General features: G+C 44.6%; 4 protein-coding genes and 1 pseudogene across 6 annotated transcripts in view; 4 read left to right on the top strand and 1 right to left on the bottom strand.

The window, feature by feature from the left end:
* lmo4lb (LIM domain only 4-like b) overlaps positions 1-407 on the top strand; it is a 3,802-nt gene extending 3,395 nt beyond the window's left edge. For both annotated transcript variants that reach the window (XM_021605616.3, XM_021605617.3), the window contains exon 5: positions 1-407. This exon is cut by the window's left edge and continues 565 nt beyond it. The gene's annotated coding sequence lies outside the window, so the exon portion shown is untranslated.
* Positions 408-19,776: 19,369 nt separating this feature from the next.
* On the top strand, positions 19,777-21,774 carry bcl2l16 (BCL2 like 16). Its single transcript, XM_021605619.3, has 3 exons — positions 19,777-20,004; positions 20,310-20,945; positions 21,569-21,774. Exons 2-3 carry the CDS (start codon positions 20,466-20,468, stop codon positions 21,698-21,700), a joined length of 612 nt encoding a protein of 203 aa, XP_021461294.3. The 5' UTR covers positions 19,777-20,004; positions 20,310-20,465; the 3' UTR covers positions 21,701-21,774.
* Positions 21,775-22,838: 1,064 nt separating this feature from the next.
* On the bottom strand, positions 22,839-25,542 carry tubb2b (tubulin, beta 2b). The gene is made up of 4 exons (XM_021605618.3): positions 25,418-25,542; positions 24,396-24,504; positions 24,176-24,286; positions 22,839-24,057 (listed from the first exon to the last, which is right to left on the bottom strand). The coding sequence occupies exons 1-4, from the start codon at positions 25,472-25,474 to the stop codon at positions 22,997-22,999; spliced, it is 1,338 nt and encodes a 445-aa protein (XP_021461293.1). The 5' UTR covers positions 25,475-25,542; the 3' UTR covers positions 22,839-22,996.
* A 14,216-nt stretch (positions 25,543-39,758) lies between these two features.
* LOC149982795 (folylpolyglutamate synthase, mitochondrial-like) lies at positions 39,759-42,607 on the top strand (annotated as a pseudogene).
* A 15,166-nt stretch (positions 42,608-57,773) lies between these two features.
* The window catches only part of LOC110525486 (protein crumbs homolog 1), a 21,286-nt gene continuing 7,698 nt past the window's right edge, over positions 57,774-71,361 (top strand). The window contains exons 1-8 of one of the 2 annotated variants that reach the window (XM_021605621.3): positions 57,774-58,082; positions 63,617-64,312; positions 64,547-64,742; positions 65,238-65,377; positions 65,985-66,170; positions 66,344-66,457; positions 69,640-70,629; positions 70,848-71,361. The exon at positions 70,848-71,361 is cut by the window's right edge and continues 46 nt beyond it. In XM_021605621.3, the coding sequence (XP_021461296.3) occupies positions 58,013-58,082; positions 63,617-64,312; positions 64,547-64,742; positions 65,238-65,377; positions 65,985-66,170; positions 66,344-66,457; positions 69,640-70,629; positions 70,848-71,361 (2,906 nt within the window). In that variant the 5' untranslated portion in view covers positions 57,774-58,012. Of the gene's footprint in view, positions 58,083-63,616; positions 64,313-64,546; positions 64,743-65,237; positions 65,378-65,984; positions 66,171-66,343; positions 66,458-68,436; positions 68,679-69,639; positions 70,630-70,847 lie in introns of those variants that run through there. The other variant, XM_090237232.1, reaches the window with a different exon arrangement.

Raw genomic sequence — 71,361 nt, forward strand, 5'->3', positions numbered from 1 at the left:
GGTGCTTGTGGACAAATCTTGCCATGAGTTTTAAGGGTATGGCCTGGACCCTCTCCAGGAAGAATAAAGCAAATCAAAATAAGCTTTTCCGTGGAGTCCACTGTCATAGTGGCATTGCTGTGGTTATCATTATTGTCAAGAATAACCCATCGCTTAGATAATGAACTCAGAATCCCTCTCAATGGCCTCACATCTGTTCCTTTGTGATGTTTAAACCATCATATGAATTGGGCTGAAGTCAAGGAAGAAGATAAATGTCCATTATTTTTCTATAATGCTATTGTGTGTTTCCCAGTAGAGTTCTATTTCCTGAATTAATGTCTCATTCAATTGAATTATGGATGCCTGTTCAATATGTGAAATTATCAGATGGAGACAAAAAATGTTATTAAAAGACTTGAACTGAAGTAATTGAAGCCTATGTGCAGTTGGTTGGTCACATGACACAAGTCTTGCGGAATTACATGGTAAACTACTACCCAGTTGGTGTGGCATTTCCTCCCTGTTTGTGCTGCATAGCTCCCCTCAGCCCTGTATGGTGAAAGCTTGCCTGATTACCCTGAGGAATGGAATTAGAAGGCTACAGTCCTGACCATTTACAGAAGCAATTAAACTTGAGTGGTGTATCTGTGCTGCCTGCTACAGTTCCTGCTCCTGGGAGGCTGAACTTTGGCCATATCCCGTGGCTGACTTTATTAAAGACTAATCTGGGAGCCGGCCTAATTAAAGGGAGAGGCTCCTACGCATCCAGCCAGCGTGTCTTGTCTGTAGGTTAAAAAAAACACAACAACAATCTGATGCTTGGACGGTTTACCATGTTGTAATTAAAAGACACAAGCCAGAGCTGTTCTAATCCCCCTCTGCTGCTCTTGGTTGTTCAAAAGAATGAGCTTTGATTTCTGTTAGGATCTGCATTGGCTAACTTGCTTGACCTTCCTTGAATTTGTCTGTTTGATGTACTGTAAAACTGGATATGACAAATCTGTAGCCTGTATAGTCAAACATGGGTGTGTAGACCTGAGTGGTTAAGGCTTTAAGAAATACAGTTTGAGTGAATCAGATGACAGCATCTGCTGTGCTTCAAACGAGGTCTGTACTTTCACACCTTTGCTAGGAGCATGGCAGCCATCAGAATTGCACCTTAATGTGCTTTGCTATTTCAGAAGTCCCACTTGTCATGGTAGGTGCTGATACTGCATCAATTATGTATTCCACGTTTGATTGAAAAGCATCACGCAAATTCATTAACTTATGGAAATGATCACAATTACAAATATCTTCATATCTAGATAGTGAGGAAATCAAATCTCAAGCCCACCACTCCACAAGTTACACTTTGCATTCAAACCAATCAGGCGTCGTCTGCATATCACTAATTAGCCCAGCATTTTCAGATGCCAATTAGCAGGTTTCCTAAAAAAATCTCTTTGCCATGAGGCGTTGTTTTTTAAAGTCAGAGACGTTGCAGGTGTGTGGCTCACCATCTAGCCTAGCTTCTGTTATAGGAAAGTGTTTATACTCACTAATTAATCATTAATCATATTAACACATGCAGATGAGTGTAATTGCCTTCACTTCTACGCCTCACACTGTGTGAAGAGACCAAGATGAGCCAGGATATTTTTTACAAGCGTATGAAGAGGAAGAGAGGGCCTGAGTGGTGTCCTTCTGCCCAGCCACTCCTCTGATACAGATCCAAGATGTGTCGAGCTGTATGATGATGATGATCCATTGTCTCTGTACCAGCAGGACTGGCAGGAAGATCATATATGTCTCATGATCTGTCGAGAGGCCAAGGAGAGGGTTTGGAGCAGTCTGACAATGTGCTGGAGTTAAGAGACAGACACACAGACACCATTTAAATCCTCTCAGCTCAAGCGGTCTGGCTGCTGTTAAATGTGTTCCAGTGAGAATACAGTATGTTAGAGAGGTATGTGCATGTGGTCACCGTCAGGAACAGAGCCAGAGGCTGCTGAAAGGGCGTCCGTGTTGATAGACAGGCATGCAAGCTGAGGTGATGTTCGCCTACAGACATGCATAACATTCATGGTAACAGGTTTCCAGTAAAAAAACACCATCTGTTTTTTATTTGTTAAATTAGGCCTATCTATTCAAAAGCCAAGTATGTACAGTATGTACTGTTGCCTAAGGAATTGCAACTATACTAAAAATCCTTCTTGCGACCATAAAACTGTCCTGTCTGTTAATAACAAAGAAAAAATGACTTTACAAATATGAGCCTCACACAAGAATGAGAGAGAGAGAGAGGTAGATAAGAGAGTGGAGAACAGTTCCCGGCCCAATCAGAACGCTTTGAATAATTAAACTGATCGGCTTAATTAGCTCAATTAGGTTAATTTGACCACGGTACACGGCCATATGGTGAAAGGAAACTAAAGAGGGGGGAACTAATTAAAAGTAAAATAATGAGGATTTGAATGAACCGCTTCCCCAGACAGCAGTGCGCAGGGATCAGGAGCCTGGGACCATAATTAAAGTGCTGTAACGCTGGCAACATCTCTCCTTTATTTCTTATATCTGTGAGGGCGCTATCCATCTAATTCAATCTGTAAATAAATTAGCAACATTGAGGGTTCCTGCTTGACTTAACACCGCCTGTAATCCACCCCCCACCCCCCCCCCAATAACACGCTCACTTTACTCCCATCACACATGTCTACAACAGAATGGATGTGCAAGCAAAGGTTTTACCAAATCTGATATTAACAACAGGTTGTAGATAGAGGATGTGTGTGTGTGTGTGTGTGTGTGTGTGTGTGTGTGTGTGTGTGTGTGTGTGTGTGTGTGTGTGTGTGTGTGTGTTTGTGATTGTGTATATGTTCATGATGCAGGTTGTGCTATCATGTTTGTGCAGGCTGTTTGTGTTTGCTCCCTCTCATAACCCTGAACTCTTTTAAATTGAATCTACCCTGAACACCAGGATAACACAGTGACACCAGCCCCTATCGCAGTGACACCAGCCCCCCCCCCCCCCCCCCCCCCCACACACACACACACACAGGCCCCAGGCAGAGACAGAGGGGTGGATGGGGGAGCACAGAACATACCAATGATTTGACATACAGTACTACAAAACACACTGTACACACTATTTCTAATCCTATATACTGACTAATGGTTGAAGCTCCAGCCGCTCTGGTGTAATGCTGATTATCCCAGGTGCGGTCCATGTTAGGGTAAACCCACAGGGTGTTGTATCGATACATAAGAAGACAGACTGGAGACCTCCAGGGGGAGTAACGTAATTCTCACCTGAGAGACGGGGGACAGATGCTGCTCTGAGATGAGCTGTGACCTGTTTGTAAATGGAACTCCGTGTGGGATGCGGATCATTTAAGAGTCTATTCTCACACAGTATAAATAGTGATGACCTTATTGAGTTAGTTCCACCCTTGTCTTCCTGTCCCCAACTGAAAGGCTCCAGAGGCTCTTAGGACACCAGAGGCTCTTACTCTCCCTTAATCCTAATTTTAACCAGTGAGAGGAGAAGTCCAAAAATGACCATAGATCAGCTTCTACTGGCAACTTCATAAAACTTTGTTCCAGAGCACTATAGTCTCTACATCTTGAGACACAGTTATATTATTGCTCAGAAGAAATGTTGTGAAAGGCCAAGGCCTCGTCGGCAGGTTTAGTTAGTGTGCGTTCCAACCCCCTCTCACTGGAGCCAGGTGGAACACACGTGCATTCATTAGCGCTCTGTTAATGAGGAGCAGATGCAACATGTTCTCTCTCTCCCTCATTCTCTCTCCCTCGTTCTCTCTCTCTTTCTCTCTCTCTCTCTCCCTCGTTCTCTCTCTCCCTCATTCTCTCTCCCTTGTTCTCTCTCTCTCTCTCTCTCTCTCCCTCATTCTCTCTCTCCCTCATTCTCTCCCTCATTCTCTCTCCCTCGTTCTCTCTCTCTCTCTCTCTCTCTCCCTTGTTCTCTCCCCCTCGTTCTCTCTCTTTCCCCCTCATTCTCTCTCCCTCGTTCTCTCTCTCTCTCCCTTGTTCCCTTCCCCTCGTTCTCTCTCTCTCCCCTCGTCATCTCTCTTTCCCCCTCATTCTCTCTCCCTCGTTCTCTCTCTCTCTCCCCCTTGTTCTCTTGTTCTCTCCCTCTCAATCTCGCTCTCTCATTCTCTCTCTCTCTCTCTCTCTCTCTCTCACACACACACACACACACACACACACACACACACACACACACACACACACACACACACACACACACACACACACACACACACACACACACACACACACACACACACACACACACACACACACACACACAATGCTGGCCTCAACTCTATTCAACCCTATTGTGGAGGTCTTTCACAGCTCAGACGAGTGGGCCTCATTAAAGGACATTTGTCCAATTTAGAAGAATGACTGAGATCGTATATCATTCTCTCTCGTCACTCTATTTGTATCCCCAAGGAACTGAGTGTATATAGTTCAGTTTGAGTTTTGAACACTAAAATGTGTTCTGGTGGTGTGGTTGGGTTGACTCCCTTGGCCTCACATTCACCACCTTAAAGTTAGAGTTTTTCCATTGTTGTCTAGAGTGTCAATCATACAGTATCACTGTAGTCTTTGATAATAGCTCACAGATGTGATATTCTTCTCTACATCACCAGCAGCACACTGTGCTCTAGATTTGCAGCCATGTGTAATGAATGGCCTTCTCCCACTCCTCAAGAGGGCATGCTTTCAAGGCACACTATCCCTAATTGTCCATTAAAGTTAACTCACACCATCCCAGCCAAGCTTTCTAATTGAAGTCCTTAAAATAAGAGAGCCAGCCTTCCAGGGGAGCTCTGACAGTTTGAGCACTGCCACTTTGGGACTGAACTCAGTATGGTCCCGGACTTCCAGGCCTATGGGGCTGGACCCCTTCTATCCCGGCCCATGGGGCTGGACCCCTTCTATCCTGGCATATGGGGCTGGACCCCTTCTATCCCGGCCCATGGGGCTGGACCCCTTCTATCCCGGCATATGGGGCTGTGGACCCCTTCTATCCCGGCCCATGGGGCTGGACCCCTTCTATCCCGGCATATGGGGTTGGACCCTTGCTATCCCGGCCTATGGTGTTAGATCTCTGCTCTCCCGGCCTATGGGGTTGGACCCCTGCTTTCCCGGTCTATGGGGCTTGACCCCTACTATTCCATTGGGCAAATTAAGATTCTACATCTGTAGTATCATTCTACCATTACACTCTTCCACTTTAGTCAGTGCATGAAGGTTTGTCTGAGCTGAAGTCACGTAGTGTACATAAGCAGGAGAGGATGATGTCGATCAGAAGTGGCGCAGCAGCTGAAATGTCACTGTGTGGTCGGGTGCTCTGGCATTTCAGAGAGAGATATCATTTCAGACTGGGGTTAGAGATGTGCTGACCTGATTTAGGGGCCAGTCTGCACCTCATAGTGTGCAAGGGACTGTGGTTTTCCTATGAGTGTGTGACACTGGCAGAGGCCCAGCCAAACAGCTGGGGGAAAGGTCTTCTTGAAGCAGGGTGGTGATGCTTAATGCTAGTGCAGTAGGGCAGAAAGCCAACTCCCCATGGCTCTACTGAGAGTCTGTGCCTTGGTCTCTGGGATGATAAGCAGAGCCTGAGTGCCCTCCTCCATGTTACCTCCCCACATTTGAAATGCCAGCGAAGGGCCAAGGGCAGAGTTCTCCCCAGCCAACCCCCATGGAGACCCACCTCACTGAACCATGGGGCACCTCTACACCTTATCAGCGCTCACACAGATAATAGGGGGCCATGGTAGTGTGTGTGTGTGTGTGTGTGTGTGTGTGTGTGTGTGTGTGTGTGTGTGTGTGCGTGTGTGTGTGTGTGTGTGTGTGTGTGTGTGTGTGTGTGTGTGTGTGTGTGTGTGTGTGTGTGCGTGCATGCGCGCGTGCGTGCGTGGGGGGATGTGATATGTGTGTGCGGGTGAGTGTGTGTCACACGCTCAAGGCAAGCAAGTCAAACCACTGTATACATGTTTCTCCACTCCACTAATGAAGTCAGTTTGTGGTTTGTCATCTCATTGTTTCTGTGTGAGCCGTACCAAACTGTTGTCGAACTGAACTTTCTATTCACAGTCAAGGTTTAGCGAGGTAGCAGAAGATAAGAGATCTGTCACTCCACTCCAACAGTCACTCTACTATCTTGGTTTCTATTCTCACAGTCTATTTGCTTATTCTCTACTGTTCATGACCTCAGTGACTGCAGAGAGAGAGGGATAAGCATATATGAAAATGAGACCAATTTGTGTGAATTGTTTGCACAATGTGTATGGAATTAGTATGTTACAGACAAGAGTCTTTGAGCTTTGTGAATTGTGCTGTACTTCATTGGGCTTGACATCAATAAGAGCTATTAAGGCGATTAAGTTGACTCGATTGTTCCCCAAAATACAAAATGTTCTTGGTGGCTAATGATATTTGTGATTGTGTGTTCTATAATTGTGTAAGTCAATGAGTAACTCTGATAAGCCGCATGGAGCCGTAAGTCAGGGCAGTATCTCCTTCTCTCTCTCTCTCTCTCTCACACACACACACACACACACACACACACACACACACACACACACACACACACACACACACACACACACACACACACACACACACACACACACACACACACATTCTAATCCATAGTTCCCTGTCGTTGCATCTGATAGTCTAAATAAACATTCCTTCACAGAAAGAAATTTATCTCAATTCCAATGTAGTGGAGAACCATTCGCTTTTAAGGAGGTTAAAAGGTATTTGATTGCATGTTGTTATAGGAGGACACGCTCATTTTAATTGCTGGAATGAAATCAATGGAATGGTACCAAACACATCAAACACATTGATTCCATTCCAGCCATTACAATGAGCCCTTCCTCCTATAGATTATCCCACCAGCCTCCTCTGGTATATATGTGAGCACCCCTCACACCATGCCTCCTGTATGTGTTTTTGAAGTCATCTGCAGTGCTCTCATGAGAGGCAAGACTCTCCAGTACCCTCGGCTCCCCTCCATTTTCTGCTCCCATAGTAATGGGAAAATTGGTCTGTCTTTCCACTCTACTTGGGATTGGCAGTGTTGATAAACAATGCAGGGACAATTAAAGGCAGTTTCATTGAGAGGCACTCACATGAAGCTCAGCCGTGGTTGGTGGCTGATACCCATGGGACTGTGCAACTGCAACAAACTGAAAGGTCCCCTCCTAAATTCCTTTCAAACATCCCCACCATTAGGAGGTAATGTCCAATACTGCAGTAACCAACATTTGTCTGTACTGATATGCTCAGCTCGTGAGACAGCCACTATATGTGCACATTCCGCAAACTGCATGTTTTAGCTTGGTAATATCATATGTCTCTGTCTCTGTCTCACATTCTGCCCAGCTATGTTACTATGATAGCTCAATTTAGACAACTCTGTCTAGAACATAGCGGGAATCATACTCAGGATAAAATCCCACTTTGTTTGAATAAGTGATCATTTTAACAGTCTCTATAACGTTCTTACAGAACTCACACATGGCTCGGATGAAGACCTATTAGGGAAATGTCTTGCTGTGCTGCAGCTCCTCAACTAATTATAATTGTGCTGGCAAACGGTCCAGTATGACTTGGAGGTGGAAAGGCAGCAGAGCCCGGTTTGTGTTCATTGGGGAGAGAAATGTGAAGGTGTGGAGAGGGATGGGGGCGTTGTTTATGGGCTAAGTGAAGTGGACCATCACGAAAGGAGTCAAGCAAAGGCAGAGTAAGTGACAGAGAGAGCGATTAGAGGAGAGAGAGAGAGAGAGAGCGGTATGAAAGAGGACTCAATGCAGGACTCAATCGCTCTCATCAACTGCCCTCAGCAACAAAACACTCCCACCAATCCCTCTGCCTCCACAGTGGAAGCATTTAGCAATGGGATATCCAACGCCAGACCAACCCTTGTGTTGAGTGTGTGGGGCCACTCACTATTGTAAATGCAGGCTCCTTGTGGTTTTTCATATCAAGTCTTTCCTTTTATAATCCCACATTTATACGTACATTCAACCCAATCGATATGTTTGACCCTTTCCCCAATATCCCGAATCCAAACCGCACACTCTGCAAACCCCATTTCAAACAGTTAATCAGCTCCGTTACAGTGCGTTTGGAAAGTATTCAGACCCATTGCCTTTTACACATTTTGTTAAGTTACAGATTTTATTCTAAAATTGATTCAATTGTTTCCCCCCCTCAACATATCACATTTACATAAGTATTCAGACCCTTTACTCAGTACTTTGTTGAAGAACTTCTGGCAACGATTACAGCCTCGAGTCTCCTTAGGTAACTAAGGATGCATCCAACTAAGGATGCACCATGCTGCACCATGCTGCAAGCTTGACACACCTGTATTTAGGGAGTTTCTCCCATTCTTCTCTGTAGATCCTCATAAGCTCTGTCAGTTTGGATGGGGAACATTGCTGCACAGCTATTTTCAGGTCTTTCCAGAGATGTTCGAATGGGTTCAAGTCCGGGCTCTGGCTGTGCCACTCAAGGACATTCAGAGACTTGTCCCGAAGCCACTCCTGTGTTGTCTTGGCTGTGTGCTTAGGGTCGTTGTCCTGTAGGAAGGTGAAAATTCACCCCAGTCTGAGGTCCTGAGCACTCTGGAGCATGTGTAACAGTATAACTTTAGACCGTCCCCTCGCCCATACCCGGGCTCTAACCAGGGACCCTCTGCACACATCAACAACAGTCACCCACGAAGCATCGTTACCCATCGCTCCACAAAAGCCGCGGCCCTTGCAGAGCAAGGGGAACTACTACTTCAAGGTCTCAGAGCAAGTGACGTCACCGATTGAAACGCTATTTAGCGCGCACCACCGCTGACTAGCCGTTTCACATCCGTTACACATGTTTTCATCAAGGATCTCTCTGTACTTTGCTCCGTTCATCTTTCCTTCGATCCTGACTAGTCTCCCAATCGCTGCTGCTAAAAAACATCCCCACAGAATGCCGCTGCCACCCCCATGCTTGGTGGATGGTGCCAGGTTTCCTCCAGACGTGACGCTTGGCATTCAGGCCAAAGAGTTGAATCAGACCAGAGAATCTTGCTTCTCATGGTCTGAGAGTCCTTTAGGTGCTTTTTGGCAATCTCCAAGCGGGCTGCCATGTGCCTTTTACTGAGGAGTGGCTTCCGTCTGGCCACTCTACCATAAAGGCCTGATTGGTGGAGTGCTGCAGAGATGGTTATCCTTCTAGAAGTTTCTCCCATCTCCACAGAGGAACTCTGGAGCTCTGTCAGAGTGACTATCAGGTTTTTGGTCACCTGCCTGACCAAGGCCCTTCTCCCCCGAATGCTCATTTTGTCCGGGCGGCCAGCTCCAGGAAGAGTCATGGTGGTTCCATGCTTTTTCCATTTAAGAATGATGGAGGCCACTGTGTTCTTGGGGACCTTCACTGCTGCAGACCTTTTTTGGTACCCTTCCCCAGATCTGTGCCTCGACACAATCCTGTCTCGGAACTCTATGGAAAATTCCTACGACCTCATGGCTTGGTTTTTTCTCTGACATGCACTGTCAACTGTGGGATCTTAGGTAGACAGGTGTGTGCCTTTCCAAATCATATCCAATCAAATGAATTTACCACAGGTGGACTCCAATAAAGTTGTAGAAACATCTCAAGAATGATCAATGTAAACATGATGCATCTGAGCTCAATGTCAGGGTTTGAATACTTATGTAAATAAGGTATTTCTATTTTTTATTTTTGATAAATTAGCAAACATTTCTAAAGACCTGTTTTTGCTTTGTAATTATGGGGTATTGTGTGTAGATTAATAATAATTGAATCCATTTTAGAATAAGGCTGTAACGTAAAACAATTTGGAAAAGGGAAAGTGTCTGAATACTTTCCGAATGCACTGTATCTATGGCTACCCGTGCTCATACACCCACGGACCCCACACATATTCTGCTTGCTTATTCCAGTTCTCAAACTTCAGTTATTTGTCTTCCAGTCCCTTCTTCTGCCTCCATGAGCATGCTCACAATCATGACTCTAACTCTCTTAGGGGGGTGTGGTTAAATCCCCACCAAAACATATCTAGCTTTACAACTGTTGGCTTTCCTCTGAATAAAGATAAAAGGTATAATTGTGTTAGGTGAGTCAGACTCCACTCACAATACTGGAGCTAATTGGCCATAAATGAGTCCATCTGGTTTGATTTGGAGTTCAGTGAGGCAGCAGGATAATGTCTCCCTCTGACCAGTCCCCCCCCCCCCCCGTCCCCCTTCTAGCCAGTCCCCCCCCCCCCCTCCCCCCGCCTCCCTACTCGCCCCCCACCTCACTGCCAGGACCCAGAGGACCACCTGGCCTCACCGTCTGTGACCACAACTGTATTGTCTCTACTACACAACTTCAGAGCATTCTTCCTCTTGACACATAGGATGTCTCAGGATGCCATAGCTCACAGTTCACCACAAAAAAGTCAGCAACAGCAGCAGTGGAAAGGCTATGTCTTATGTTTACCGGGTCTTTGTATGTCCTGTGTTTGCAATAACACTGGATCAGTATAACATCAACAACTCAACAGCATACCTCTTAATGCCCTCCATTAGATAAACATTCAATACAATCATGCAACAATTCCATAATCTCCTAAAATAAAGGGACATTAACGTATCACAACATTGTAATAACCCTTTACCCTTTGCTCAGTTTAGACTCACATTTGATTTGTTCCACTCCAACAGGTCCAGACCTGTTGGCAGCATCCACAGACCTCCAATCTCAAAATCCCCAAAGCCTAATCGGGTTCTGTGTGTTTGCACAGCTTGCTGATCAACATTTTCTATTATGACCTCAGAGCAGATCAAACTGTCGGACCCCTTCTGGATCAGAGTGTGGATGGATGCAGCTTGCCCCACACACCTAGGTCCTAGTATGCCTTCAGGCTGTGGACATGTCCCATGAGAGGGATTCATAAAGAAAATACAAAGTAAGGGCTCGATTAAATCCATGGCGCTGAAGACCTGCACTAGCATGATAGAAATTTAAAGGCAATGTCGGAGCTCAATAGGAAATGACTTTTAAATGTAAATCGTGCTACATCGCTGATCTTCAACGCTAGGCAATGAATCGAGTCCTAAATGTGGTCTTTATACTCGCTGTGAGCTCCATGATCCCTACTCTACTGGCTCTGTGGTTGTGGCAAGGAGGCCACAGTACTTCTTGGTTGGGGTTGAGAGTGGCTAGCCTTAAATAGCACTCAAATTCCCTCACTAACTATATTCTACCTCTGTTGACAGGCCTGGAACTATAGGCTAAACTTCAGTTATTATGCATTGCAATGTAATGCCTTATATGATCAATAGGGAGGATTAAAGGGCAAAACGCAAGCAGTAATTGATGTGGGAATTCAGAAATAGATGGTGAGAAACAAAGCTGTCAGAGTAATTGTGGGATAGAGTTGAAAAAGGAAAAGTCAATTCACGTTAAGGACTGTGGTGTTTCTGTAAGTGTCTGCTGATGCAACACTCTGTTGGATCTTTGTCACAATTGTTATTTGTATTAAATTTCCTCAAATTCAGATTGTAGGTGATCACATGCCGTATCTCTTGTCCTTGAGCGAGAGAGCGATAGAGCGATAAGCGAGAGAGAGTGTGTCTGTTTGTGTGTATTTATGTGTGTGTGCCCGTTCTTCTTTTCACCCCAGGCGCTCTAATTGAGTAGAGGCTTCCGTTATATAAACAAGAGGTATATCTGTAGTTGAACATGTTAATGTGGTGAAGAACAGTCAGACAGTGCTGGTTGAGAGTGATACAGATTCCAGTGGGTGAGCTCTCATCATGTCACACGTCTGACAGTGAGAGGGAGTTATTGGTATGGAGAGACAGCTCATATTCCACAGGAGAGTCAACTCTCACCCCTCCTCAACAATGAACAGAACATTCTCTCAGCTCTATTTCTGTATGCCAAGGTCCTAGCACATTGGTAGAGACTGTTTGGAGAGGTTTGGGAGGTGGAGAAGAGGTTTAAAGCTGGTTGGTCCAATGGGTCTAACTGCTAATGTAGGGTAATATAAAGAGAGGACACTTGAATAACAGCTGACCACTTTAGGAGGCTCAGCACCCACTCTACCTTAACCTGACCTGGACCTCAAAACTGTATTCTATCCATATAATTTACTGTCCCCCATAGAGCTCACCATATCTGAGATACAGTACATATATATATTTTATATGATCACCTGCATAACTTTATGAAGAAAAATGTGAAGATTGTGGAGGTTAACTTCAGAAGCAGAGGCCGAGTCAGACAGCGATCACAGGTAGATAACCATTCAGAGAGACACGTTCATCATTCATCTCTCTACTGTCATCGTCCCAGCATGAAGGAAATGTGGCTTCTGCATCTACAGTAAAGAACCTAAAGCTAGAATCGTTAGATGCTACATCCACTTTTGGACCTATAAAGTAATGAGATATACCCATTGATTCTTGAAGAATATAACTTATAAAAGCCTCATGAGCATTGTTTTACTCCAATATTTGTAAACAATGTAAATGTAAACAAACACTGAATAGCCTCAAAACATGATTACAACTAAACATTTGTTTTATTTTTTAAATGAAGGATTCTAGCTTTAACACCTTCTCGGACTTGGCTTGGTATCTGAAGAGCTTGTACAGCACAAGAACATTTGGAGGAGAAGGTAGAAATCGATAACTGCTATCCTCGCCTGAGGGGTCCCCTAATTTCCTCCATCTACGCCTGATGGGTCCCTAATTTCCTTCCTGGCAGAGGGGGAAACAATAGCGGGCATCAACGCCTTCAATTGGCGGAATGGAGGTGGGGTGGGAGACAGCGGGACACAGAACACAAGTGGGTCACCTCTCCTCCAGACACTAAATGGACCTCAATTGATTGCATAAATTCAGTCTGGTGGGAGACTGAGAACAGGTTTGGGTAGGGAAGCCATTAAGACTGGTTTGGAATAAAAGGCAGTAACAGGGGAGGGAGACGGGAGTGGATGTTTGAGGCCAGGTAGAGATAGGGAGGTATAGGTATTTTCAATTACTGTCAAATTCAGAGCAATTTCTCCTCTTTCTGCCCAGCCCTCCCTCTGTGAGGGTGATAGGAGGCTCACACAAAACAAAGGTATAGAGGGGGTGTTTTTCCATTCACTTGTCTCCTTTTTTACCTTTCTTAGTCATCTTGCAGCTTTGTATTGAGCTGGGTGTTTTTATAGAAAACTTCAGTGTTTCAAGTTCTGTGTAGATAAGAAACTTCCTGAACACAAGAGATATACGTACAAATGCATTACAGATAACAGACAGACAGGATGGAAGGAGCATATTGTTCCAATTGATAGAGCAAAAAACTGTTTGTGTTTCTGCTTTTTCTAGTCATTACAATGTGTAGCACGCAGAGGTCACAAGATTCATCTTCCATCTTAAATCCTCTGTGTTCATTTTCACCACTGGTCAAGTCTCTAATGTTTCCTTTTCCTTCTTTGTCTTGATTGGGAGGCTATTTGCCGTGGATGACAGAGGATGAGTTGTGGGGATGTTATTGTGCTGTCTTTGTATGCCGTTTCTACAGCTTTCCTGTTGCTAGATGTTCTTCAAATCAAATGTTAATAGTCACACGAGCCAAATACAACAGGTGTAGGTAGACCTTACAGTGAAATGCTTACTTACCCTTAACCAATAATGCTGTTTTAAGAAAACACAAAATGTAATAAAAATATCAAAAATTACTTAAAGACACACATTTAAATAACAAAAAATAAGAGATAAGAGTAACAAATAATTAAAGAGCAGCAGTGAATAACAATAGAGGGGCTATATACAGAGGGTACCTGTCACGATCGTTGGAATGAATGGACCAAGGCACAGCGTACTTAGAGTTCCACATGTTTAATAAATATGCACCTCACCAAAAACAATACAGACTGAAACGAGATGTGACGTTCTGGGCTGCTCACAGGCAGCTACACAAAAACAAGATCCCACCCAAAACAGGTGGAAAAAAGGCTGCCTAAATATGATCCCCAATCAGAGACAACGATAGACAGCTGCCTCTGATTGGGAACCATACCAGGCCAACATAGAAATGCAAAAACTAGAGTACCCACCCTAGTCACACCCTGACCTAACCAAAATAGAGAATAAAAAGGATCGCTAAGGTCAGGGCGTGACAGCACCGGTAGAGAGTCAATGTGTGGCGGCACCGGTGTCGAGGTAATTGAGGTAATATGTACATGTAGGTAGAGTTAAAGTGGCTATGCAAAGATGATGACAGAGAGTAGCAGCAGTGTAGAAGAGGGGAGGGGGCAATGCAAATAGTCTGGGTAGCCATTTGATCAGCTGTTCAGGAATCTTATGGCTTGGGGGTTGAAGCTGTTTACAAGCCTCTTGAATCTAGACTTGGCACTCCGGTACCGCTTGACGTGCGGTAGCAGAGAGAACATTCTGTGACTAGGGTGGCTGGAGTCTTTAACATTTTTTAGGGCATTCCTCTGACACTGCCTGGTATAGAGGTCCTGGATGGCAGGAAGCTTGGCCCCGGTGATATACTGGGCCATACACACCACCCTCTGTAGTGCCTTGCGGTCGGAGGCCGAGCAGTTGCCATACCAGGCAGTGATGTAACCCGTCAGGATGCTCTCGATGGTGCAGCTGTAAAATCTTTTGATGATCTGAACCTGCTCCTCTCTTAACCTGCTCCCCTACAGCCCCATCGATGAGAATGGGAGCGTGCTCGGTCCTCCTTTTCCTGTAGTCCACAATCATCTCCTTTGTCTTGATCACGTTGAGGAAGAGGTTGTGTCCTTGCACCACACGGTCAGGTCTCTGACCTCCTCCCTATGGGCTGTCTCATCATTGTCGGTGATCAGGCCTACCACTGTTGTGTCACCAGCAAACTTAATGATGGTGTTGGAGTCGTGCCTGGCCGTGCAGTCATGAGTGAACAGGGAGTTGAGGAGGGGACTGAGCACACACCCCTGAGGGGCCCTCGTGTTGAGGATGAGCGTGGCAGATGTGTTGTTACCTACCATTACAACCTGGGGGCGGCCCATCAGGAAGTCTAGGATCCAGTTGCACAGTGTTAAGTCCCAGGGTCTTTAGCTTAGTGATGAGCTTTGAGGGCACTATGGTGTTAAACGCTGAGCTGTAGTCAATGAATAGCATTCTCACATAGGTGTTCCTTTTGTCCAGATGTGAAAGAGCAATGTGGAGTGCAATAGAGATTGCATCATCTGTGGATCTGTTTGTGCGGTATGCAAATTGGAGTAGATCTAGGGTTCCTGGGATAATGGTGTTGATGTGAGCCATGACCAGCCTTTCAAAGCATTTCATGGCTACAGACGTGAGTGCTACGGTTCGGTAGTCATTTAGGCAGGTTACCTTAGTGTTCTTGGACATAGGGACTATCGTGGTCTGCTTGGAACATGTTGGTATAACAGACTCAGACAGGGAGTGGTTGAAAATGTCAGTGAAGACACTTGCCAGTTGGTCAGCGCATGCTCGGAGTACATGTGCTGGAAATCCACCTGGCCCTGCGGCCTTGTGAATGTTGACCTGTTTAAAGGTCTTTCTCACATCGGCTGTGGAGAGCGTGATCACACAGTAGTCCAGAACAGCTGATTCTCCCATGCATGTTCTCCCAAAACAGTCCTGTAGTTTAGCATTGCTTTCACATTTCACAGTGAAGCTCTACATGATTCTTTCAGGTTCCAGCAAAGACCTGTATTTTCCCAGAGAAACAACATGCGATCAAGCAGTCAAATTATAATATTCCACATTTCTGGTCTCAGACCAGTTGAATGTGTTAATGTGTGTGTGATGCTGGGGAAGCTCTGAAAACCTCTCGGCAGGGAGAGAAGCAATGAACCAGTAGAAAGAGAGAGATATCCATGTACATGTGGTCTTGGGGGGCAGATATACAGTGGGGGAAAAAAGTATTTAGTCAGCCACCAATTGTGCCAGTTCTCCCACTTAAAAAGATGAGAGAGGCCTGTCATTTTCATCATAGGTACACTTCAACTATGACAGACAAAATTAGAAAAAAAAATCCAGAAAATCACATTGTAGGATTTTTAATGCATTTATTTGCAAATTATGGTGGAAAATAAGTATTTGGTCAATAACAAAAGTTTATCTCAATACTTTGTTATATACCCTTTGTTGGCAATGACAGAGGTCAAACGTTTTCTGTAAGTCTTCACAAGGTTTTCACACATTGTTGCTGGTATTTTGGCCCATTCCTCCATGCAGATCTCCTCTAGAGCAGTAATGTTTTGGGGCTGTTGCTGGGCAACACGGACTTTCAACTCCCTCCAAAGATTTTCTATGGGGTTGAGATCTGGAGACTGGCTAGGCCACTCCAGGACCTTGAAATGCTTCTTACGAAGCCACTCCTTCGTTGCCCGGGCGGTGTGTTTGGGATCATTGTCATGCTGAGACCCAGCCACATTTCATCTTCAATGCCCTTGCTGATGGAAGGAGGTTTTCACTCAAAATCTCACGATACATGGCCCCATTCATTCTTTCCTTTACACGGATCAGTCGTCCTGGTCCCTTTGCATAAAAACAGCCCCAAAGCATGATGTTTCTACCCCCATGCTTCACAGTAGGTATGGTGTTCTTTGGATGCAACTCAGCATTCTTTGTCCTCCAAACATGACGAGTTGAGTTTTTACCAAAAAGTTATATTTTCGTTTTATCTGACCATATGACATTCTCCCAATCTTCTTCGGGATCATCCAAATGCTCTCTAGCAAACTTCAGACGGGCCTGGACATGTGCTGGCTTAAGCAGGGGGACACGTCTAGCACTGCAGGATTTGAGTCCCTGGCGGCGTAGTGTGTTACTGATAGTAGGCTTTGTTACTTTGGTCCCAGCTCTCTGCAGGTCATTCACTAGGTCCCCCCATGTGTTTCTTGGATTTTTGCTCACCGTTCTTGTGATCATTTTGACCCCACGGGGTGAGGTCTTGCGTGGAGCCCCAGATCGAGGGAGATTATCAGTGGTCTTGTATGTCTTCCATTTCCTAATAATGGCTCGCACAGATGATTTCTTCAAACCAAGCTGCTTACCTATTGCAGATTCAGTCTTCCCAGCCTGGTGCAGGTCTACAATTTTGTTTCTGGTGTCCTTTGACAGCTCTTTGGTCTTGGCCATAGTGGAGTTTGGAGTGTGACTGTTTGAGGTTGTGGACAGGTGTCTTTTATACTGATAACAAGTTCAAACAGGTGCCATTAATACAGGTAACGAGTGGAGTACAGAGGAGCCTCTTGAAGAATAAGTTACAGGTCTGTGAGAGCCAGAAATCTTGCTTGTTTGTAGGTGACCAAATACTTATTTTCCACCATAATTTTGCAAATAAATTCATTTAAAATCCTACAATGTGATTTTCTGGATTTTTTTTCTCAAATTTTGTCTGTCATAGTTGAAGTGTACCTATGATGAACATTACAGGCCTCTCTCGTCTTTTAAAGTGGGAGAACTTGCACAATTGGTGGCTGACTAAATACTTTTTTGCCCCACTGTAAGTGGATGAAAATGAGCAATGTAAAACACAATAATATCATTATTTCTTGCTCTCATCAAATTGTCCATAACTGGCAAGATTTTTCCACAATATCCTTTGTTTGTATGAGAAAGACAAAACATTAAACATCCTATATCTACACTATATATACAAAAGTATGTGGACAACCCTTCATATTAGTGGATTCGGCTATTTTAGCCACACCCGTTGCTGACAGATGTATAAAATCGAGCACACGGCCATGCAATCTACATAGACAAAGATTGGCAGCAGAATGGCCCAACATCAGTGCCGACCTCACTAATGCTTTTGTGTCTGAATGTTCCAATATCTAGTGGAACGCCTTCCCAGAAGAGTAGAGGCTGTTATAGCAGCAAAGGGGGGACTAACTCCATATTAATGCCCACAATTTTGGAATGAGATATTCGACGAGCAGGTGTCCACATACTTTTGGTCTTGTAGTCTATTTTTCACCAAGGACATAGAAACTACAGTAAGCAACATACTCACGTACTCTCAAATACTTCAGCTCTCAACCAAAGCTGGTGTTGGAAAGCAATTATCTTGTAATCAGCTTGTCAGATGAAACTGTCAGAGTGATTTTGTTTCATCTGGTTAAACACTTTAGTTTCCCTGGCAGGGACTGAACCAACTTCAAAGGGCCCTGTAGCCTACAGTAAAACTCTAGACAGGAAGTTCCCCCCCTGCAGATGTTGCCACATGAACATATGAGAGCCCTGATAGCAGGTACTATCAACGATGTCACTTCCCCTGCACCCTGTCTCCTGTCTCTGAGGAGGGGAACCATGTTAGACACTCATTGTAACGTTCTAGCATTGTCTGTCTGTTGAATGTTGAAGAATAATAAAGCACGTCTCTCATACGGCATCTATCTATGGGGAAGGATGAGGGGACTTGTCATTTTTCATATCTCCTTCTGCATGTACAGTATGTGCCAGATGGGCAAACACACGGAGCTGCTGACGATGCTACTTGAGCTGGTCTTTGTCTTCACTTATAAATCAACGGAGTAAACAGGACTACATGACTTAACCCTAATTGAGCCTGTAAATTTCTCTGGATAAGAGCGTCTGCTAGATGACTAAAATGTCAATGTAAATGAGTGCATCTGATTGATCCCCAAGTGCTCCATCAGATTAACGGGTACGGAGATAGTTAACACACAGGCCAGTGTAGATGCACACATGAACATGAGTGCGTCATTAAGCCATACACTGTCGCAATAAGAACCCTTTCTTTTTGTCTCTTTAAATCAACATACAATTATTTGGTTGCAATATGCGTAATCACAAGAATAAAAACAAATGTATTGAAACCCAAAATGCTTGACAATGTGTTAGAGATAAATGATTGTTTCCATGTTGCTGGTGCCATGGCCATACAATATACTGGTTGTATATACAAAGCTGCAGGGGAGGAAGTACAAAGGAAACCATTTCCTGGTCTCTGTTATTTCAATCAATTACAAACCTACAGTATTGCAAAACCATAATTTACAGTTCAATACTGACTGCAACTCACAAGCTCAAATCTGTTTAGTGACACACCACTGCATCCTAGTGGAAGTCCAAGTGCTTGCATGCGGCTTTTATTGCCTTGCACTCCATTGGTCAGCATTATTCCTGGTGGAGGAACAGATAGGTAGATTGGCAGACTCCCATTGGAGGAAAACAATGGTCAATAGAGGATAGCACCTCTTAAAGCCTACGCCTCCTTACCACATTCCCCTGACTTGCACCACACAGATTACAGACAGGCTGAAAGAAGCTCACTGGAAGAAACACAATCAATGCTAAATCTGTATGTGAAGGAGTAGGATTGTTGTTGTATGTTAATCTTGATGCTGTGTGAGTGTGTGTGTGTTTGTGGTCTCTGAATTAAAATACCACAATCAAACATCAATGACAAATGTTCCAGAGCTAAAACGGTATAATTGTACATCTATGTAAGGCTGCACAACATCACAGTATGAAATCTGGTTTTGATGAGGGCAGAATCCAAAAAGAAACATCTCTGAATGGTTTTCAGTGAAATTGCTCAGTGAAATATTAAACCTATCAACTGATGACTTTATTTTGGCCTGCCTCCTCTTTGACTGTCTTCACCAGTATGATCTCACAGACTTCAAATGAACCTGTTTCTACACTGAGCCACACACACACACACTCTAAGATCTATATTTAACTTTGCTTGTGTTGGAATGGGGATGTGTGTCAGAGGGTTGATGATTGTGCATATGACGCAGGAGTTCAGTGTCAGTTTCCAACAAGGCCTCTAAATTTAGCCTGGGTAAAGGCAGCAACGAGCGGACCGTTTGACGACCCACTCCTGCTGAACTATATACTGCTTTGGACCCGCTGTTGTTCCGCCACCTGCACCACTAATTCCTTTTTGTGTTTGTGTGTGTGTGTGTGTGTGTCTTGGTACCACTTGTGTTTTGGTGGAAGGGAAGGGGTGAGTTTTAAATACTTTCTCTGTTGATTGCTAGTGTTGTTTATTGGAAATGTGCACATTTGCTTTATTAGTTGATATTTGAGAATGTTATATTCAAATATTGTATGATATGTCTGTGTAATATGATATTAGTCTAACAAACATCATAATGGAGTTGGAGAAATGCACAGATTTGACTAACATTAACTGAAAATAATTCCACTTGTTTTGTTTATAAAAGGTATAATAAGTGCTACATGGTTTTTTACCCACTGTGCTGTTCAACATGTACAGTGCAGAGGTTGATGATTTCTTTGTGGTTTCAGGTGATTGGATCTCTAACCCTCGATGAGGAATTGACATTGCTGAGAGGATGGCTGATGGCAACTTGGCACAGGGACTGTTTATCTGTGAATGGCCCACTGCTCTAATGCAAATCACAGCGTTGTGATTTGCGACAAGGTGTCAGTCAGCCGGAGGCGATGGGTCAGTCAGAGGGGCTAGAGAGCAGGGGTGGCATAAACAGCCCTGACCCCCTGGTACGAGAGGCCTATCTGATGTTACATGACTATATAAACTATGTGATCGCAGGGCCCGACGGCCACATTGGCCCACCCCCTACTGCCACAGCAGCAGCCCTGCGCCATGCTGGGGATGAGCTGCTAGTTAGGTTCCCCATCTTCTTCAGGCGTTGGCCACGTGTCTTCCACGATGTGACCGAGTCCACAGCCTGTCCCATGCTAACCGCCATCCTGGATGAGCACTTTGCCACCACCACCCCCGGGGGGCGCCGACGGGACCTGGCCTGGAGTGCGGTGCTGTCTGTGTATGTGCTGGCTGGCCAGATGGCCCTGCACTGCCATGAGAGGGGCATGGGGGGAATCCTGCCCCAGCTTAAGGAGTGTGTGGGGGGTTACGTGGAGAGGGTCATCTGTCCAGAGATTCGGGACAAGGGTGGATGGGTAAGTTTACTAGTCAAGGTTCTTCACTGGCAAAGTAAGCCTATGGCCTAGATTCACTCAGATCAAGCGTTAACCAGTGATGGCAGACAGCCACATAATGGATGTTTTGGCGGCGTTGGAGCCGTCAAATCGGTGAGCATCTGATCTTACGATCATTGTCACGAAGCCACACCCGCCCCACTCCCGTTAGAAGTTCAGAACAAGAAAGTGTAAGCTATATAGAAATAATTACGCTCCAATTATAACATCATAAAATCAAATAATTAGGGGTTTTATCAGTCTAATTGAGGTGTAGATTACAGCTCATATTCCAGGGTTCAAACTTGGTAACAAGGCTGGCTGCATGGGATTTCTTTTCATGCGACTCTGCAGCCAATGGCAATGTCCGCTTTAGGTATAATGCCAGGAGCCGCTTGTGAATTTGACAACTCTAATGCAGATCCACCTCCGACATCGCCAAAACAAGGACATAGCTTTATTAAGGATGTCGGCTAAAGCAGATGTGATTGAACAGAGCACTAGACTACAGTTTAAAATGTTAGGTTGTCCTGTTGTTGTTGTTGTTGTGAATCTTAAATTCTGTTTAATTCCTGGGATCTAATCACATTTTCTGTTGATGGCAGACAGGATTTGTGTCCCGCTTTGGGCAGAAGCAGGACTTGGAGGGCCAGGTGAAGAAGGTGTGTTGCTGGACTCTACTGCTATTGGCTACCAGTATCCTGTCCTATTTCCTGTGGAAACAAATGAAATCTTAAACACCCCCACCTGGTGACCACAATCAGATCGCTCCAAAAGTCCCCTTATTAAATAAATATTTTCCCAAAGCGTATATTTTCCAACTGTATTTCAATGTCCCACTATTGTCTATTTTAAACCATTGAGGTGTGCAATCATGCTGGTAAAAACATTACCTCAGTAATGTGCCGGGCAGTTGTGGGACTTTGCATTAGACATTGACGTAACAGTTTCAGGGCTCAACATACAATAGGCTCCCAGTATTAACCAGCCAGCTAGTTTACAACTGAATCATAATTCAGTAGAGATAAGCTTTTCACTGTGTCAGGTGTCAGCCAAGGATATTTGCACAACTGAAACCGAAATGCCCTATCCAACATATATTTTTTGTTGTTGCTGAAAATGCCCCATCCAGGCAGCAAATTGATTATTTTTCCCTACATCAGATATCTTTCAGAGCTGGTCTGCTTGGTCAAGAGGCCAATTAGTGAAATAAAAACACCAGATATGGGCTGCTTGTGTAAATGCAGATTTTAGTTTGTCAAGTTCAACCCATGTCATAAATGGTGAATGGACAGGCATGTTCTAATATTGCTCTTACACCTTTGTCAGCCAAATTAGCAATAAACTTCATGATAGTCTACATGTGTATATTTATGTGCGCGCTAACATCGAAATAAGGAACTAGAGGGTTTATAAAACACCACTTTACTTGCCAATTTGGTCTGTCAACATCACAGGGGACAAAGTCCTTGGATAACTAGCATGGTTATTAGTGCATGTTATGTCAGACTAAATCATAGCTTGAATGGCTAATTCAAAACAGATTTACCATGAGTTTAGCTCACTAATCAGATTTCAGAGGCATGGCAAAACATGCAAAAACCTGAGCTTATGCCTCAGAACTAGCACAATTGTGCTGGGGAACACTGTAGCCCCTCATCTTACTATGTATAGAAAACATACAGCAATGACTTCATAAATGCACCAACACCTGCACTACAATTATGAAACTGTGGTTACAATACATTTGTCATTTGAATGTTTTCACCACTTGACCAATTGCCTAGTTGAAAAACTGGTTGTCAGAATAATGTGTGACGTGATTACTGAGCTGGCTATTATTGAAGCAACCATTAAATGGAGGAATACGGCACATTAAACAAAAGAAATTTTATTGACATGTTTCTGTACAGACAAGAAATGACAGGAATAGCAGAGGTGACAAAACAAAAGGACAGGTAACGGAACACTGGAAAGGTCAAGACTGACATGTCAGTGAATTATACAGCTTGGATGTGCACAATTACAAACATTTAGGCCAGCTCCTCTTCTCCCTCCTCTTCAAACTCTCCCTCCTCCTCAGCGGTGGCATCTTGGTACTGCTGGTACTCAGACACCAGGTCATTCATGTTGCTCTCAGCCTCAGTGAACTCCATCTCATCCATACCTTCTCCGGTGTACCAATGGAGGAAAGCCTTACGCCTGAACATGGCTGTGAACTGCTCTGAGATACGCTTGAACAGCTCCTGGATGGCTGTGCTGTTGCCGATGAAGGTAGCAGCCATCTTGAGGCCACGGGGAGGAATGTCACAAACAGCAGTCTTGACGTTGTTGGGGATCCATTCAACGAAGTAGCTGCTGTTCTTGTTCTGCACGTTCAGCATCTGCTCATCCACCTCCTTCATGGACATGCGTCCACGGAAGATGGCAGCCACTGTAAGGTAGCGTCCGTGGCGGGGGTCGCAGGCGGCCATCATGTTCTTGGCATCGAACATCTGCTGGGTGAGCTCAGGCACAGTGAGGGAGCGGTACTGCTGGCTTCCCCTGCTGGTGAGGGGGGCAAAGCCAGGCATGAAGAAGTGGAGACGGGGGAAGGGCACCATGTTGACAGCAAGCTTACGGAGGTCAGCGTTGAGCTGTCCTGGGAACCGCAGGCAGGTTGTGACACCGCTCATAGTCGCCGACACCAGGTGGTTGAGGTCTCCGTAGGAGGGAGTAGTGAGTTTGAGGGTACGGAAGCAGATGTCGTAGAGAGCCTCGTTGTCAATGCAGAAGGTCTCGTCAGTGTTCTCCACTAGCTGGTGGACTGACAGGGTGGCATTGTAGGGCTCCACCACAGTGTCTGATACTTTGGGTGAGGGCACCACGCTGAAGGTGTTCATGATGCGATCGGGGTACTCTTCACGGATCTTGCTGATGAGCAGGGTGCCCATGCCAGAGCCGGTTCCACCTCCTAGTGAGTGGGTGAGCTGGAAACCTTGCAGACAGTCACAGCTCTCAGCTTCCTTCCTCACAACATCCAGGACTGAGTCCACCAGCTCAGCTCCCTCTGTGTAATGGCCCTTGGCCCAGTTGTTTCCAGCACCACTCTGGCCTGCAAAACAAGATATTGGATAAATTATTGTAGTCTAGTACTCTATTCAGTTTATGTACAGGCGACATTATGAATATAATAAAAAAAAATACTGTACAAATATGAAGCAGAGACCTACCGAACACAAAGTTGTCAGGTCTGAAGATCTGGCCGAAGGGGCCAGATCTCACAGAGTCCATGGTCCCTGGCTCCAAGTCGACAAGCACGGCACGAGGCACGTATTTACCACCTAGACAACCAGGAGGAAAATAAAGAGCAATGTCAGAACCATACATAATCAATTGGGAGGGATAAGGAATTTGACAAATGTGGTTCTACATTAGACGAACAAGGCTTACCTGAGGCTTCATTGTAGTAGACGTTGATCCTGTCGAGCTGAAGGTCACTGTCCCCATGGTATGTACCAGTTGGGTCAATGCCATGTTCGTCACTGATCACCTCCCAGAACTGCAAGAAGAGCATTCGGATTTAGTCTACAGCACAAAATATAATTCATATCAGGTAGGCTAATATGCCATTCAAAGTGTGATCCGTTAATCAAATGCGTGGTAGGCCTAATCAATTAGATTGTTTCAATATGCCATTTGATCACGTCAATGATCAATTCGACTATATTGCATGGTTCATTATAGGTACATAAAATGTATGGTTAGGTATCTGGAATGAAAATCTCCCTCCCGTAAAATTCCGCGCGCGCGGCATGACCTCCGATTGGCTGAGATCCATTAGCAATGGTTTTGAAAATGTCGAAACGTCACTTGATGAAACACCGCCCACATCTGCCAAAAAACCGGGCGCGGCGTACTATCAATGATACGAATGTGGGTCATAATATGGGATTGAACAAATGTCCCATTTCCCCACCCCCAAGAAATATGTTTATTGCGACAATAACTGAAATGTAGTCGCTATTTAACAGATTACTTGGAATATGGCATCACTGAGGCCTACTTCCCCCTTTGCGCATTGCAGTAGGGCGAGTAAAGTAGTTATCCATACCCACATTTAATCGATCAATTTTACATTTAATAAAACAATTTCTTAATACACATTTATGTATATTGTCTCGCTCGCCAGTAGTCTATAGTTTAAGGATCATTCCAGTCCAAATAAAACCGGTCGAATAAAAATAGAGTAGCGCATAAAAATAATTACCAACGCTTTTTTTCCCTCTTCTTCCCACTCTCCCATCAAAACAATAACGGTAATCAATATAGGTTAGGAATATGAATTGCTTGCATTTCCATTAACAATACAGTTCTTTGGGTGTGGTTAACTGGACACGCATACAAAGAAACTGCGATTTTACGCAGTTATTTATCGCACGATTTGCGTCAAATTAATAAAACAGATGACAAACCTTAGCGCCGATCTGGTTTCCACACTGTCCAGCCTGAAGATGCACGATTTCCCTCATTTTTACTTTGAAGGTAGAACAACTCTTGTGCCAATAAAAACCAGTGGCTTGGCTTCCTTTCTTAGAGTGCGCTAAAAGAATGGTCTCCCTGACTATATAAGAGATTTTGTGCCCGCCCCTTAGATTCCATGTCACCAAATCTGACAAATCTATTGGTTAATATTTCTCAGGCTCAATTATTGACACACCTATAGACCAACCATATTCACAAAGAATGATTTTCATTGGCCTCTTCTGTCTATCAATCAAAATATACACAAACGTGTGATCCTCACATAATCTTGACGATTTGTCTTTAAACCGGCTAAAATCATATCTCATTTTAAACTATACTTTCTTCACCATATTTTGATCCAATAAGCCACACAGAGTACATGATTAAGAGAGGCACCGGTTGACTATTTAAAATATGTGAAACCTTTTCACATAAAATTGTAGAACTAAGAACAACCTCACAGATGTAATATAAATCAACGTGGCTCATTGTTACGTTGAAACCATTCCTGGCAGAATTATTTCAGTTTCTTGGGGTGAAACATAGCTATTTCGTTTCTCGATTTACATTTTGTCACATGAGATGATTCCAACATCATGTCACATGTTTTCTGTCAAGAAAGGGATCTAATATGTCATCGAAGATATGTCAGTTGTTTTGTTATCATAACACAACATAGTCTACAGCCTTTGATACTGTCCCGGAAACCTTCGATTAGATTATATGTACCCAGAGTAATTTATATCCCTAATTCTTATCGTTGTTGTTACATATTTCTGAATATGGGCGCCTCCCTTTTTGCGCATTGTAAAACATGGCTGCCTCGGCTGTGTCGGGACTTTACAGACAGACTGCTTGACTGCTCCTTTCCCCTTACAGGCCACAGTGAGAACTTCACAACGGGATTATTATACTTAAACTAAATCGAGACGAAATCCTGCATATACATAGTCTATTCTTGTGAATGAATCCATGTCTGATTTATATAACATCAATGTATTACCATTTCCAACAGATGACTCTGACCTGGGGCCCCATTGTAACCACCTCCTTGGTATGTATTACTGATCACAACATAGTCCAGTCATGAAGTGACAGACAGTCCAATAAAATCTTACATGTTAAATTCTATTAATCTTTGTACTGGCATAGTCTTAATTATATAATATGAAACAACACATAAATAGTGCAATGATGAAACAGCTGAAATCCAATTTAGCATGAGATGGGGAGGTTGGGCTATTGATCTCAACACCAGCGAGACAGACACTGTCTGGAAGGCTGAACAAAACAGGGAGGGGTGTGGCAGCAGCAGAGAAAGATCTTGGGAGGGGAGCAGTGCATGCCTGTTTTAAAGAGTGCTGGAATTAGGGTAGGGGGGGTTATTGATAGTTAATATGTGTGCCAGGGGGAAAATGTATCTGAGACGCCAGCACTCTCCTCCTGCATGGGCAAAGTAGCTGTGCACCGAAGGACAGAGGAGAGACACCCAGGTGACTCTGTTAGTTTGGACCAATATCCATTGAACAGACCTTTGTGGAGGTGATCCATGCCCATTCAGGTCTTACCACTGTATCCATAACATGTATAGAGTTGTGCGGAATGAATAGCCATACTCAGTTTCAATCTCATCAATCATCAATCGCACAGTGAGTGCATACAGTCCATAGGCTGCCTTTGCAGAGACATCACTGCTGTGTTCACTCTGTAACTGGGTCATCATCCAGTGTGCTCTCAGTTTGATACAGCACACAATACAACAAACACCTTCCTATTATTTTGTACACTCAGTATACATAATACTTTTTTTATTTAACTAGGCAAGGCAGTTAAGAACAAATTCTTATTTACAATGACAGCCTAGGAACAGTGGGTTAACTGCCTTGTTCAGGGGCAGAACAACAGAGTTTTACCTTGTCAGCTCAGGGATTCGATCTGCCAACCTTCCGGTTACTAGTCCAACACGCTAACCACTAGGCTACCTGCCGCCCCTTGTTATGTAAAGTGAATGCGGAGCTCTGTCTAACTCTTCCTCACACTTTCTTCATGGCCCCTGCATTCTTCCTCCACGGTAGTGTCTAGTCACAGACGACAGGGAAAGGGTGGGTGTGTTAATAGTAACAAAGGGGGAGAGAGTGTGGCTTTGTGAGGACAGGAAGAAGGTGAGCCTGAGGAGAGACAAAGGGAATCAATCACAAATACATTTCCTGAGTAACATCCAATACAGTGGAAGCAGCTCATTATGGTATCATACAACACCTTTCCCATACCATCCTCTGTCTGGGCACACACATCCACATTCTATTTCTATCTAAGCCTTTTTAATCTACAAAGTAGCAGAAAGACAAGGGCTGGGCCTATCCAACAATAGACAGCCTCAAGACAGGACTGGAGGTGTGAGATTTCCTTTTGATTCAAACCATTTTTATCCCTCTGCAGTAAATTAATTATTCATCTAACTTTGGAGGGGAATAGAGTCTGACTGTATGCTAAGTTGTGTGATGTCATGTGATGTGAGGCTGAGCGTGTCTACTGCAAATCTGTCCTCGGCTCTTTATGGACATATGGACACATTTATGGACATAATGTCACCTCATTATATGCTTAAAGCAACTTGCAGCTTGGCTGTCCCACTAGACTAGAGCTCTCCAGAAGGTTGATGGTTAAATTACCCTGCCCTGACTCGGCATCTTCCCTACATCTTCAGTAGACTACTGCATCCTCTGTGTACTGCCAGATAGTGTAGCAGACAGTGGTACACTACACCAATAGAAAAATGATTACAACTGTAGATATAACAGAATCAGTATTATACTGTATCTCTATGACTTGACTACACTCTTCTCAGGGTAGAGTGTGAGGAAGAGTTAGACAGAGCTCCACATTCATGTTACATAACAAAGAGACCATGACCGTGCAAAAAGACACCCTGGCAGAATGCAAATGCTAGCTAGTGTCAGCTACAATAGTTACTGTGTTGCAGTGGGCATGTCGTGATGCTATTCAAGTACTGTGTTTTCTAGCAGCGAGGAACTAGTACACACAAGTCAATTTCTAAATGTATGCTGATTTGCAACAAATTGACAGTAGAATTCTAAAGCACTGTAAAGTACTTGCCACGCCCAGTCTTCCTTAGCTATTCAGCATATTGGTACAGACAGATGCCTACTCTCTACAAGAGGTTTCTACCAACAATTATATGGGCAATATTTGGGTAACATTTAGAATTTCCAGTGAATATCTGATATCTTTGTAAAGTTTGGTCATTGGAGAACAGCAGAAATCAGAGGTGGTCTTTCCTGGCCTGGCCTATACAGTAGAATTGTGGGTGAGCGGGAGGAATGGGCATGTGGTTAATAATGCAGGCCAGGTGTTGGACAGGAACAGCTGTGTCTCACGCTGATTGTGTACTGTACAGTATGTCTGCTGATGGAGCCCAGTGATTCAGACATATCAGGTTACTCTCCTCAGTATTTACATTTACTCTGGAATGCTGTTACAATAAATGGCTGTGTCTGATCCCGATCTCTCATAGCGTAGTAAGCTGTGTATCACCATATCCGTCCCTAATGAAGAGTAACAATCTGTGAGTGAATGGGTGGGATTCACCATTGTAAGAGCGAGAGGGGGAGGGGCACTCCTTCAGTGGTGGGGGAGTAGGCTAGGCTGCATTGTGAATAATGGAACAGTGCCCAGATGCAGAGAGGGAATACATCATTCTTCCATTGATTTTCCTGAGATTGGTCATGCATGCTATCCTTCTGTGCTTTTCTCTCTTCTCCTGCTGTCTCCATGGCTGGTCCACTGGGAGAACAGTCAGTCAGGAAGCACAGCTGATGCTAACGCTGCCAGACACTCAGCTCCAGACTATGCAGCACATCCACTGAGCTTACTGATGATGATGATGCATACACAGAGAACATCAGCTGTGGCCCGGGGAAGTCCAGACCTCCGCTGTGACACTTATCAAAACAGGCTATCACATCGCTGGCAATATACTATGCTGGTTATGTAGTGGGCTATCACTGCCACTGGCTGAATGACTGAGTGGGATAATGATGGTGGCTGAGATGGAAGGTAATTGGTGTGGTAATGGTAGAACAAAATGGGGGATGGGTTTGTATTGATTAAGGATGAGTCACTGGATCAATTTGGATTTATAGCCTTCTGGAGGGGGATGATGTAATACTACTGTATCACTAATTTAGGGATTTTGAGATTAAAGTAGATGCATTCTTTCCCAAAAACAATGTAAATACATTTAAGATATCTTGTAATAAATACTGGCCTACTAGACAGCACTTAGCAACAGCCTCATAACTAGTTTTATGGTTGGATGTGACAGAGCATATTTTGAGATGTTTATGAGATGTTTCAAATCATTTTGATCAATCCTGGGAGTGTCCATTCATTAATACATGACATTTGCACTCTTTCAAGTGAGTCTTTAATCAGATGAATGTGGTTAACCAATCAAATGTGTTTTTCTGTGGTGTTCTTTCCTTTTTTCTAAGAATGGGGATTCTCTCTAAGTGGTTTAAATGAGCTCTATAGTAGTGACATTGATTTGAATCAATCAATAAAGGATTTCAATAAATAAATCTTGCCTACCTTTCCTAGTGTTTTATGTAAGCATATTGGACACTACTACAGTCACCCATAATGAAACAGTGAGTAATGGGACATGGGTAAACCAGTCTTAAAACTGTTACCAAAAGATTACAATCTCTGGGACAGCATCCAAACAGATGCTCATTTGATATAATCTTTTTCAGAGGCCTGCTACTAGAGGCAGCTGCTAAGCAGTCCATTGTGTGTTCTGACTCCATACCACTCCCTTATTACAGGCCAACTCCCAACACTTCCGGCGAACAATAACGTTCCAATCATCTACTGCCATCTTCTGGCTGTATTGAAAACCAGTGTCATGTTTATTGATTATTGGAAAAATACGTCCCAGGAGACTGGCGATCTTGTATTAATTCACAATTTCCAATAGATCCACATTAGGGTGTTTTGGTTCGTCAAAACAAACCTTGAAGGTCTATTAAAAACTATGAGAAATTGAAGAACATGAAATTAACCATGAGTATGATCATGCTGAATCATTTCAATGTGTTAGATGTAGGGTTTTACTTCCTGTTTTCTCTGACTAGCAGTGTCCCTGTTTCCTAGTAACTATCATCTTGTTGCCTAGTGACTATAATGTTGTTGCCTAGTGACTATCATCTTGGTTTTGAATGAAGTGAACTCCAACTGTCTCAAGATGGAATGTTGTATGTTTATCTTGTGACAAAATTACATTTCAACGCAGATGTTTTATAAAGCAAACCTTTATTTTTCTATTTAGAATATACAAAACAGTACCTAGTTGTCAAAAAGATAAAACACAAGTACAACATCATTTGTTTTTACAGTGAAGGTGATTGGGAATGATTTGTGTTGTTTGGTAGGCCTGTTGTGTAGTGGAGTAGCTGCAGACCAACATGACCAACGATGAGGGTCCGACATGCTGAAAGTAGAAGACTGATCCTTATGGCTCCTATAGCAGAGTTTGTCTTGTCTTGGTGCAAGGTGGTTGGGTAGAGGTGCCTGAGCCAGAGTTGTTCTTCTTGCAACCACCACCACCTGACAATGTACAGCCTTTTATTACACTGGAAAGAGACAACAGAGAATGGTGGTAGAATGAGCCTGCTGACATGGGAATAAGGATTTAGTAAATTTAGCCTACGTGCAAGAGCAGCATGCATACCGACGCTTTTCCCCATGACTCTTTACCGTAACAGCATGAATGGCATGGTGATATTCAATTCAGGAGAAGATCAAAAAATCCGATCAGTTACCTGAAGGGCGGATGTTATCCTTAGAGTATCCCTTCATGTTCATGTTTCTTGCTGGGTTGTACTGGCCCAGCAGGAAAATTATCTCCATTAACCCATAAGGGTCTAAGCCATGTCTTAGCCAGGGGTGGGGGGGTTCTACTAAGCTATATGGAATTGTTTTAAGAAGGTGATACCAAGGATCATTTAGTTATGATTTTGATTTTAAGACCCCTTGTAGTATAAAACAAAAATATATGAAAGAAATTAGATATTTTGGCTTTAGCACTATTAACCCATTCAAACACATTTAATAACATTCACTACATGGAACAACAGATAGTCCCCCCCAAAAATCTAAATAAAGTTCATTCTGAAGTGTCTGTCCTATTTCTGAAAGATAAGAAAGATCAGGGAACATTTGTTTTTATTTCTATTTTTTACATGTATTTAACCCCTTATTTTCAACTAGTACCTGGGAGACCTGTGGGGCCCTCATGAAAAAGTACTACTGAATTACTACTCATCACTACTACACAAGATCTCCACAAACGTACTGGTTTTACTACTTGATTGCTATTGAGATGTGTAGTAAACCCGTTGTCACGACTTTCGCCGAAGTCGGTCCCTCTCCTTGTTCGGGTGGTGGTCGGCGTCATCGGCCTTCTAGCCATCACCGATCCACTTTTCATTTCCCATTTGTTTTGTCTTTGTTTTCTACACACCTGGTTTCAATTCCCCCATTACATGTTCATTATTTAACCCTCTGGTTTCCCCCATGTTTGTGTGCGTGTTTGTTTTATTGTTAGGCTGTATCTGACGGCTGGTATTATTGTTGCCGGGTTTGGTTGTTACGCCCGTTTATTCGTGGTACCGTTATTTTTTCCTGCACCATAGTATTGTGTTTGTACTGGTGTTTTTCTTTATTAAATCCCTTGTCCATGCTTCTCAGCTCTCCTCCGCCTGACTCCTTTCACCAGTTACCCACAGCCATGACACCAGTAGTGATTTATGTAGTAATTTAAGAAGTAATGAGTGATAAATTAGGATGTTTCACTACTGGTGAACACTACACATTTCCTACTCAAATCACTACATAATTATTTCTTAATGATTGATTAACTACTGAGCGTTTGGGTATCTACTACTTAAAACCTACACATTCCGACATGTTCACTATTGAATTGCTACATATTACTGCTGTATGTAAATGTTATATTTCAGTTTATAATTTTTTATAAATTTGCAAAAATGTCTAAACCTGTTTTTGCTTTGTCATTACGGGGTATTGTGTATAAATGGATGAGAAAAAATTATTTAATTCATTTTAGAGTAAGGCTGTAACGTAACAAAATGTGGAAATAGTCAAGGGTCTTAATACTTTCCGTATGCACTGTACGATTTAAAACCTCCACATTCCTACATAAGTCCTCCATGTTCATAAAACAAGAAAGATGTTTATAAAAAACTTAATTGTATTTTTTTTAAATAAAATGTATTACATTCATTAAATTAATTACAACACTTTTAGTCCATTTGAGGTCGTCATTCAGCTTTGACATCGCTGTCTTGAGATCCTCTTTTTTGTTGCAGCCACATTTCTCCACAAGAGAAAATCAATTATAACTTAAGCCATTACCTGCTGACTGTGTTCACATAAGACAACACAGAAAAATATTTGATAAATAATGTTAATCGTACCAACAATGGCCTCCAGTTTTATGTCATGGTCCTCCTTGACAACAGGTCAAAAGGGGTAAGTAGAATCTGTAAGTATAGTAATGTGAAAATACTGTACATGTGCATACTAGTGGTGCACGGGTCAGGTATTTGTTCACCCACACCCGCCGCAATTGCTAATAACCCATCCGCAACCACCTGACTATATGTGATAAAGTGAAAATCTGAGGCCTGCACCTGACCCTAACCCGCAAAAATGTGCTATAGGCTACAGTCAAAGACTGCAGAACAAGGGGTTGCAGGACTTAGATATGTTTCTGCTTACAATTTCTGACATGCTGGTAGGCTATTTGTTAGTCAACTTATCTATAATTAGATACATGTAGCTTCTCTTATGCATATCATTTCAAGTTTGCATCTCACTATTTCACTTTATACATCACAGAAGACTGAAATATAACTAAACCAATTGACAGAAACACGTTTTTTTCAGCTGTTAAAAAAAAAAAGATTTATTAATTAGGAAATTATGGAAAATATTGATGATGGAATTGATGAGGGAATTTTTATTAGGGTTAAATGTCAGGAATTGTGAAAAACGACATTCTTATCACACACATAATATGAAATGACTGAACATACAGTCAGAGATGTCATCTCTATCCTACTGTGAACATTAAGAATATAATCTTTACCTTACAGCTCGCCACACCTGGTACATGTCAGAGCGAGAATAAAGATCAATGGACAGCCAATCAGCAATGAGCTCTTCACCAAATAATTCTGGGAGGTGTATGCTGTTAGAGGCTACAAAGTTCTAGTATGTCTTCATAGAGAGTTGAAGAATGAATATTGATGTAGCCCATCACTCTCAAAATAACTCTCTGACCCTTTCTTGTTATGACTGTGTCACTGCTGTCATGGCGTCATAAGAAGTGGACCAAAGCGCAGCGTTGTGAGCCTACATTTCTGTTTATTAGGTAAATGTCGCCAACAAAACAAAGAAACGACTGTGACGCTTACAGGTCTATAGTGCCACTAACAAAAGTCAACTTCACACACTGACAAAAGGGGAAAAGGCTGCCTAAGTATGATTCCCAATCAGAGACAACGAATGATAGCTGTCCCTGATTGAGAACCATACCCGGCCAAAACAAAGAAATACAAAAACATAGAACATAGAATGCCCACCCAAATCACACCCTGACCAAACCAAAATAGAGACACCAAAAGCTCTCTAAGGTCAGGGCGTGACAACTGCACTGATCCTCAATACTCCCATGGAGTTAATATGTCGGCCTATCTCCGCTTCCTCACGATCCTGGCATTCCATGTCTTTCTATAGGAGAGGGTAACATTCACATACCCAGGGGCCTCCCGGGTGGTGCAGTGGTCTAGGGCACTGCATCGAAGCGTTAGCTGTGTCACCAAAGACTCTGGGTTTGCGCCCAGGCTCTGTCTCAGCCGGTGGGGAGACGCACAATTGGCCTAGTGTCGTCCGGGTTAGGGAGGGTTTGGCCGTTAGGGATATCCTTGTCTCATCGCGCACCAGCGACTCCTGTGGTCGCGCGCAGTGCACGCTAACCCAGGTCGCGAGGTGCACGGTGTTTCCTCCTACACATAGGTGTGGCTGGCTTCCGGGTTGGATGCGTGCTGTGTTAAGAAGCAGTGCGGCTTGGTTGAGTTGTGTTTTGGATGACGCATGGCTTTCGACCTTCGTCTCTTCCCAGCCCGTACGGGAGTTGTAGCGATGAGACGAGATAGTAATTACTAACAATTGGATACCACGAAATTGGGGAGAAAAGGGGGTAAAAAAAATCAAAAATCAAATAAAAATAAAAAACATTCACATACCCTGTCTCATGTACAGTTTGTTTACAAATGTACTAACGACCAAATCAATTGATAACAGTTGTAAACCATTCTGAGCAGTATCTTTCTATATAACAGATGGATTTATGTAGCCTTGGTTTCATGCATGATAACATTAGAAGCCTTCTCCCCAAGTTTGTTTTATTCACTGCTTTAGCACACTCTGCCAACCCGGATGTTCTAGCCGTGTCTGAATCCTGGCTTAGGAAGATCACCAAAAATTCTGAAATCTTCATCAGACATTTTCAGACAAGATAGAATGGCCAAAGGGGGCGGTGTTGAAATCTACTGCAAATATAGCCTGCATAGTTCTGTCCTACTATCCAGGTCTGTACCCAAACAATTTGAACTTCTACTTTTAAAAATCCACCTCTCTAAAAACAGGTCTCTCACCGTTGCTGCCTGCTATAGACCACCCTCTGCCCCCAGCTGTGCTCTGGACACCATATGTGAACTGATTGCCCCCCATCTATCTTCAGAGCTCGTGCTGCTAGGCGACCTAAACTGGAACATGCTTAACACCCCAGCCATCCTACAATCTAAGCTTGATGCCCTCAATCTCACACAAATTATCAATGAACCTACCAGGTACCACCCCAAAGCCATAAACACAGGCACCCTCATAGATATCATCCTAACCAACTTGCCCTCTAAATACACTTCTGCTGTTTTCAACCAAGATCTCAGCGATCACTGCCTCATTGCCTGCATCCGTAATGGGTCAGCGGTCAAGCGACCTCCACTCATCACTGTCAAACACTCCCTGAAACACTTCAGCGAGCAGGCCTTTCTAATGGACCTGGCCGGGGTATCCTGGAAGGATATTGATCTCATCCCGTCAGTAGAGGATGCCTGGTTATTTAAAAAAATGCCTTCCTCGCCATCTTAAATAAGCATGCCACATTCAATAAATTTAGAACCAGGAACAGATATAGCCCTTGGTTCTATCCAGACCTGACTGCCCTTAACCAACACAAAAACATCCTATGGCGTTCTGCATTAGCATCGAACAGCCCCTGTGATAGGCAACTTTTCAGGGAAGCTAGAAACCAATATACACAGGCAGTTAGAAAAGCCAAGGATAGCTTTTTCAAGCAGAAATGTGTTTCCTGCAACACAAACCCCAAAACGTTTGGGGACACTGTAAAGTAAGAGCACCTCCTCCCAGCTGCCCACTGCACTGAGGATTGGAAACACTGTCACCACCGATAAATCCACTATAATTGAGAATTTCATTAAGCATTTTTCTACAGCTGGCCATGCTTTCCACCTGGCTACCCCTACCCCGGTCAACAGCACTGCACCCCCCACAGCAACTTGCCCAAGCCTTCCCCATTTCTCCTTCTCCCAAATCCAGTCAGCTGATGTTCTGAAAGAGCTGAAAAATCTGGACCCCTACAAATCAGCCAGGCTAGACAATCTGGACCCTTACTTTCTAAAATGATCTGCCGAAATTGTTGCAACCACTATTACTAGCCTGTTCAACCTCTCTTTCGTGTCGTCTGAGATTCCCAAAGATTGGAAAGCAGCTGCGGTCATCCTCCTCTTCAAAGGTGGGGACACTCTTGACCCAAACTGCTACAGACCTATATCTATCCTACCATGCCTTTGAAAGCCAGGTCTTCGAAAGCCAAGTCAACAAACAGATTACCGACCATTTCGAATCCCATCATACCTTCTCCGCTATGCAATCTGGTTTCAGAGCTGGTCATGGGTGCACCTCAGCCATGCTCAAGGTCCTAAACGATATCTTAACCGCCATCGTAAGAAACAATACTGTGCAGCCGTATTCACTGACCTGGCCAAGGCTTTTGACTCTGTCAATCACCACATCCTTATCAGCAGACTCGATAGCCTTGGTTTCTCAAATGATTGCTTCTCCTGGTTCACCAACTACTTCTCTAATAGAGTTCAGTGTGTCAAATCGGAGGGCCTGTTGTCCGGGCCTCTGGCAGTCTCTTTGGGGGTGCCACAGGGTTCAATTCTTGGACCGACTCTCTTCTCTGTATACATCAATGATGTCGCTCTTGCTGCTGCTGAGTCTCTGATCCACCTCTACGCAGACGACACCATTCTGTATACATCTGGCCCTTCTTTGGACACTGTGTTAACGACCTCCAGACAAGCTTCAATGCCATACAACTCTCCTTCCGTGGCCTCCAATTGCTCTTAAATACAAGTAAAACTAAATGCATGCTCTTCAACCGATCGTTGCCTGCACCTGCCCGCCCATCCAACATCACTACTCTGGACAGTTCTGACTTAGAATATGTGGACAACAACAAATACCTAGGTGTCTGGTTAGACTGTAAACTCTCCTTCCAAACTCACATCAAACATCTCCAATCCAAAGTTAAATCTAGAATTGGCTTCCTATTTCGGAACAAAGCATCCGTCACTCATGCTGCCAAACATACCCTCGTAAAACTGACCATCCTACCGATCCTCGACTTCGGTGATGTCATTTACAAAATAGCCTCCAATACCCTACTCAATAAATTGGATGCAGTCTATCACAGTGCCATCCGTTTAGTCACCAAAGCCCCATATATTACCCACCACTGCGACCTGTACGCTCTCGTTGGCTGGCCCTCGCTTCATACTCGTCGCCAAACCCACTGGCTCCAGGTCATCTACAATACCCTGCTAGGTAAAGTCACCCCTTATCTCAGCTCGCTGGTCACCATAGCAGCACCCACCTGTAGCATGCGCTCCAGCAGATATATATCTCTGGTCACCCCCAAAACCAATTCTTCCTTTGGCCGCCTCTCCTTCCAGTTCTCTGCTGCCAATGACTGGAACGAACTACAAAAACCTCTGAAACTGGAAACACTTATCTCCCTCACTAGCTTTAAGCACCAGCTGTCAGAGCAGCTAACAGATTACTGCACCTGTACATAGCCCATCTATAATTTATTCCAAACAACCACCTCTCCCCCTACTCTATTTATTTATTTAGCTCCTTTGCACCCCATTATTTCTATCTCTACTTTGCACATTCTTCCACTGCAAATCTACCATTCCAGTGTTTTACTTGCTATATTGTATTTACTTTGCCACCATGGCCTTTTTTTGCCTTTACCTCCCTTATCTCACCTCATTTGCTCACATTGTATATAGACTTATTTTTTCTACTGTATTATTGACTGTCTGTTTGTTTTACTCCATGTGTAACTGTGTTGTTGTATGTGTCGAACTGCTTTGCTTTATCTTGGCCAGGTCGCAGTTGTAAATGAGAACTTGTTCTCAACTTGCCTACCTGGTTAAATAAAGGTTAAATAAATCAAATAAAAAATTTGCAGAGGTTGTGATTTGAAGGGCCTATGACTGTACCAGCATCATCAGGTAATTTTGCTGCATATCATAAAGGCTATATTATCAAAGTCAAACCTAAGATTGATCAGTTACAGTTTCTTTCTGACATTTGGTGAACAGGAAGCCATGGGTTTGTGGGATCTCCTCCTTAGGAATTGATCAAGTATACTAGGAGACACCATGGAGGAGAAAGCATGTATATTTCAGGTGAGAGTAATGCATGTTGTTTTGTGTGAGGTCAACCTATGAACTGTATACCTGTGGCATTATTCTTACTATCTATTTTTTGTATTTTTTAAATTTAACCTTTATTTAACTAGGCAAGTCAGTTAAGAACAAATTCTTATTTACAATGACGGCCTATCACGGCCAAACCCAGACGACGCTGGGCCAATTGTGCACCACCCTATCCCAATCACAGCCGGATGTGATACAGCCTGAATTCGAATCAGGGACTGTAGTGACGCCTCTTGCACGTTGATGCAAGATGCAAGTGCCACTCAGTCTGTCTGCAGGGGTGAATGTAGTTGAATAAAGTCCCATCTCTCCTCAGCCAGGGGTGAATGTAGTTGAATAAAGTCCCATCTCTCCTCAACCAGGGGTGAATGTAGTTGAATAAAGTCCCATCTCTCCTCAGCCAGGGGTGAATGTAGTTGAATAAAGTCCCATCTCTCCTCAGCCAGGGGTGAATGTAGTTGAATAAAGTCCCATCTCTCCTCAGCCAGGGGTGAATGTAGTTGAATAAAGTCCCATCTCTCCTCAGCCAGGGGTGAATGTAGTTGAATAAAGTCCCATCTCTCCTCAGCCAGGGGTGAATGTAGTTGAATAAAGTCCCATCTCTCCTCAGCCAGGGGTGAATGTAGTTGAATAAAGTCCCATCTCTCCTCAGCCAGGGGTGAATGTAGTTGAATAAAGTCCCATCTCTCCTCAGCCAGGGGTGAATGTAGTTGAATAAAGTCCCATCTCTCCTCAGCCAGGGGTGAATGTAGTTGAATAAAGTCCCATCTCTCCTCAGCCAGGGGTGAATGTAGTTGAATAAAGTCCCATCTCTCCTCAGCCAGGGGTGAATGTAGTTGAATAAAGTCCCATCTCTCCTCAGCCAGGGGTGAATGTAGTTGAATAAAGTCCCATCTCTCCTCAGCCAGGGGTGAATGTAGTTGAATAAAGTCCCATCTCTCCTCAGCCAGGGGTGAATGTAGTTGAATAAAGTCCCATCTCTCCTCAGCCAGGGGTGAATGTAGTTGAATAAAGTCCCATCTCTCCTCAGCCAGGGGTGAATGTAGTTGAATAAAGTCCCATCTCTCCTCAGCCAGGGGTGAATGTAGTTGAATAAAGTCCCATCTCTCCTCAGCCAGGGGTGAATGTAGTTGAATAAAGTCCCATCTCTCCTCAGCCAGGGGTGAATGTAGTTGAATAAAGTCCCATCTCTCCTCAGCCAGGGGTGAATGTAGTTGAATAAAGTCCTATCTCTCCTCAGCCAGGGGTGAATGTAGTTGAATAAAGTCCCATCTCTCCTCAGCCAGGGGTGAATGTAGTTGAATAAAGTCCCATCTCTCCTCAGCCAGGGGTGCCAGCATTCACTGAGAGGCATCCTACTAGGCCCATGACTGTTCTACCGGACAGAGCAAAGAGACGGGTGAGTCACTGTGGCCTTTTCTCATGGCTTTGGCATAAAACCAGTAGATTTGCATTGATTTTGCTATGCATTTGTTTGAGTGCGCCCATATTTCACATGCTGAGTTGGCCCCCTCTCCCCTGCCTTGTGTAGTGTCCCCTGTGGGTATGTCCAGATCTGGAGCAGTAGGAAGTTGGGGCTGACCCTCTGTGTCTGGGCCTGGCTGGACAACAGCAGCGCTGCAATGCACCACTTGCCCTGCAGCACAGCAAGACCTGGCTACACTGCTACCAACAGTCGGGTGTGTGTGTGGATGTGTGTGCGTGTGTGTTAGATTATAACTCGCAAAGTATGACAATGTTATTCTAGCTAGTGTGGGAACGTATTTCTCAAAATAACAGTACACATTCCAATTGTGATGAGGTTCAGTGACTGTGTGCCCCTGCTTACTTGCAGATGACCAGCTCACTACCCCAGTAGTGGAGAACAGGCTGGTCTCCCAGGCAGCAGCTTTTCAGCCCAGTACCATCATGGTCAAAGGTCAATAGCATATTTTCACCCATGGAACGTCCAGATAAATAAATGCCTGAATGTACAAAATAAATAATAATCTATCTCACCCTTCCCACACTTCTCCACTAATTTCCCTCCGTCTCCTCTATCGCCGGGGGTGATGGTGCAGGCGTAAAACAGATGCCTGAGCTGGGGGAAGAGACCCTATCCCTGTAAACTGGAGGTTATGGAGACTGCCGACCCCGCTGAGGGTGGTCCTTTCTCAGGATTTTCTACAGTGGCCTATATTGGTCAAACGATTGTCGAAAATTGTAAGCTCTTATAAATGTAGGAAATAGTCGCATTGCACCAAACATCAGCACGCACCTGAGATTGATGCTCACATTGATCTGATACAAAATGATCAGCCATACGTTCTACGGTAAGATTTGAGTGTGTATTTCTTTGATAGACAGCCTACTCACTATGTGGCTGTGTATGACAGATGCCCTGTGGTCAGAGTACTGCTGTTCAACACCACAGAGGAGAGGGACTGCTGCCATGCTAAAACTCCTAGTGGTGAGTACTACAGGTCTGGGATCAGATACACAGATGCTGCTCTGTCCTGCTCTACTCTGCAGCTCTGGCCATGATCTGAATATTGTACAGCACCCAAAGAAGCACAACACAGATCAAACACTGAAATAGACAAAATATCAAATCTTCTTCCTTTGATGTCCTTGCAGCTATGCCAGTTTGATTCGACTGTGTTTTGTCCCAACATCACTGAAACATCACTGAAACTATTACAGAAAACAGGTGAGTTATCTTCTCTCTCTGGGCTTCTCTGTCTGGGGTTTTAACAGACAAGTCGTGCAAATAAATGTTTATTTACTGGAGCAGAACTGCCACAATAAATATATGATTACACAAGTTGGAATATCTGTTTTCTTGGCTGTGTAAAATAACATGCTACCACATTCATTGTCCAGCTGTGAAAAATGTCATAGATGTGTGTGTGTGTAGTCCTTTACTCTCTTTGTGTGCTCTGCTCTTTTACAGATCAGCAGAATTTCAATGTGTTGGTGGAGAACATACTCACCCGTTGCCTGGACAACGAGAGCAGCTAGCAGAGCCTGAGTGGGAGAGAGAAGCAGCAGGGATCTGAGTCGGAGCTGCTGATACAGGACAAGTTCTTCTTACTGGCCAAGACCAGGAGACACACCCCTGCATCCTCAGCGCCCTCCAGTGGATCAGTCAGGGAAAGGACACTGTGCTGGCTTCTGCATGGAGCCACTATCTCAAATCAAATTGTATTTGTCACGTAGACCTTACTGTGAAATGCTTACATACAAGCCCTTAAGCAGCAATGCAGTTTAAGAAATAGAGTTAAGAAAATATTTACTAAATAAACTAAAGTGAAAAAAAATAAATATATATATATATATATATATATATATATATATATGTTTTTTTTTTGTTAAGTAACAGAAGAAGCTTAACAATAACGAGGCTATATACAGGGGGTACCGGTACCGAGTCAATGTGCCAGGGGTACAGGTTAGTCGAGGTAATTTGTAAAGTGACTATGCATAGATAATATACAGCGGGTAGCAGCTGTAAATAGTCTGGGTGACTAATTGTTCAGCAGTCTTCCAGTACAACCCAGTGTCATGGCTAAAACAGCACCACTAAGAGAGGCAGCCCACGTCTCTGGCCTGGTCACAGGTAGTCTACACTTAGTATGAGTGATTCTGACACAACTGGACCCCTCGCTCGAGTCCTAAGGGATTATTGGCACAGTGGTTTGGATTCTGTTTGGATCAGTAGTTAGTTTGGATCCGTCTGGCTGTTTTTTATGTAGGACATTGAGATACACTCAATGTTTGACAGGTATAATATCTGAGGTGTTTACAGCTAAGGGTCATCTTGAATAGAGGTGTGCTCCTTGTCCAGTGCGCTGTACTCAAGTTGCTCTGTCAGTGCAGGATCCTTGAGCTTTTATACTATGAAGTTATGCTGTTGGCCTACTGTCAGCAAGTAATATTTCTTTCTGATAGAACTTTAAGTTTATTGATTTTCTCAGGGTGTTTAGATTGGAGTTGGATTGTATTTTCTCTTAGAATTATTGTTTTGACTAATGTAAATAATGAAAATGAAAGTACAAATGGTTTCTAAATAGTTTATTTAAACATGTTATTAATTGTGAGTAAAGATTTATTTTCATGTTCATTTGTACCCTTGCCTAGCACTGACTGTTCATACGTACAGACTGACACATATTCCCTGACCTTTGCTAGAGTTGCCCTGAAACAGAACAACATGCCTGTCTGTCTCTGTCTGCATGCCCCCTCAGTGAATGAATTCCCTGTAATGTCTTAGGTAAGCTTACAGACAGACACAATCTTAAAAGCTAAATGGAATGCAATATTTTGCCATTAGCTTTACCTTCAAAATATTACAAGAGGAAGTTTGCTCCAATCCCCTTATCCTGTCTGAATCCTTTCATTACTTCAGCATCTGAGGGGGGTATCGCTATGGCCAGGCCCGTGAAAGAAAGGGTTAAAGTGGGATGTTTGTGTGGGTTCAGGGCCCCGCTAGGGGACGAGTGTCTCTCTCTCGCTTATTAGCCTCTCATCAAGATTACCATAGACACAAGGTCATAAGAGAGGAGCTCTAAAATCTTAGAAAAAAATGTAGAACCTAAAAACGAATCTTACTGAACTTTGAATAGAAAATATGATTAGTGGCATTTAATGAAACTGTTCTACGAATCAGTAAACATTTTCATGCTGAGCACAGAGATTTAGCCATACATCCTCTCAGGATATGTTGGATATTGCTGCTGGACTGCATGTTACAGTAGATTGAAAGCCTCAGTGACAAGCACATCAAAAGAGCAGAATATACACCAAACACACAATGAAACTAAAAAGACGATCCAATCGGATGTTACATTGAACATATACATTTCAATACATTTAGTCAATAGGATTTCAGAATTAGAAAGGCTAGTTAGTGTAGGATATTAGTGTAGCTGGTGCTTGCTGCTAGTTGACGGAGGCCACCTTTCCCCTTCCATGAGAAACTGCAGGGATTTGGTCATGGTTCTGCAGAGCTTTTGCTCTCTGAGAAGATTGTACTATTTAGAATCCGATTACAATAGGGACTCCCATTACAGGTCTCTGACTGAAGCTCTGGGAGTGGTGGCGGTAAGCAGACCGCAACACTGCAGTTATACTGTAACAACGTAGGGTGTCCAATCCTAAACATATTTTGAGCAATGGGTAATATGTTGTGTAGATAATTCTCTAAGAAAAACAATGGTCCAAACGTAATGTTGCTACCATAATCTGTTCAAAAGTTATTGGAGTGTTCACCCTTGTAAGATGGTTAGAATTAAGGTGACTTAATCAATTGAGGCTAGAGAGAAGAAAAAAAACTGGAAAATTGCATGGCGTCAGCTAGGCTGCAAGAATTAAGGCTACTGGCTACCTGACAGTGTAACGGTTTTCTTTATGTGAAGGAGAGGCGGACCAAAACGCAGCGTGGTGATGATTCATGTTTGTTTAATAAAAGGAAAAACTATACATGAATAAACTACAACATAATGAACTGTGAAAACCTAAAAAGTCCTATCTGGTGCAAACACAGAGACGGGAACAATCACCCACAAAGCCCAACACCAAACAGGCTACCTAAATATGGTTCCCAATCAGAGACAATGACTAACACCAGCCTCTGATTGAGAACCATATCAGGCCAAACATAGAAATAGACAAACCAGACACACAACATAGAATGCCCACCCAGCTCACGTCCTGACCAACACTAAAACAAGGAAAACACACACGAACGATGGTCAGAACGTGACAGTACCCCCCCTCCAAGGTGCGGACTCCGGACGTACAACCTAAACCAATAGGGGAGGGTGTGGGTGGGCATCTGTCCGCGGTGGCGGCTCTGGCGCTGGACGTGGACCCCACTCCATAATAGTCTTAGTCCACCTCCTTAGCGTCCCTAGATAGGCGACCCTCGCCGCCGACCTTGGCCTAGTAGTCCTCACCAAGGGCCCCACTGGACTGAGGGGCAGCTCGGGACTGAGGTAGCTCGGGACTGAGGGGTAGCTCGGGACTGAGGGGTAGCTCGGGACAGAGGTGAACACACACGGTGTCAGGTTAGGTGAAATAGTGTGTCAGGTTAGGTGAAATAACGTGGCAGGTTAGGTGAGATAACGTGGCAGGTTAGGTGAAATAGCGTGGCATGTTAGGTGAAATAGCGTGTCAGGTTAGGTGAAATAGCGTGGCAGTTTAGGTGAAATAGCGTGTCAGGTTAGGTGAAATAACGTGGCAGGTTAGGTGAAATAGCGTGGCATGTTAGGTGAAATAGCGTGTCAGGTTAGGTGAAATAACATGGCAGGTTAGGTGAAATAGCGTGTCAGGTTAGGTGAGATAGCGTGTCAGGTTAGGTGAGATAGCGTGGCAGGTTAGGTGAAATAACATGGCAGGTTAGGTGAAATAGCGTGTCAGGTTAGGTGAGATAGCGTGTCAGGTTAGGTGAAATAGCGTGTCAGGTTAGGTGAAATAACATGGCAGGTTAGGTGAAATAGCGTGTCAGGTTAGGTGAGATAGCGTGTCAGGTTAGGTGAGATAACGTGGCAGGTTAGGTGAAATAGCATGGCAGGTTAGGTGAAATAGCGTGGCAGGTTAGGTGAAATAGCGTGGCAGGTTAGGTGAAATAGCGTGGCAGGTTAGGCGAGATAGCGTGGCAGGTTAGGTGAAATAGCGTGTCAGGTTAGGTGAGATAGCGTGGCAGGTTAGGTGAGATAGCGTGTCAGGTTAGGTGAGATAGCGTGGCAGGTTAGGTGAAACAGCATGGCAGGTTAGGTGAAACAGCGTGGCAGGTTAGGTGAATTAGCGTGTCAGGTTAGGTGAAACAGCGTGGCAGATTAGGTGAAATAGCATGGCAGGTTAGGTGAAACAGCATGGCAGGTTAGGTGAAACAGCATGGCAGGTTAGGTGAAACAGCATGGCAGGTTAGGTGAAATAGCATGGCAGGTTAGGTGAAACAGCATGGCAGGTTAGGTGAAACAGCATGGCAGGTGAGGTTAAACAGCATGGCAGGTTAGGTGAAATAGCGTGTCAGGTTAGGTGAAACAGCATGGCAGGTTAGGTGAAACAGCATGGCAGGTTAGGTGAAACAGCATGGCAGGTTAGGTGAAACAGCATGGCAGGTTAGGTGAAACAGCATGGCAGGTTAGGTGAAACAGCGTGGCAGGTTAGGTGAAATAGCATGGCAGGTTAGGTGAGATAGCGTGGCAGGTTAGGTGAAATAGCGTGTCAGGTTAGGTGAGATAGCGTGGCAGGTTAGGTGAAATAACGTGGCAGGTTAGATGAAATAGTGTGGCAGGTTAGGTGAGATAGCGTGGCAGATTAGGTGAAATAGCGTGGCAGGTTAGGTGAAATAACATGGCAGGTTAGGTGAAATAGCGTGGCAGGTTAGGTGAAATAGCGTGTCAGGTTAGGTGAGATAGCGTGGCAGGTTAGGTGAAATAGCGTGGCAGGTTAGGTGAAATAGCGTGTCAGGTTAGGTGAGATAGCGTGGCAGGTTAGGTGAAATAGCGTATCAGGTTAGGTGAGATAGCGTGGCAGGTTAGGTGAAATAGCGTGGCAGGTTAGGTGAAATAACGTGGCAGGTTAGGTGAAATAACGTGGCAGGTTAGGTGAAATAGCGTGGCAGGTTAGTTGAAATAGCGTGTCAGCTTAGGTGAAATAGCGTGTCAGGTTAGGTGAGATAGCGTGGCAGGTTAGGTGAAATAGCGTGTCAGGTTAGGTGAGATAGCGTGGCAGGTTAGGTGAAATAGCGTATCAGGTTAGGTGAGATAGTGTGGCAGGTTAGGTGAAATAGCGTGGCAGGTTAGGTGAAATAACGTGGCAGGTTAGGTGAAATAACGTGGCAGGTTAGGTGAAATAGCGTGGCAGGTTAGTTGAAATAGCGTGTCAGCTTAGGTGAAATAGCGTGTCAGGTTAGGTGAAATAACGTGGCAGGTTAGGTGAAATAGCGTGGCAGGTTAGGTGAAATAGCATGGCAGGTTAGGTGAAATAGCGTGGCAGGCTAGGTGAAATAGCGTGGCAGGTTAGGTGAGATAGCGTGTCAGGTTAGGTGAAATAGCGTGGCAGTTTAGGTGAAATAGCGTGTCAGGTTAGGTGAGATAGCGTGGCAGGTTAGGTGAAATAGCGTATCAGGTTAGGTGAGATAGCGTGGCAGGTTAGGTGAAATAGCGTGGCAGGTTAGGTGAAATAACGTGGCAGGTTAGGTGAAATAGCGTTGCAGGTTAGGTGAAATAGCGTGGCAGGTTAGTTGAAATAGCGTGTCAGCTTAGGTGAAATAGCGTGTCAGGTTAGGTGAGATAGCGTGGCAGGTTAGGTGAAATAGCGTGGCAGGTTAGGTGAAATAGCATGGCAGGTTAGGTGAAATAGCGTGGCAGGCTAGGTGAAATAGCGTGTCAGGTTAGGTGAGATAGCGTGTCAGGTTAGGTGAGATAGCGTGTCAGGTTAGGTGAGATAGCGTGGCAGGTTAGGTGAAATAGCGTGGCAGGTTAGGTGAAATAGCGTGGCAGGTTAGGTGAAATAGCATGGCAGGTTAGGTGAAATAGCGTGGCAGGCTAGGTGAAATAGCGTGGCAGGTTAGGTGAGATAGCGTGTCAGGTTAGGTGAGATAGCGTGTCAGGTTAGGTGAAATAACGTGGCAGGTTAGGTGAAATAACGTGGCAGGTTATGTGAAATAGCGTGGCAGGTTAGGTGAGATAGCATGGCAGGTTAGGTGAAACAGCGTGGCAGGTTAGGTAAAATAGCGTGGCAGGTTAGGTGAAATAACATGGCAGGTTAGGTGAGATAGCGTGTCAGGTTAGGTGAAACAGCGTGGCAGGTTAGGTGAAATAGCGTGTCAGGTTAGGTGAGATAGCGTGGCAGGTTAGGTGAAATAGCGTGGCAGGTTAGGTGAAATAGCATGGCAGGTTAGGTAAAATAGCGTGGCAGGTTAGGTGAAATAGCGTGGCAGGTTAGGTGAAATAGCGTATCAGGTTAGGTGAGATAGCGTGGCAGGTTAGGTGAAATAGCGTGGCAGGTTAGGTGAAATAACGTGGCAGGTTAGGTGAAATAGCGTTGCAGGTTAGGTGAAATAGCGTGGCAGGTTAGTTGAAATAGCGTGTCAGCTTAGGTGAAATAGCGTGTCAGGTTAGGTGAGATAGCGTGGCAGGTTAGGTGAAATAGCGTGGCAGGTTAGGTGAAATAGCATGGCAGGTTAGGTGAAATAGCGTGGCAGGCTAGGTGAAATAGCGTGGCAGGTTAGGTGAGATAGCGTGTCAGGTTAGGTGAGATAGCATGTCAGGTTAGGTGAAATAACGTGGCAGGTTAGGTGAAATAACGTGGCAGGTTAGGTGAAATAGCGTGGCAGGTTAGGTGAGATAGCATGGCAGGTTAGGTGAAACAGCGTGGCAGGTTAGGTAAAATAGCGTGGCAGGTTAGGTGAAATAGCGTGGCAGGTTAGGTAAAATAGCGTGTCAGGTTAGGTGAGATAACGTGGCAGGTTAGGTAAAACAGCGTGGCAGGTTAGGTGAAACAGCGTGGCAGGTTAGGTGAAATAGCGTGGCAGGTTAGGTGAAATAGCGTGTCAGGTTAGGTGAAATAGCGTGGCAGGTTAGGTGAGATAGCATGGCAGGTTAGGTGAAACAGCGTGGCAGGTTAGGTAAAATAGCGTGGCAGGTTAGGTGAAATAACATGGCAGGTTAGGTGAGATAGCATGGCAGGTTAGGTAAAATAGCGTGGCAGGTTAGGTGAAACAGCGTGGCAGGTTAGGTAAAATAGCGTGGCAGGTTAGGTGAAATAGCGTGGCAGGTTAGGTGAAATAGCATGGCAGGTTAGGTAAAATAGCGTGGCAGGTTAGGTGAAACAGCGTGGCAGGTTAGGTAAAATAGCGTGGCAGGTTAGGTGAAATAACGTGGCAGGTTAGATGAAATAGCGTGGCAGGTTAGGTGAAACAGCGTGGCAGGTTAGGTGAAACAGCGTGGCAGGTTAGGTGAGATAGCGTGGCAGGTTAGGTGAGATAGCGTGGCAGGTTAGGTGAGATAACGTGGCAGGTTAGGTGAAACAGCGTGGCAGGTTAGGTGAAATAGCGTGGCAGGTTAGGTGAAATAGCGTGTCAGGTTAGGTGAAATAGCGTGGCAGGTTAGGTGAAATAGCGTGGCAGGTTAGGTGAAATAGCGTGGCAGGTTAGGTGAAATAACGTGGCAGGTTAGGTGAAATAACGTGGCAGGTTAGGTGAAACAGCGTGGCAGGTTAGGTGAAATAGCGTGTCAGGTTAGGTGAGATAACGTGGCAGGTTAGGTGAAATAGCGTGGCAGGTTAGGTGAAACAGCGTGGCAGGTTAGGTGAAATAGCGTGTCAGGTTAGGTGAGATAGCGTGGCAGGTTAGGTGAAATAGCATGGCAGGTTAGGTAAAATAGCGTGTCAGGTTAGGTGAGATAGCGTGGCAGGTTAGGTGAAATAGCATGGCAGGTTAGGTAAAATAGCGTGGCAGGTTAGGTGAGATAGCGTGGCAGGTTAGGTGAAATAGCGTGGCAGTTTAGGTGAAATAGCGTGTCAGGTTAGGTGAAATAGCGTATCAGGTTAGGTGAGATAGCGTGGCAGGTTAGGTGAAATAGCGTGGCAGGTTAGGTGAAATAACGTGGCAGGTTAGGTGAAATAGCGTTGCAGGTTAGGTGAAATAGCGTGGCAGGTTAGTTGAAATAGCGTGTCAGCTTAGGTGAAATAGCGTGTCAGGTTAGGTGAGATAGCGTGGCAGGTTAGGTGAAATAGCGTGGCAGGTTAGGTGAAATAGCATGGCAGGTTAGGTGAAATAGCGTGGCAGGCTAGGTGAAATAGCGTGGCAGGTTAGGTGAGATAGCGTGTCAGGTTAGGTGAGATAGCGTGTCAGGTTAGGTGAAATAACGTGGCAGGTTAGGTGAAATAACGTGGCAGGTTATGTGAAATAGCGTGGCAGGTTAGGTGAGATAGCATGGCAGGTTAGGTGAAACAGCGTGGCAGGTTAGGTAAAATAGCGTGGCAGGTTAGGTGAAATAACATGGCAGGTTAGGTGAGATAGCGTGTCAGGTTAGGTGAAACAGCGTGGCAGGTTAGGTGAAATAGCGTGTCAGGTTAGGTGAGATAGCGTGGCAGGTTAGGTAAAATAGCGTGGCAGGTTAGGTGAAATAGCATGGCAGGTTAGGTAAAATAGCGTGGCAGGTTAGGTGAAACAGCGTGGCAGGTTAGGTGAGATAGCGTGTCAGGTTAGGTGAAATAGCGTGGCAGTTTAGGTGAAATAGCGTGTCAGGTTAGGTGAGATAGCGTGGCAGGTTAGGTGAAATAGCATGGCAGGTTAGGTGAGATAGCGTGGCAGGTTAGGTGAAATAGCGTGGCAGTTTAGGTGAAATAGCATGGCAGGTTAGGTGAGATAGCGTGGCAGGTTAGGTGAAATAGCGTGTCAGGTTAGGTGAGATAGCGTGGCAGGTTAGGTGAAATAGCGTGGCAGGTTAGGTGAAATAGCGTGTCAGGTTAGGTGAAATAGCGTGGCAGGTTAGGTGAAATAGCGTATCAGGTTAGGTGAGATAGCGTGGCAGGTTAGGTGAAATAGCGTGGCAGGTTAGGTGAAATAACGTGTCAGCTTAGGTGAAATAGCGTGTCAGGTTAGGTGAGATAGCGTGGCAGGTTAGGTGAAATAGCGTGGCAGGTTAGGTGAAATAGCATGGCAGGTTAGGTGAAATAGCGTGGCAGGCTAGGTGAAATAGCGTGGCAGGTTAGGTGAGATAGCGTGTCAGGTTAGGTGAGATAGCATGTCAGGTTAGGTGAAATAACGTGGCAGGTTAGGTGAAATAACGTGGCAGGTTAGGTGAAATAGCGTGGCAGGTTAGGTGAGATAGCATGGCAGGTTAGGTGAAACAGCGTGGCAGGTAAGGTAAAATAGCGTGGCAGGTTAGGTGAAATAGCGTGGCAGGTTAGGTAAAATAGCGTGTCAGGTTAGGTGAGATAACGTGGCAGGTTAGGTAAAACAGCGTGGCAGGTTAGGTGAAACAGCGTGGCAGGTTAGGTGAAATAGCGTGGCAGGTTAGGTGAAATAGCGTGTCAGGTTAGGTGAAATAGCGTGGCAGGTTAGGTGAGATAGCATGGCAGGTTAGGTGAAACAGCGTGGCAGGTTAGGTAAAATAGCGTGGCAGGTTAGGTGAAATAACATGGCAGGTTAGGTGAGATAGCATGGCAGGTTAGGTAAAATAGCGTGGCAGGTTAGGTGAAACAGCGTGGCAGGTTAGGTAAAATAGCGTGGCAGGTTAGGTGAAATAGCGTGGCAGGTTAGGTGAAATAGCATGGCAGGTTAGGTAAAATAGCGTGGCAGGTTAGGTGAAACAGCGTGGCAGGTTAGGTAAAATAGCGTGGCAGGTTAGGTGAAATAACGTGGCAGGTTAGATGAAATAGCGTGTCAGGTTAGGTGAGATAGCGTGTCAGGTTAGGTGAAATAACGTGGCAGGTTAGGTGAAATAACGTGGCAGGTTATGTGAAATAGCGTGGCAGGTTAGGTGAGATAGCATGGCAGGTTAGGTGAAACAGCGTGGCAGGTTAGGTAAAATAGCGTGGCAGGTTAGGTGAAATAACATGGCAGGTTAGGTGAGATAGCGTGTCAGGTTAGGTGAAACAGCGTGGCAGGTTAGGTGAAATAGCGTGTCAGGTTAGGTGAGATAGCGTGGCAGGTTAGGTAAAATAGCGTGGCAGGTTAGGTGAAATAGCATGGCAGGTTAGGTAAAATAGCGTGGCAGGTTAGGTGAAACAGCGTGGCAGGTTAGGTGAGATAGCGTGTCAGGTTAGGTGAAATAGCGTGGCAGTTTAGGTGAAATAGCGTGTCAGGTTAGGTGAGATAGCGTGGCAGGTTAGGTGAAATAGCATGGCAGGTTAGGTGAGATAGCGTGGCAGGTTAGGTGAAATAGCGTGGCAGTTTAGGTGAAATAGCATGGCAGGTTAGGTGAGATAGCGTGGCAGGTTAGGTGAAATAGCGTGTCAGGTTAGGTGAGATAGCGTGGCAGGTTAGGTGAAATAGCGTGGCAGGTTAGGTGAAATAGCGTGTCAGGTTAGGTGAAATAGCGTGGCAGGTTAGGTGAAATAGCGTATCAGGTTAGGTGAGATAGCGTGGCAGGTTAGGTGAAATAGCGTGGCAGGTTAGGTGAAATAACGTGTCAGCTTAGGTGAAATAGCGTGTCAGGTTAGGTGAGATAGCGTGGCAGGTTAGGTGAAATAGCGTGGCAGGTTAGGTGAAATAGCATGGCAGGTTAGGTGAAATAGCGTGGCAGGCTAGGTGAAATAGCGTGGCAGGTTAGGTGAGATAGCGTGTCAGGTTAGGTGAGATAGCATGTCAGGTTAGGTGAAATAACGTGGCAGGTTAGGTGAAATAACGTGGCAGGTTAGGTGAAATAGCGTGGCAGGTTAGGTGAGATAGCATGGCAGGTTAGGTGAAACAGCGTGGCAGGTAAGGTAAAATAGCGTGGCAGGTTAGGTGAAATAGCGTGGCAGGTTAGGTAAAATAGCGTGTCAGGTTAGGTGAGATAACGTGGCAGGTTAGGTAAAACAGCGTGGCAGGTTAGGTGAAACAGCGTGGCAGGTTAGGTGAAATAGCGTGGCAGGTTAGGTGAAATAGCGTGTCAGGTTAGGTGAAATAGCGTGGCAGGTTAGGTGAGATAGCATGGCAGGTTAGGTGAAACAGCGTGGCAGGTTAGGTAAAATAGCGTGGCAGGTTAGGTGAAATAACATGGCAGGTTAGGTGAGATAGCATGGCAGGTTAGGTAAAATAGCGTGGCAGGTTAGGTGAAACAGCGTGGCAGGTTAGGTAAAATAGCGTGGCAGGTTAGGTGAAATAGCGTGGCAGGTTAGGTGAAATAGCATGGCAGGTTAGGTAAAATAGCGTGGCAGGTTAGGTGAAACAGCGTGGCAGGTTAGGTAAAATAGCGTGGCAGGTTAGGTGAAATAACGTGGCAGGTTAGATGAAATAGCGTGGCAGGTTAGGTGAAACAGCGTGGCAGGTTAGGTGAAACAGCGTGGCAGGTTAGGTGAGATAGCGTGGCAGGTTAGGTGAGATAGCGTGGCAGGTTAGGTGAGATAACGTGGCAGGTTAGGTGAAACAGCGTGGCAGGTTAGGTGAAATAGCGTGGCAGGTTAGGTGAAATAGCGTGTCAGGTTAGGTGAAATAGCGTGGCAGGTTAGGTGAAATAGCGTGGCAGGTTAGGTGAAATAGCGTGGCAGGTTAGGTGAAATAACGTGGCAGGTTAGGTGAAATAACGTGGCAGGTTAGGTGAAACAGCGTGGCAGGTTAGGTGAAATAGCGTGTCAGGTTAGGTGAGATAACGTGGCAGGTTAGGTGAAATAGCGTGGCAGGTTAGGTGAAACAGCGTGGCAGGTTAGGTGAAATAGCGTGTCAGGTTAGGTGAGATAGCGTGGCAGGTTAGGTGAAATAGCATGGCAGGTTAGGTAAAATAGCGTGTCAGGTTAGGTGAGATAGCGTGGCAGGTTAGGTGAAATAGCATGGCAGGTTAGGTAAAATAGCGTGGCAGGTTAGGTGAGATAGCGTGGCAGGTTAGGTGAAATAGCGTGGCAGGTTAGGTAAAATAGCGTGGCAGGTTAGGTGAAACAGCGTGGCAGGTTAGGTAAAATAGCGTGGCAGGTTAGGTAAAATAGCGTGGCAGGTTAGGTAAAATAGCGTGGCAGGTTAGGTAAAATAGCGTGGCAGGTTAGGTGAAATAGCGTGGCAGGTTAGGTAAAATAGCGTGGCAGGTTAGGTAAAATAGCGTGGCAGGTTAGGTGAAATAGCGTGGCAGGTTAGGTAAAATAGCGTGGCAGGTTAGGTAAAATAGCGTGGCAGGTTAGGTAAAATAGCGTGGCAGGTTAGGTAAAATAGCGTGGCAGGTTAGGTGAAATAGCGTGGCAGGTTAGGTAAAATAGCGTGGCAGGTTAGGTGAAATAGCGTGGCAGGTTAGGTGAAATAGCGTGGCAGGTTAGGTAAAATAGCGTGGCAGGTTAGGTAAAATAGCGTGGCAGGTTAGGTAAAATAGCGTGGCAGGTTAGGTGAAATAGCGTGGCAGGTTAGGTGAAATAGCGTGTCAGGTTAGGTGAAATAGCGTGGCAGGTTAGGTGAGATAGCGTGGCAGGTTAGGTGAGATAGCGTGGCAGGTTAGGTGAGATAGCGTGGCAGGTTAGGTGAAATAACGTGGCAGGTTAGGTGAAATAGCGTGGCAGGTTAGGTGAAATAGCGTGGCAGGTTAGGTGAAATAGCGTGGCAGGTTAGGTGAAATAGCGTGGCAGGTTAGGTGAAATAGCGTGGCAGGTTAGGTAAAATAGCGTGGCAGGTTAGGTGAGATAGCGTGGCAGGTTAGGTGAGATAGCGTGGCAGGTTAGGTGAAATAGCGTGTCAGGTTAGGTGAAATAGCGTGGCAGGTTAGGTGAAATAGCGTGGCAGGTTAGGTGAAATAGCGTGGCAGGTTAGGTGAAATAACGTGGCAGGTTCGGAGACTGAGGTTTAGGCTAAGAATAGGGTTAGCGTATCTCTGTGAAATGTCAACGGAGCACTGAGTGTATATCAAGCTTTTTATTTTCAAAGCCTTTTTACATGTAATTCTGCTAGTGTCATGTTCATTTAGCTTTTTGGAACCCGCAAACAACTTTGAGGACGACAACCACGAAAATGTAAAATCCTCAAAAGTTGTTATGAGAAACCAGCACCGCTATGTCAGCAGAATTCTGTGCTTGTTATGTATTAGGTTACGACATCCGACTTTTTTGACATTAACATATCATGTTAATGATATGTTATAAAAAGACCCCACTGAACGATTCAGATCACAAACAATCCTAATTGTCTCGGTAAAATGTATTTTATAACATAAGGATGTGAAATGTCATCTTCTGTGTGGACACCCTAATCAGAGGCTCAGTACTCTGTGAGATGGCAACACTGCAACTACTGAAGTAACTTAGGAGAAGAAAATAAGATTTTAATGGAGAGAAAACATTCTCCTTCTTCAAAATGTAGCTGCTGTGGATGTAATCAGATAAATGTGAGACAACAAAGGTAATGTTGGATTATATATCCAATGGGGAATGCCCTCCAGTCTTCTGCTGTTCCTGCATTCTCTGTTGTTAAAATGAAAAAGAGGAAACTATAAGCCAGTGGAGCTGGGGGTCACAAGGCGTACGGAGCTCTGAGATGTCAAAATTGTTTAGGCTTGAATTGAAATTCAGCAGCTTTTCTAAGGTTTTGCACAGAGTATGTCTCCATGTGAATATGTGTGTGTGTGTGTGTGTGTGTCTGCGTGCACGTGTGTGCTTTAGGGAGGACAGTGCAAAGTGTGTGATTGAGCAGGCATATTAAGCTCCAGTCTGGGCCTTTATAAGAAGTCTCATAAATCCTGGGGGTTCCCCATCTCTAAGAAAGGTGGGCAGTGTCAGATGTCACTTGGTCTGTGAAAGCTCAGCCCCAGAGGCCATCACTCTTTCTCTCAGCATCACTCATGCATGCTCTATTCCCTCTCAATGGCAGTAAAAGTGTAGTAAAAGTGTTAATAGATTCAGTGTCATGAGATCATAGCAGAGGGAAGTCGGGGTGCTGAAAAATCTGATTCGATTTTTAAAATGAATAATAAATACATACCACAAAAGTAGTGCACGGGGCATTTAATAGTCCTGTATTAGTGTTATTAGCAGACCGATATAGCTTTCTGCAGTGAACAACCCCCCTCCCCCCAAAAAAACTACTTTTCATGGCTATGCATGAGATACGCTGCCATAAACCTCTATTATTGCTTAATGACAGAATTAGCATTAAGTGGTCATCACCTCCCCATACTCATCCTTCCACCCCCTGTAAACGACCCACTGTTAAAACCTGCTTGTTATAACAGCAAGCCAGCATTCAGTCACTGGTCTACCTGTAGATTCTCAATATTACGGTTCCAGTGCCACCCATATCAAGGAACAGCACCTAGAAACAGGAAGCCGTCATTGATTCACAACATTTCCATACAATGCTGCTGTAAAGTCAGAGGTGCTTTGGGCTTCCTGTCACAATGGTAATCTCAGAGACACAGAGCAGAGGGGATGTCATGGTATGCCGTGTGTTTTAATCAAAGTCTAATGGTCATGTTTGTTTGCTCACAGACCACCTAGTTTAAAGGGGTTTTCTCTCTTAAGCCTCTTCTTGATTACTAGCCCAGCAGCCCAGCCCTTTAGCCCGTATGGTATATGACTGGTAAACGGGAAACTCCATCGTGGGCAGACAGATTTTTTGTGCTGCCAGCACTAATCTGGGTAGTATACTGTTTTATGGCGTAGGATAACTACCCTTATCATGGTTACCCAAATTCCTGGTGGGACTGGGTTTAGTGCATATAGCTTTTCCGTAGTGCATCACTTCTCTGCAGTAGATCTTGTTTCACTAGTTTACTTTTAGCAGGCTAAACACTGATAAGCTCCTGACTTATCATTCACATAATAAGCTGTTTATGTTGATCAATAACAACATTTAGACCCTATGTATGACCAATTGTTATAGACTTCAGATAATAACATCATCGACTTTATATAAGCAGTTTTATTAAAAGTCCTGTCTTTTAACTCAGACTAGGGAAGAAAATTACCTCATCAATCACGTCTGACCACAGACCCTTGACCACATATAACAAACATTGGTCTGGGGGTGTGTCTATGACTGAGGAGGACCTACCCAGGCACAGCTATAAATCTAATGATAAAGCATACTGCCAGGGTCCTACAATAACAAACATCCTCCTAGATAAGGCGTTTCACTGGAACCTGAAGATTAAACATAAGTAACACAAGTCATTTAAAATAAAGTTTTCAAATGTTCCAATTACCATAAAAACTATTGAAAAAAGGATAATTTTTCAGAGATCAAAAGGGATAAATAGTCTAGTGATCTTGAAATTGTTTCTACTTTACAACATCCACTCTAACAGATCAACTATTCAAAATCTTAAATGATCTTCTCATGATTTCTTCATATGCCTGTGCTCATTAGTTGGGTTGGCCGAACAACTGACAAACTGGGACTGTCTTTAGGTCCTTCTCTCTCTTTTGTCTTGGTGCTTAATGAAAGCTGCAGCCGTCACTGTGATCCTGCCAGGCAGTAATGCTGAGAGGTGACTGCTCTGGGGTGCGGAGGGGCTACCCAGCTGCCATGGGGGGCTGCTCTGTCCCGCTAGGTGTTAGAGCGCGGTGGGATAAGCCCCCCACTCACAAAGGACCCGGCTAGCCATTGATGGACCCCTCGTACACTCATTAAACCTGGACTGGACCTCTCTCCACTCCAGAGACTGTTGTAAGGCTAGTGCAGGAGGCTATAGTGACATTAAGGTCTGGCTTAACACATTTATAAAAGAGGCAGGGATACTTTTGAGAGAAAAATCTTGTTAAAGTGGGTTCAGTATCATGGTCTACTTTGATTCATATCAACAGGTGCATTTGTTGTTGGTCCACTCTGCCATAAAACTACACTGAACAAAAATCTAAACACAACATGTAAAGTGTTGGTCCCATGTTTCATGAGCTGAAGTAAAATATCCCAGAAATTTTCCATATGCACAAAAAGCTTATTTCTCTCAAATTTGTTTACATCCCTGTTAGTGAGCATTTCTAATTTGCCATGATAATCCATCCACCTGACAGGTGTGGCACATCAAGAATCTGATTAAACAGCATGATCATTACACAGGTACACCTTGTGCTGGGGACAATTAAAGGCCTCTGTAAAATGTGCAATTTTGTCACAGCACAGTGCCAGAGACATCTGAAGTGTTGAGGGAGCATGCAATTGGCATGCTGACTGCAGGAATGTCCACCAGAGCTGTTGCCAGAGAATTTAAAGTTAATTTCCGTACCAACAGCCTCAATGACGTTTTAGAGAATTTGTTAGTACGTCCAACCGGCCTCTCAACCGCAGACCACGTTTATGGCATCGTGTGGGTGAGCGGTTTGCTGATGTCAATGTTGTGAACATAGTGGTGTGGGGTTATGGTATGGGCAGGCATAAGCTACAGGCAACAAACACAAGACCATTTTATGGATGGCGATTTGATTTGATTTGCAATTTGAATGCACAAAAATACCATGACGAGATCCTGAGGCCCATTGTGAGGCCCATTTGTTTGTGTCATGTGTCTGTGACCAACAGATGCATATCTGATTAGGACCTAATGCATTTTTCTCCTCATATGAACTGTAACTCAGTCAAATCAATGAAATTGTTGCATGTTGCGTTTATGTTTGGTTTCAGAAAGTGAAATAAAGTGGGGAGAGAGGAATGAAGAGAGAGGAGGAAAGAGGACAAAGGGGTGTAGTAGAAAGAGAGAGTGCTAGAGAGAGAAAGAGTCCATGTCAGTGAATCCAGGCCATGTTTTCTTTGGCCTCTCTGAAGGGTGATTACTCTGCCTTACTCTAGCCAGCCAAGCACTATCCCCAGAGAGCTCACACACACACACACACACACACACACAGTACTGACTACTGACCAAGCATGGAGAGCCTGCAGCACACTTCCAGCTAACTTCTATTAGAGCAGAGAGTTGATCGGCTGGACCAGTATGCTAGGCGGGGACCCTGGGGAGGAGTGACAGGCAGCAGTTCTCAGGCTGGACGTTACGGGACCCAGTGGGTCCCATCACTGCCATGGAGTTTGGGAGGTTTCTTTTCAAGTCCCAAAGAACTTTGCTGCTCGGCATGATAATGTTCAAACTGGGTAGGACTGCTGATCAACTACTAGGTGTATGAATACTACAATATTCCATTTGTTGTTGTGAGAAGTGTGTGTGCACTTGTATGTGTGTGCATTAATGGGGAAAGTAGTGATGTGAAAATGTGTGTGTGTACATGTATATGTGTTTGTGTGTGTGTGTGTGTGTGTGTGTGTGTGTGTGTGTGTGTGTGTGTGTGTGTGTGTGTGTGTGTAGGAGATAGGGACAGGGCTGTAATAGGGCATTAGCAAGGTGGGAGGATGTTACAGGAGGACAAGTGGTTAGAGGCCAGCTGGCAGACAGGTTGTTGTAGTTGATGTTAAGCTGAGTGCAGTCTCCCTTCAATAAGTTATTTATTCTTTAATTATACGGCTAGTCCTATTTATACATCTCTTTAAGAGAACCAAGATAGACTTGCCCCAAGAAGAGAGCTATCAAACATTTGTAACATAGCATACATAAAAGAAGAATTGTGGTAAAACGTATGTCACAATAATTTATCATCCATAACTATGTAAGACAATTGAAGATATAATTCTCTTGAGCCCTTATCATTAATTAATTCATAGTTCACAATCAACTAACACAGTGAGATAATTGGCTTTTGTTATTAATCTCTGATAACCCATGTCTTCTATGATAGAAGCATTAGGATTAGTAGAGAGATGAAGACAGGAGGGATTGTGGGGTGGGATTGGGGTGCCGTTGGGTGGAGGATATTTTGAACCCCACCTAATGATGCGTTGACCCATTTTTCCTGATGCCCTGTGGGAAGCGTCTGAACCTCGTTAAATTGGACAGACGGACAGGACGGGACGGCCAGAGCGGATTGCATGCAGGGGCCATTGTTACCCATCACCATGGTGACGGGTTAAGAGTCTGCACCACTTTTTGTCTAAACTATGAATGGAGAGAGAGGCAAGTGTTCGGAGAAGTGTGGAAAAACAAACAGGATATTTACATTTTATGGCTGATGGAAAAATATCTACAATATTGTATTAACCATTGTTCATATAAAATACTATCTTGACAACAATATGGCTCCTTTAATGTTAAACCCACACGAAACACAAACCTTTAAATCTCTGACTGACATCACAGGATAACTGTGACTAAACGTTGAGAATTTGTGCTTTTTAAAGCGAAGTGAATCACCACAGTGTAGCCTTTTGAGTATGAATACAGTTTAGGAGAAAGCTCCACACTGGCATGGCTTGGCTAGCAGTCCCCTGTGGTGACCAAATAGAATTCCTCTTACTAAAACTTGTGTTAGAGCCAGGAGCGTCCACTCACATTAGTCATGGCATCATTGGTCCATACCTCACAGTGTGGGTTTCAATTGACATTTGACTTGGAGTATATGTAAAGGTTATGTTGGCTAACTATCGTTGGTAACTGTTATCACGGGGCAGGGAAGAAGTTCTCCTATATAATAACTATTAATCATCTACTATCTTCCTGCTTCGTTCTCACACACTGTTAGAGGGATGCTCTGACAGACCCACTCTAGAGTTGAGGCTGGGATCCATCTCTGCACAGACAGCTGACAACTCTCTGTTATTTTACTCTACCTGCGTACTACGTTAGGATGGTCCCATGACAAGTACCTGGCTCTGCTCTGTGTTTATCTTGATTCCTGGGGGTCAAGTGCTTGGTGCAGTGCAGTGCCAGAGAACAGCGCCGTAATCTGCCCATAACCATGATTTATGAACTGCTTCATGACACGGGAGGCAGCAATGACATCAACACATTGGAATGTTTCAGGGATGACTGGTCTGGCTGCAGCAGGATAGACCCCCACTGTCTAAACCAACCACCCCCCACACTACTACTAGTCTGACATGGGGTCCATGTGTACCAGCTACACTACACTACTACTAGTCTGACATGGGGTCCATGTGTACCAGCTACACTACACTACTACTAGTCTAATATGGGGTCCATGTGTACCAGCTACACTACACTACTACTAGTCTGACATGGGGTCCATGTGTACCAGCTACACTACACTACTACTAGTCTGACATGGGGTCCATGTGTACCAGCTACACTACACTACTACTAGTCTGACATGGGGTCCATGTGTACCAGCTACACTACACTACTACTAGTCTGACATGGGGTCCATGTGTACCAGCTACACTACACTACTACTAGTCTGACATGGGGTCCATGTGTACCAGCTACACTACACTACTACTAGTCTGACATGGGGTCCATGTGTACCAGCTACACTACACTACTACTAGTCTGACATGGGGTCCATGTGTACCAGCTACACTACACTACTTAAGCAGCTTTGAGTGCACAAAACAAAGCATCTTTGAGTGCACAAAACATTAGGAACACCTCCCTGATATTGAGTTGCACCACCTTTTGCCTTCAGAACAGCCTCAATTCATCAGGGGCATGGACTCTACAAGGTGTTGAAAGCATTCCACAGTGATGCTGGCCCATGTTGACTTCAATGCTTTCCACAGTTGTGTCAAGTTGGCTGGATGTCCTTTGTTCTTAATGTTTTGTGTACTCAGTGTATATACGATATTACCTTACTGACATACTGCTCTTCCCCCAGGTATCACTCACGGCACCTTTGAGAGCAATGCTCTGCAGTACACTGCTAACGGCTCGTTAGTTGCCTCGGTGACCAGTACCTGTTCCTAATGTTTTGTACACTCAGTGTAAATCCTACGCCTTATGATTATGTCCGGAGGATGAGAGTGTAAACATGTGAGCATGTTAAACACACTCTCTAATATAAAGGGAACACCATGAGTTAAGGGAAGCTTGTGGGTTGATGGGTTGAGAGTAGGAGGAACTGATTAAACTGGGGGCTGAAACCAACATTCCAGTGTGTCTGGGGTATCAGGGAAGGTGGGGAGGTGTTTTGAACAGACATATTACAGCAGGGGAAGCAGACTGACTGACAGCAAGTAGACTGTGACACACTGCCTTACAGTAGGACATTATCAGTGGTCAGTGGTCTAATGACTTGTCATGGAGAGCAACAAATTGTGCTGGATTTTGCCAATAATCCCAAACCTGATCTCACACAACTAATCTTTGTGATGATAAATTGATTCATTGAATCAGGTGCTGAACTCGATCAAAAGCCTGCCCACCCTGCAGCTCTTCAGCACTATGGGTGGTCACATTATAGTAACAGGTGTGTTAGGGTTAACATGAAGGTACCCGATAGGTGTTAGGGGTGACAAAGCAACTGTATGTAGACGTGCTAAATGGCATGGGGCGGCAGGTAGCCTACTGGTTAGAGCGTTGGACTAGTAACCGAAAGGTTGCAAGATCTAATCCCCGAGTTCTTCCCCAGAACAAGGCAGTTAACCCACTGTTCCTAGGCCGTCATTGAACATATGAATTTGTTCTTCAGTGACTTGCCTGGATAAATAAATGGCAGTTGTAGGTGTTACTATGGATAGAGGGATAGGTGTTTTATAAGGAGGGGTGACTAACAACCCACTGGTTGTTCTCACGTCATTTAAATTAAATGACGTTCCACCAATGTGGAATAGACATTGAATTGATGTCTGTGCCCAGTGGGAAGTATTCACAATGTGAGCTACCTATAAGCTGTGAGTGATGGAAACAACTCTAATATCTTATAAATCCCTTCTAATGAACTTTGTTAAATACAATATAAACAATACCAGTATATTGAATAACTCTGATAAGCCAGAAGCTATGGACTTCTGTGTTCATTAAGTCGATAATCTAATCAAATCAGGATTTAAGACAACATACACATTCCATAAACGTAATGTTTAATGAGGAACTCATGATCAGGACTCACACAGCATTTACATTTGACATGTCCTCAACAACTATAGCGGAAAATGAAACCAGGGTCAAACAGTCTGTGATTAATAAACTACTGAATGACAACCTGTGTTGTGTATGACGATGGGCCATTCGGTCTGAACCAAGTTAGAGAAGTAGTGGTCAGAGGGAAGGGAACTAACATTGATGAAGTCTCAGGTAACAGCTGCTCACACAATGATTGTTAGTTACTCCTAAGACCATCTGCTGTGTTCACTGTAGAGACTAGAAAGAGAGGGAAGTGGGGCTTTTTACTCTTCATTAAGAGAGTGCTCTGTAAGCGCCTCAAAATCAGTGACAAAGGGAGAGGTCAAAGGTACTGTAGCTGGTGTATTAGTCTACTAATGAGCTTGTAGGATGTCACGCCTATAAAAACTCTCAGTGCTACTACTTGGTTTTCTCATTGGCAATGTTCCCTCAAAAAAATGTAGGCACTGAGCTAATTTCAGGTCTGCTGAGCTCAAATTTGAACCTTGTGAAAATTCTGTGCGACTTCTGGCATGTGTTTATTGTGAACACTGAGACTGTACCCGCTTTAGGCTACTGTGGATATTTGATCATAATGTAGGCCTATCAGAGTGGCCTACTATCAAAATCAATGGAGAAAATGCATCCCATAACATTTTAACATGGAAAAACTGCAGCGGTTCTATCATTCAGTCTACTGTAGCAGCCAATGTGTGTTCAATGTAGGCCTACATTCCGTGAGACATTTTGAAAAAAACATGCAGGGCTTGACTGTTTATCCACTTGTCCTTCAGACAATGAGGTGACTGACAATATGTTGTTTCATGCAAGAAACCACTTTACAAAATAAAGTCCATTATTATCCCCATACCAATATTACAGAGAATCAGACACATTATGCTACCCTCTGCCTATTGGCTAGTTAACTTATGCAAGCCTGTCTCAAAATACAACACTGCCCCTTTAACAGATAAACTGTTCTTTACCTGACTCACTTTTGAAAGATGGCTAGAAATGCACATGTTTTGTGCTCTTGTAGGAAGCAACCACTCCCCCATCGGTGACTAGAAATGAGCTATAACTGGGCTATTAACTCACTTACTCGCAAATAATATGAACAAATGTGCACATGTAGCAACATGCAGCTCTCGCTTTGATCTCAATACAAGTTCATCTACTCGGGACCACTCATGCAGTAAACACAGTCCAGTTCAAAGTGAATGGTACAGATCCACATAGGACAACTGTCATTTGCATATAGAGATACTGCAGCTCTGATTGGTTATGTCACACTTGTCTTTAGAGTCATGCCTGTCAATTGAATAGAATCCTACTTTGGTGCTTTCTGCCTACAAGAAAATCTCTTGCATAGTTAGTTTTGCAACACTAAGTCTTGCATAGTTCGTTTTGCTTCAGTATGTTGCATTGAAAGTGGCTAAAATGGTAAATTCCCACTGTAGAGGGAAATGTTGATAGTGTTAACGAAAGGGGAGAACTAGAAAGTTGAGTGTAGTTCAATCTCGTGCTTCTCTACTGGGGCTGATGTGTCTTCTGCACTGCAGTCCCAGGGGAGCTGTGTGCCCACAAGTGCGCAGCTTACCAGACTTTCTTACCAGACTTTCTTACCAGACTTTCTTACCAGATTTTCTCACAGCAGTTTCATCAAGTCAAACTTTGGAGCTTGATAAGGTCTACTCATTCATGTTAAATATGGAGTATTATATTTTTTTGCCTACAGATATACTGTGCACAGCAGCAGACCAGTGTCTGTCATCCCCCTGTCAGAATGGAGGTACTTGTTTGGACTATATGGGTAACTACACATGTCTCTGCCCCAGATGGCCAGTCCACTACACGGGCAAGGACTGTAAGGAGCTGTACGACCCCTGTGTCTACGATGCCCCTTGCACCAACTGTACCAGCACACTGGGCACAGGGGTCTACACCTGCCACTGCCTTGTCGGCTTCGCAGGGACCAACTGCACACTCAACATCAGCAGGTGTTTGAGCAACCCATGTAAAGGGGGTGTCAGGTCTCACTGTGTGGACAGGGTGGACGGCTACACCTGCCACTGTCCCCCTGGCTATGGAGGAGAAGAGTGCCAGGAGAGGATCAGGGACTGCTCTGAGGAGCCGTGCCATAACGATGCCACCTGTGTTGGCACACCGGATGGGTACATGTGCCAGTGTGGCCCGGGTCTCCAGGGGAGGGACTGTGAGGAGAACATAGATGACTGTAAGTCACTCCCCTGTCAGAACGGAGCCATCTGTAAAGACGGCGTCAACGGATACCAGTGCTTCTGTGTGCCTGGTTTCCAAGGCTACCACTGCGACCTGGACATTAACGAGTGTGCGTCGCGGCCGTGTGAGAACAACGGGACCTGTGCCAATGAGGTGGACCACTATGAGTGCAACTGTCTTCTTGGATTCAAAGGTGAGACGGTCTCTGTTTAGGTCAGCATCCTGCTGTCTTAGAGAGTTAGGGAGCTACCCTTTCTTCTTAATTCAGTGCCTTTAGTTAAGAGTTCACTACTAAACCAACCTCATATAGAAACTACAAGCGTTTGATGCACCATGTTTAGTGTTGCTCCATTAGACCTCAGAGCTCTGTTGTTTTCCTCGTGGTGAAACCCATCACATGAAGCTGTGTCTGTGCTGTGTGTGGCAGGGGTGAACTGTGAAGTGGAGATAGATGACTGTGAGGAGCAGCCCTGCCAGAATGGAGCCAGCTGCCATGACCATGTGGGTCTGTACACATGTGAGTGTGTGTCCGGGTACGAGGGCCATGAATGTGAGCTGGACATTGACGAGTGTGCCAGTGGACCCTGTCTCAACGAGGGCAACTGCACAGACCTGGTGAACAGGTAAGGCGGCTCCTACTCTTTCTCCTCTTATAGGCTGAATCAGCTGCTTAACCCCAATGTGTCGGTGAGCAGTATGTCAGCCGAGAGATTCCTTCCAGACAGTAAAGTTTAACAGGGCAAGGATAAGGATCAATCCGCTTATTCGGATGGTAATTAAACATGAGGTTGGGAAGTTAGGAAAACCTGATAGAGCTTCATCAGACCTGGGTTGTTAAGACAGAGATACGTTAGATTGAACCAATTACATTTGTTAGTCAAAAAATGCCCTAAAGGTGGTCTAAGGAGTTGTTGTGGTCTAAGCTGTTTAGGATCAGGCCCACTGCTGTTTCAACATAATCTCACCTCTATCTTTCCTTTCTACCTTTGTCCTGTCCAATAAAACTAAATAAAGCAAGGAGTGTGACTGCCCCCCAATAACAACTTTATACATCAAAGCTGTCCCAGTTTCACTGAAATAAGATGGATCTAATTTGCCTCTGTAACTTTCCTCCTCAGCTATGAGTGTGACTGCACTGGGACAGGCTTTACAGGAGAGAAATGTGAAGTGGACATCCCAGAGTGTGCTTCTGACCCCTGCCAGAATGGAGCTACCTGCGTAGAGGGAATCAACCAATATGGCTGTTTCTGCTGGCCAGGTACACACACCAAATACTCCCGCTGTGTACCCACTTCTCACCAAATGAGGGAGTAGTAACATGTCTGCATAGCTTTCGCTACACTACAGGAAGTACTACACATGCAGGGTTTATTGGACAAGGCAATTTGATCTGCTATCTGACACTAAAACAGCAAGTATATGGGGACATCCTAAGTGTCAGGAGTATGTTGAAATGAAAAACTCCAGGCGCAGTCTTTCAGAGACATTTGAAACCCTCTTCTTGGTAAGATTGGGTTCTTGGAGTTTCCCAGACATAAATCAATGAGATAAAGGGTAAAAGGTATGTCGTTTAGAGGACAAGAAGGGGGAGTGGAATGAGACATAGCAAAAAAACTATAATAGTCTGCAATAGTGTAGTACTGTGGTGTCACACCACAGTGCCATCTAGTGCAGAACTGGTGCAGCTGCAGGGCCATGAGCAGTAGGAAAACAAAGATGATCCTCAATAATATATCATAATATGGGAGAACACATCATATTGTTGTGTTTTGATGCATAAAGACATGATGATAGATACTGTATGTGTGTATTGAACAAAGTGGTACAGTGTGGTCCTGTTTTAATAATGGCTGTGTGTAATGCAGGTTATGAAGGGAAGAACTGCCAGGTGGATATAGACGAGTGTGAGCTGGAGCCCTGTGAGAATGGAGGAGAGTGTTTCCAGCGCTCAGAGTTGCTGTACTATGGGGTGCTGTCTGGGCTGGAAGACAAGGAGTTCAACTATGAGGATGCAGCTGGGTTCCTCTGCCACTGTCAACCTGGGTTTGCTGGTAAGGCAAAATACTCATATTCATACTTGGTGACCTCATGATCATTGAATAGGAACAGGATCATTTAAGAATAAGATCTGGTTGAATTGTAATCCTTCGATATTGTAGTCAATGTTAATTTGAGTTAAGGGTAAGTTATTGAGTAAGTAAGTAATGCGTCCTGTCTCTTGCAGGAGAGAGCTGTGAAGTGAATGTGGACGAGTGTGAGTCCGCCCCGTGTCAGAACAAAGGGAGCTGTGAGGACCTGGTCAACTCATATATGTGTGTCTGTCAACCGGGGTTCACAGGTAAGACTGTCTCTCTTTTTCACTGTGTAATAAAACAGCTATTTATATGCAAAGAGCCCCTGACCTGCTCATTATATATTTCAGTTTACAGAGAAAATGTATCCCCCCCCTTGACAGTAGAGTGAAACATGTTTGTTTTAAAGTTCATTTCCTGCAATTCTACATATTTTGCCAAGGGGCAGAGAGAATACTTTTCTAGTTTTACAGATCATTTCCTACAATTCTGCACATTTTGTAATGACTTATGCCATCTTAATATGATGTGTGTGTGAGAATGATTGACACAATCAATGGGGGCCCCCTGAAGATCAGGGCCCCTGTGAATAAGTCCTGAGTGCCCGTTCGGTATTTGGCCATGATTACTACAAGTTTAGACTAACTACCAATCTAATGCACAACCAACATTTGAAATTAAACCTGGTGTATTCTACTATTCTTACTCTCAATAGTAAATTGAGACCCTGACTGAGTCATTTTTTGGGTCAGGGACCCTAATTGACCAGTTATTGCACTTATGCCTAAACCCTCTTTGGAGATGCTTGCTGAGCAGTGAGAAAACCAATAATTGGTTAATCCTGCCACTGCTGATCATTCTGGCTGGAACCACCATCAGGACAAGTGAAGGTGGGCAGGAAAACCACCCATGAATAACTCTGAAAAACAACTGAATATAAAACAAAGTATATATCCAGTTTCTTGGGTGACCTGCCGTGTACAGGGGTTTGACAAGGCAGGTATTTGTTTATTTGGATCCCCATTCGTTTTTGAAGCTACGCTTCCTGTTGTCCTCAAAAAAACGTAACATATCAAACACTGATACACTAATAGACATGGATAGTCACAAAGTGAAAATGCAACGATACACAAACAATACAACAAAAAAACTATATAAACAATACAACTGAAAAGCAATGTGTGTGTCTATGTGTGTGTGTGTGTGTTTGTGTGTGTGTGTTTGTGTGTGTGTGTGTGTGTGTGTGTGTGTGTGTGTGTGTGTGTGTGTGTGTGTGTGTGTGTGTGTGTGTGTGTGTGTGTGTGTCCGCTCACTGTCCCCGCCGTTCCATGAGATGTTGTTCAATCCGTTTTGAAAGGTAATTTTGCTGTTTGTTTGAGTAATTGGAGATGGAAGGGAGTTCCATGCGACCATGGCTCTGTATAATACTGTGCGTTGCCGTGAATTCGTTTTGGACTTGAGGACTGTGAAGAGGGGAGTCCATATGGAGGGGCAAGGCAGTGGAAGAACAACAAAGCCCGTAAAACCTGCTGCCATGTGTCAGTAGTCCTGGCTGTGCATTAAACATAGGTCTTTCCTCTAGTTTACCAGGGGAGAGAGAGATTACCACAAAGCTGCTTAAGCCTTATCAACTGCTAATGAACGAAAGCAGGCACGAAGACCCTCTCATCACAAAAACAAAACCTGTTGCCAATTAGTACAGAATGCATTGTGATACTCCTAGTCCTAGGCTATTTGCACTGTAAGCATGCTTCCATATGTTGTAACCAGACATCAGCAAAATAGAGGGGACATAACACACACGTGCACAACAAGATAATATGACTGCATATTATCTGTGATTCCATGAGTTTCCTTTGCACGTGCAGATATAGTACTCAGGAACTGGACAAATGACATAGAGCCCCCCTCATCCCAGCCCACCTTGACCCTCCTTTCCCCCTATGTTATACTGAGCTAAAAAAAAACTGTTAGTCATTTACCAGACGCTCTTATCCAGTGCATACATTTTCATCTATTTGTTTTGTCTTTTTCGTTCGTCAAGCTCAGCCCCTCTACTCACAAGCCCATCTCTTGTGATTAAAATGTCATCTGCCACGAGTGGGCATCCATAACATCAATCAGGAGGGACTGCAGCCCAACATTCCTGTTGTCAGCACTGACAGAAGCCAGCTGGGTGGGAGGCTTAGAGCCCTGGCTGGGCTGGGCTGCCGAGGGAAGGATGCATTCAGGGAAAAGGGAGGGAGAGAAGGAGGGTGGGCTAGGCTCGTGTAATCACTTCTGCCTGCCTGGTACAGAGGGGAGTGTATGGACTATGTGTATGTGTGTGTGTGTGTGAGTGTGTGTGTGTGTGAGAGAGGGAGAGAAGGGGCACGAGTTGGATCTCTTCTGTTAAGCTATATGTGTGTGTTCACTGCTCTGCGAGAATGAGGAGGCTACTGCTACTACTGCTGCTGGCTGTGTGGTGTGGGTCATGGGGACAGACAGGTAAACACCTCCGATTTACACTACAGGGAAGGGCTGCTAGGACAGGCTGTGTGTTTATGTGGGAGAGGTATGGGACTGGAGGAGGGCACATGGAACATTGTTATTGTTTTTACTTGTGAGTAGAGTAGTTTTAGTAGGTTTTGCTGATGCATAAACCTTCTGGGCTCATTTCTTACTAAGTGTATTAACGTACCATTGATTTATTATATATATATACTGTAAATAGTCTAGCAATATGCTTCACAGCAAGTGTTTTTTTACTGTGATTTGGCTGGAATGCAGAAAGAAAAAGAGCAACTGGGCTCACATCCCTACCAATATTTCAACTGTCAGATCAATTCAATTAAAATCCCAGTCATTACTTTAATTGTGTAAGGCTACCTTCATCAGTAATTTCATCATTAGTAAACTGTCATAGTCTAATCAAGTGCTTCCTGGAAAGTCTCATGCGTGCCAGTGTACTTAGTTCCATATCTGATTAACTCATTGGGTTTGGTTAGGGAGACTCTGATTAACTCATTGGGTTTGGTTAGGGAGACTGATTAACTCATTTGGTTTGGTTAGGGAGACCGATGAACTCATTTGGTTTGGTTAGGGAGACTCTGATTAACTCATTGGGTTTGGTTAGGGAGACTCTGATGAACTCATTTGGTTTGGTTAGGGAGACTGATGAACTCATTTGGTTTGGTTAGGGAGACTCTGATTAACTTATTTGGTTTGGTTAGGGAGACTGATTAACTCATTTGGTTTGGTTAGGGAGACTCTGATTAACTCATTTGGTTTGGTTAGGGAGACTCTGATTAACTCATTTGGTTTGGTTCAGGAGACCCTTATGCTCCTGCTGAATCTGTCTGTGTGGCTGAGGGACAGTGCTGTCTGGCAGAGAACGACATGACAAAACCCTTCAGCCAGATACATGTATAACATGAAGAACTAGTGGTGTGTTATGTTTTCGTTCCAGGTGTGCACTGCGAGGTAGACATCGACGAGTGTGAGAGCGAGCCTTGTCAGAATGGAGGGTCCTGCCACGACGGCTCCAACTCCTACACCTGCCACTGTGTGGAGGTGGAGCCAGGGGAGGAGCCGTGGGGCGGCCATAACTGTGACGTCCGCCTGATTGGCTGCAGGGAACACCTGTGTGAGAACGGAGCCCCCTGTGTGCCTATCCTAAGCCAAGAGGATGGTAATGAGGACAGTGATGGGGATGAGGATGAACAAGAGCATGGCCACACCTGCCTTTGTCCCCCGGGCTTCACTGGGAAGCACTGCGGCATCCCCACCACCTTCTCCTTCAACACAGAGGGCTATATCCTCATTCAGCTCCCTCCTACAGCTAACAGGAGCAGGGCAGAAGTAGAACCCCATCACCTCCACGTCCAGCTGCGCTTCAGGACCACTCTGCCTGACATGCTTCTGTTCTACGGAGGGGCTGAGCACTACTTTGTGTCCCTGGAGATCGTGGGGAGTCTCCTCAAGGCTAGAGCTGGATCAGGGAAAAAGCTACAGGCCACCTACCATCTCCCAGTCAACGACGGAGACTGGCATGAGGCCAAAGTGACCATGGATGAGAAGCTGGTACTGATGGTCAAAGGACCAGTCTGTGACAATGACGAGGGATGCACGGTGGAGAACGAAGGACACAACCAACTGGTCTTCTTCCAACATGGATCATTCCCAGAAGTCTATGTGGGGGGAGCCCCCCAGAAGTATCTGGCCAACACAGACAGTAGGAAGGGTTTCATTGGCTGCGTGGAGGATCTACAAGTTGACCACCAGCGTGTTCTGCCACAGGATTTCTCTCGAGAGCACGTCCAAGACATGGAGCTGGGCTGCAACAAGACTGACTGGTGTCATCCTGACCCCTGCCATCATCGTGGGCAGTGTATTGACCTGTGGACTAGCTTCAGTTGTGAGTGTCATCGACCCTATCATGGCTCCCTGTGTGAAGAAGGTAAGAACTGTTATAGCTTGACTACTTTACTTTTTAGTTTTCAAATATTGCTTTTAAAATTATGTAAAAATGATACAATAAACTGTAAACACCAGGCGTTGACGCTGTAAGGCCATTTAAAGAGGGTTACTCAACTCACAACCAGTTTCCCTCAACTACACTGGTTTGTATAGGTTGTCATTCACACTGAAAGCATTGCTTTTTGTTTCTTGCCTCAGAACACCCCTCATGGACATTCAGTAATGAAGAAACAGTGAGCTATGCTGCCTTCAACATCAACACAACTGATGGTGAGAACTTCAACATCTCCTTCTTCCTCCGCTCTCTGAATCCCAGCGGCTTGCTACTCCAGCTGCGGAGAGGGAGGAGGGCCTACCTCATCCTGTACCTGCGGGAGGGAACCCTGGTCTTCAACAGCCCCCCCACCACTCTGTTCTCTAACAATATCTACTTCACCAGCGGACAGAGGGAGCTGGTTACTATAACAATACGCCAGGGTCAGGTAGGTTTCAGCCAGGCTGGTACACAGCTCTCCCTGGGGAGGGTGAGGATGGAACGGGGGGATGTGGTGTACATAGGGGGTCTGCCACCGGGGGAGTCCACTGCCCCCTGGGGAGGTCACTTCAAAGGCTGCCTGCAGGACATCACTCTGGACCACATGCAGCTGTATCCCAACCACACAAAGGAGGAGTGCCACACCTACGAAGCGTACCAGTGCTACTTACCAAACAA

This window comes from Oncorhynchus mykiss, chromosome 6 (genome assembly GCF_057628025.1).
Source record: "Oncorhynchus mykiss isolate SJ-2025 chromosome 6, ASM5762802v1, whole genome shotgun sequence".
NCBI lineage: Eukaryota > Metazoa > Chordata > Actinopteri > Salmoniformes > Salmonidae > Oncorhynchus > Oncorhynchus mykiss.

Excerpts from the sequence above, each read along its gene's own strand:
- tubb2b (XM_021605618.3), bottom strand. The coding sequence starts at position 25,474 with ATGAGGGAAATCGTGCATCTTCAGGCTGGACAGTGTGGAAACCAGATC. Across the intron at positions 24,287-24,395 it reads CTACTACAATGAAGCCTCAG|GTGGTAAATACGTGCCTCGT; the intron begins GTAAGCCTTGTT and ends CTGGTTGTCTAG. Across the intron at positions 24,058-24,175 it reads ACCTGACAACTTTGTGTTCG|GCCAGAGTGGTGCTGGAAAC; the intron begins GTAGGTCTCTGC and ends CTTGTTTTGCAG.
- bcl2l16 (XM_021605619.3), top strand. The coding sequence starts at position 20,466 with ATGGGTCAGTCAGAGGGGCTAGAGAGCAGGGGTGGCATAAACAGCCCT. Across the intron at positions 20,946-21,568 it reads TTCGGGACAAGGGTGGATGG|ACAGGATTTGTGTCCCGCTT; the intron begins GTAAGTTTACTA and ends TGTTGATGGCAG.